The sequence below is a fragment of the Coptis chinensis genome, chromosome 7 (genome assembly GCF_015680905.1).
Source record: "Coptis chinensis isolate HL-2020 chromosome 7, ASM1568090v1, whole genome shotgun sequence".
Classification (NCBI taxonomy): Eukaryota; Viridiplantae; Streptophyta; class Magnoliopsida; order Ranunculales; family Ranunculaceae; genus Coptis; species Coptis chinensis.
Genome location: NC_141462.1, coordinates 88,398,365 through 88,470,453, shown reverse-complemented (window position 1 = coordinate 88,470,453; position 72,089 = coordinate 88,398,365). Strand labels below are relative to the sequence as shown.

Here is a 72,089-nt window from a genome sequence, read left to right as displayed (position 1 = left end):
AGTCCTTCGAAGATTTGCTTGGGAGCGAGACCTATGGAGGATGGTTTCGCTGAAAGGATCGTAAATCAAGATGGCGTAATCCACCGGTAAGTCCCGATGAAGTCGTGATTCACCTAAACTTATTGAAAATTTCTAAAATAATTCTAAGTTCTTTTATCGATCAAATGGAGAACAAGTTTTCTCTGTCATAATTAATGATACGACAATGGATTTCAGCAAGTTTTTGGTTGCCTTTGCTGTGAGAATGCCTATGCCTGTTCTTAAGAACTCATGGGGCTATCTGTCTAATAATGTATAACTTTATAACTATGAGTATTTTCACGAGACTTATGAGGCAGGGATTTTTCGTGTAGAGAACCAAGGACAATATAACATAGCCCTTGGTAGCTCTGAACGTAGGCATTACCATGTTCTTTATCATGATGAATATCTTAGGGGAGTATGTAGCAGTTTTCTTCTGCGAGTAATGCCGCTGGTGACATTTTCCTTGCTTTAGCTGAGGGACGTTTCTTATATGACATTCCCCAGGTTTTAGTGGCTAGTCTAGCAAGAGTTCATAGTATGAGTCATAAGTACCTTCTTATGCCTGTTTTGGTTTGCCGCATCATGCGTTTCTTTTTTCCTGATTTTTGTGCCCGTTTCACGGATTGGGTTGGGGTTGAAATTATGAGACCCACCAATTGTATTGTTCGTTTGTTTTATGTTATGACTTGGCCGGGATGGAGGGTACACCTTCATTAGGTTGCTCCTTACACCCTATCCAACCAAGTGCTTTTTATTCATGCCATTTATCATCTACAATCGTTAACCCGTTGTTTTATTGTAGATGATAAATGGCGTGAGACTTGGCAAATTATCATGTCATGGCAGGATGCCAAGGAATCTCAATTCTTCATAGAAGAGGAGGACAACGTGTAAATGCTGGATATGAGGTAAGTTTTACTTTTTGTTAGTGTATGCTTATGTCCCAAGTAATTTAATTCTTATTAACCCCATAACGGGTGGAACTCATATAGAGTTGGGTCTATTTTTATTTATCTATATTAGTATGTTCTAAATTTGTTTTGCAGATGTTTTTCAATTTTCACGCGTTTCCATGGTATTTTCTACCCTTTTTATTTTAATACTTTGAGGATAAAGCATGTTCTTGTTTGAGAGTGGCATAGAAATATGCATAAATTAAGGCACCTATTAGGATATATATATGTTTAATATGCACTTGTTTTCTAGTAAAAAAATTTAAAAAAAAAATCATAAATATAAATAAACAGTTTATGTTATACACTTAGGAATATTGGTATTGTTTCTTTCTCTATGATGATAGTAGTCTAGATATTTCACGTTAGCTCTTATATTAGAATAGTTTTTAGAAATTTAGGTTAATATGTATGTAATAGTCATTGCATCTTTCTATAAATATATTGCATGAGTATCTATGATTGTTTGGCAGTAAGTTTCTGAAATCTAGGCTAGAGTACTTATTCTACAAATCCAGTGAGAATATAGCCTAAAGCCTTATATGAGTGAAATATTTGAGAAATGACACAAGGGAGAAGTAAATTCTGAATAGAGAAATCACGCGTCCACTTGCTTGATCACTATACCATATCCTAAGCGAGAATTTAGGCCATTTTTGGATCGATATAGCCATAAATTCAAACCTATATGAAATTATTTCCGCTTAGTCAGCCCTCGAAGTCTTTCTTTAACCTTTCATAAACCGCAAATGCTTTTACCCTTTTATAAAAAAAAATAAAAATAAAAATCAGGCTACCCATTTTGAATGAGTCCGAGAATAGAGATGAAATTAAGAATAAAAAGAGAAAGACACGCGGAAACCAAAAATTTGTTATTTACTTCAAATAAGAAAAAAAAAGAAAGTTTCCATCCAAAGAAAAAGAAAAAAATAATAAATATATAAAATAAAAAGTTAAAACTCCAAAAATACATAATCAAAGGAGTCAAAAGCCAAAAGAAAAAGAAAAAGGTTAAGGATGGAAACAAAGTGTAGAAGCAAAGTAAGAACAAGGTTTTATCTAGTTACATAATATGAAGACTCTATTATCTCAGACTTGTTCTTTTTGAATATCCATTTCCTTCATTCTTAAACCATCACCTAATCCCCGCAAAACCTAATAAAAACCTCTAGCTCAATTAGGAATAGGTTAGTGTGATAGTAAGTGGCAGATGTGTTTGATCGACTTCGACTTCCTTGTGTGTCATTGAAATTGTAAGGTAAAGTGTGCCCAGCAGTAATGCCTTTGAGCTTAAACTTGAGTGGAAAAATCAGAGTGGTTTTTGTCTTGACATATATGTGAGGACCTACTTAAAGACGTTATTCCAAAGTTTTATTAAACACCGAATAAGGCTTCCATTTTCGTTTTTTCCAATTAATTTTTTCACTTGGGCTGTTGACCTCCAGCAATATATGGGAGATACTTTATATTAGTATTTGACTCTTTTCTTATATGTCCTTTGTATTTTCGTTATAGATCTTAGAAGGAGAATCTTGAACATTCATCAACATGGATCATCACCAAAAGTGAGTCGTGAACATTACTAGAGTATAATGCTTCTTCTAGCTGTTCTTTACTTTCTTTAGTTGAGAAAATTTTACTCTTTCTATATCTTGCCCTTTTATATATGTTGTTTTGTCTCTTGTATGCCAATTTAGTTTTATTCCGTGAAATAAAAAGAAAGACAAATCTTTCTCAGTTTTTTAACATTTTTTAGTGGTTGGCTCTTTTAGCAAAAGTGTTTTCTAGGATAATAGGTGATGGGATCTTTGAAGTTGGTAGATTGTACTTTCTTGGTAGGGAACCCATCCGTGGACCCTGTTTTTTTCTTTTTTTTTTTTTCCTTTGTTTTTTTACCGAAAAATGAATTTTCTTCAATAGAGGAAGTAGCAGGGAATCCTCTCATGTGTAATAATTAAAGATGTATTTGCAGCTCGAAATAAATAAGCAATGAACCAAAGTGCATTTTTTTACCTTACTTTATATTGAAATTTGTGCTAGTGTAATTTATGCTATTTTTCGAAAGGCATATGCATCATTTTTTAGCATTGTGGGTATCTCTTGATGCATTTTTTATGGCTTCCTGCCTCTCGGTGATTGGTTAATTTGGCTATTTACTTGAGATGTCCTCTATTTCCTTTGTTGCTTTCTCCGTACCTTGTAATTATATATTTTTTATAGCTCAACAGCGATTCTTTTCAAGATGATGAGGATGAATGGAAATGGTGATTTTGAAGTGTAGGATGGTTATGGGAGTTTTGCTAGGTCTCTGTTGATTGTAGGTGAAATGACCCAACAGGAATTAAAATATCAATATTTAAAAAATAAAAATAAAATAACGTAGCCACGGTACATAGCCGTCGCAAAAGAACTTTTTCCCACGGTCGTCCACTTTACCCACGGTCAAATAACAACAAGCCAAAAACCAAAATTCGCGACGCAAACACCAAAGCCCACACACTAAGACCGTAGGAAATATCTTTTCCCACGGACTATAACCATCAGTTAAACTAATCTTTACCTACGGACTCAAATAGTGGGAAATACTAACCTTTTTCGATGGCTTTTCCTACGGTTTAAAACCGTGGCAATACCGACGGCAATGACCGACGCAAAGACCGTCGCTATTCGATGGTTTTTACCGACGGTCATGTGAAACCGGCAGGGAAAAAGCCCACGGTCCTCAGGCGGAAAAAGCCGGGTTTTCCCACGGTTTTGGACCATGGCTTAAAACCTGTTTTCTTGTAGTGATAGTTCATTATATATATGTTTATCCGTAGATGATTGATTATTATGCACGTATTAGCTTAGATTTCGACTTGATTATTTTGTATTCATTGCTAATGAGATGTATAGATATCTGAGAAAAAAGTAGAAAACATTAATTTTATTTTTTAGTCGTTGTAGTATAGATGAAGTTTGTGAGTACCTTCTCTAAAAAACTCTCACGAGGCTATAACTCGTCCACTAGGGAATTCCTAGTGGTTTAAGACCTTATTGCATATGGTCAATGCAATCGCACTCAGCGAAAAGAGATTAGTTAGAACTCTATTTTTGGCCACTTATATTAATTTCTCATATTTGCTTGAGGACAAGCAAAATGCTGTTTGGCGATGGTTTGATAAGAGCCCAAAACTGTAGTTTTAACCCCTTAATAATATTACATTTAGACCAATTATGTGTATAATAAATATGAGTTAGTACTGTTTACGTGCGTTTATATATTCCAGGCATTGGAGTCAAATATGTGAAGAAATATGTCACTTTTGTAAGATAAAGGAGAAAAAGTTGGTTGCTAAGAAGTTCTATGATTAAAGGCCAAGATTCAATGAGAAAAAGCCTGGTCAAAGCTGAAAAGTCAAAGTCAACGCGGGCAGAAATAGAGCAGAAAAGTCAACAGAACTTCCACAGGCCGTATCTTTTGACTCAGGCCTCGGAATTGGGCCTATTATATGTTAAAATGACCGAATCGGAAAGAGCTTTTTAATGGTCGAGGCCTTGACCCAATCAAAGGAGTATAAGTGGATGAAAAGGCTGTTGCAGTAATTTCCAGCAGAGAAACCCTTTTTAGACTTAAGTAATTAGGTTTTGGGCTTGATTTAAGGTCCCAAAACATGGCTCCAAAACCCATGCACGAAATTGTAAACCTAGCCCTCTCTTATATAAAGAGGACTAAGTCATAACTCTCCATATACTTACTTAGAGATACTTAGTTAGAACCTAGACTTGGTTATTATTTTAGTTTAAACTTAAGTTAGTTATTTGTTCTTCATTATTCAATTAGATTTATAAAATCCAAGTTTGTTCTTCATTATGTCTTCTTTTTATTTATATATTGATGATAGTCTAATGACTTCTAGCTAAACCTCCATTAGAGGGGTTTGATGAAGCTTGATGAAGACTTGATGTGTTAGTTAGGATTATTAGCCTTTTAAGAGTTTCATTCTAGTAGGTTAGTTGATTAAGCCATGAGAGTGGGTTGAACTTTCTCACACGCTAATTATTAGTCAGAGAGATTGCCATGAGCAATTAGGGATCAAACACTTAATCTTATTTGGTTAGGATTGTAATAATCTACACTAGCATATTAGGAATACATCAAGTGGAATCAAATCCCCCTAATCTCTTCTCCATATTCATATTTTAGTATTCAATTATCATAGTATAAGTTAAAACATCTAAATTAGTTCAATTGCCATATTAGTATAATTTCAATTCATTACTCTCATTCGTTTTGTTAGAATCGATTAAACTAGCGGAAAATTACATTTAAACAACTAGGAGTGGAACGAATTCTCTACTCCACATATTTCACAATAATCGAGAGTAGATAACTTTGATAATCATAGCAGTAATTAAGCATTTAGTTTTACTTATTCATAGCATAAATAGTTAACAGTAGGTAAAACTAGAGTTTTACATATTATCATCTCACTTCTCATCACGAGTTAGACAAGCAAACTTCTCTATCACACTACGTCCTTTCTTTCTGGCAATAGCGACCTTTGGAACATAAGAAGGTCAAAGGTCAGTTCGTTATAGGAAATACTTATCAACATACAAAACAAAGGCATGGTTCAACCAAACAACCTAGTACGTACTAGTAAAATTACAAACCCTAGTCTCCACACTAAACCTAGAGGTGTAATAATTCCCAATTATCAGAAATGGTCTATTCTCCCAGGGTTCGTTACTAACCCCATCCAAAACGCTAGACTTTCCAGTCAAAGTCTGTAAGCTAAAATTGTTAGCTCTAGATCGTTTCACAATAAAGTGTTCAGCAATATCCAAACACCAATGTTGTATTCTCCACTCTCATTCAAAAGATCAAATACCCTAAGCAAACGCCATGTCCTCCCAACGAACTGGCAGGGCATTTTCTCACAAAAATTTAAAAACTCACATGTCAACCTAAAAACGGTAATCTCAACCCCGCTCTCAGTTGCCCCTCGCAGATAACCACACCATATATAGTTGTAAGGGGGATTTACCATCATTGAATAGATGATACATGTATGGAAAATAATCTAAGACTATAGATGTCTAGAACGAGACGAGGACCATCATATTAGTTATGTGAATAAGTGATCTCGTGCTTAGCACGAGTGTTTAGTGGACATGTGCTAGGCACGTGGCTGATCGCCTCTAAGTAAGACAGTTCTCCAAGTCGTTAGGAATTGATATAGACAGTTCCTGAACAGAAAGAAACTGAAGATGGCGATCTTTGATGATAAGGAAGAAATCGTGATGACATATCTTAGGAGTTACCTTTTAGATATAATCTTCCCATACACGATGGGACATTATGATCAACAAGGAAACTTACCTCTCATAAGATATGGTCTAGATTCAGACTTCCATAAGGAAAGGAATCCTAATCGGAAGGCAGAGTCCAAAGATGGAAGGGAACTCACAAATGGTGAGGACAGTCCTAACCCTAGGACTCTCGTAGCTCTTCCTATATAAACCATAGGGATTCGCTCTTAGAAACTACGTAAAATAGGGTTTGATTCTCCTAAATAAACAGGGAGATACGTAGGCAGCCGCCAGGCGGTTCAACCCTGAACTCACAATCATCTCATCCCTTCTTTACTCAGTCAAAGCTTCTGGATCACAAGGCACAGAGGAAGATCAGGGGATACTCGAAAACTCCCCTACATCTTGTGGCGCCGTCTGTTGTGACGAAAATAGGTAAACATTCGTTCAAACGACTGATTTAGTTTAAAAACTCTTACCATTGTGATGGTAAGAGCAAAGAAAACAAAGGGTGGCGCTACCACGTGCAGCATCGTCGTGAGAGAAAAAGAGCACGAGATACCGAAGGGGGAGAACGTCAGTCACCATGACGCAAATAACCCCCTCCAAAGACCTATAACCACCGACGACGGACCGGCTCTGGTGCAAGCCCCAAGAATAGCGCTCAAGAGGAGCGTCAAGAGGGTGAGAATGCTATCCTTACTAACCCAGAGTCTATTCAGGCAAGCCAGGCAGTACAGGCTCTGGAACAGCAAAGAAGCAATCTTGAATGAGAAGTACAGCTACTGAGGCATTTGTATCAATCTGACACAGGGAAGGAGCCACTCATCGATCTCGATGATGACAACCTTCCAGAAGGTGGTCGTGCAAAGAACCCAAGGTGTGGGGCCCATTTCCAACGCAGCGAGACATCCGAGTCGAATCACGGCAACTTAGATGAAGACTTCGGATCTGACATCGAACAAGTGTTAATTGACCAGGATCGTGACGTCGACCCTAGACACAGGAAAAGAGCTCAGACCAAGAAGCATTCCACCAAAGAAGTTGCATGGGAAACTGAGAAGAATGGCCTGATATGTCAAATGCATCGGATGACAGGCAAGGGGAGAAAAATGCAAGATTCCCTTGTTCAATCCGCCATAATGGGGGTAGGTAGATCTCTTTTCTCATCTCGAATAATCAAAAAGTTTTACCCCCACGGCTACCGACAACCGAAGTTTAGTGTCTTCAATGGCAAGTCAAATCTGGTGGATCACGTATTCAAATATCGAGCAACTATGGGACAATATGGAAGGTATGACCACGTCATGTGTCAAGAGTTCAAATCTTCCTTGTCTAGATCTACGCTCCAATGGTACCACAGGTTACCTGAGCGGCAGATCAGGTCCTCAGAAGAAATGTTTAGGACCTTCATAGACAGGTACTCATGCAACAAGCACCAACCAAAGTGGATCGACGCATTGTTCAACATCAAGAAAAAGGACGGAGAAACATTGAGGTCTTACATGCAACGATTCATGAAAATTTCAATCCATATAGAGTCTTGTGACGAAAAGACTGCCATAATAGCTTTCAAACAAGGGTTGGATGAAAACAACGCCTTATTCGGATCCCTCTCTAGGAAACCACCCCGTGATTTAGAGAAACTCCTAGACAGGGTTGAGACTCATACGGGGTGGGAGGAGGATGTCCTGAATAGACGTCAGGAAGCAAAAAAAGGCTAGTCAGACAGCTCATGTGGCCCCTCAAGAAGGGAACTCTTCCCCTCAAAAGCCGAAAAGAGACCTTAATCGTGGCCGCCAAAAGGCTAAATCCCCATCAAAGGGACGGATGCAGAGAGGACAGTACCAGAATGTAACCAGTAACACAGATGGAAAACCACAGAATAAGCCACGGGTGGAAGGAGCTTAAGAAACTCTTCCCTCGATGGACATAAACTTTGCCCCTTTGAACAAAATGCCAGATGAGGTTGTGGACTCGATCAAGAATCAGAGTTACCTCAAATGGCCAGCTTCGCTTAAGTTAGGCTCCTTAGGTACTAGAGACCAAAGGACCTACTGCAAGTTCCATAAGAGTAAGGGTCACAACACCAGAGCCTACAGGAACCTAAAAAATGAACTACATGATCTGATTGAAAGGGGGTATTTGAAGCAGTTTGTAGCACACGAACATGCGAATGCAGTACAGCCTGAGGAGATCAGTACGTCAGTTCAAGATCCCCCAGGAACTGGACCGCTCAATGGCCACCTCTAACTAAATATTATTTTCGGAAAGGCAAGCAAATAAAATGGGCAGGTCACTGAAAAGGGCACACGATATCAAATGCGCATCGCCAAGCAAATAAGGATCATGAACAGCGAACTGACTATGGGTGCACAGGTTAACGCGGTACCCTACAAATATCTATTTATCCTCTTCACTGAGGCAGATTGTTGTAGCATCCAAAGCCCACATGAAGATGCACTTGTTCTAACACTCCCTTTTGGAGATTAAGATTTGCATCGCATATTGGTTGATCTAGGCAGCTCAGCAGATATGCTATACTATGACACATTCAAGAAGCTGCAGATTCCTGATTCTGAGATGGTCGCCACCAACTCTAACCTATATAGATTTAGTGGGGACAAAGCTTTGACAGTTGGGGAGATCTAACTACCCGTAGCTACTGGTCGGTAACTTTCATCATAAACTTTATTGTGGTAAAAGATAATACACCCTATCACATGATCTTGGGCAGGACCTGGCTGCACAGACTCCGAGTTGTTCCAAGCACCTATCACTAATGTCTGAAGTTCCTGCACAATGGGAAAATTTAGACAATCAGAGGGGATCGGTGGACTGCTAAAGCATGCTACGTTATGGCAACGAAGTAGTCTCCACTCCCTTTTGAACTAATAGAGTTGGGGCAACCCGCCAAATAGCAATTACAGTTGGATCCCCCTCTCCCAGATCTGGTCCCAAAAGAGAGGGAGGGTCCCCCCCCCCTTACTGGAGCCGTTAGAGGAAGTGGAAATTGTGGGAGGCAGCTCGCCAAAAACCACTTTCATCAGCACCTTGTTGAGTTCTGAAGAGCATCAAGATCTAATACATTTCCTCCGAGAACACACAGATGTGTTTGCTTGGTTATTCGAATAAATGCTAGGAATTGACCCCCACGTGGCATGCCACTGCTCAATGTCCACAGTGATGCAGTAGTAGTCAAGCAGAAACCGAGAAGGATAGGTGCTGACAGGTCCAAAACGGTAAAAGCCGAAGTTGAAAAACTAAAGGCAGCTAATTTTGTGAGGGAGATCAATTTCCCCACCTGGATCTCTAATATGGTCCCAGTACGTAAGAAGAATGGGTCATGAAGAATATGTATCGACTTCACGGATCTAGACCGCGCATGTCCAAAAGACAGTTACCCTTTACTGTGGATTGACAAATTGGTAGATGCGACGGCTGAACATGAATTGTTATCTTTCACAGATGGGTCATCTAGCTACAACTAGATCCCATTGCATGAGGAAGACCACAAGCATGCAAGTTTCACAACCGAGGATGGCATGTTCTGTTATCAGGTCATGCCATTCGGACTGAAAAATGCGGGGGGCACGTACCAGCACTTGGTGAACAAAATATTTGAAAGATTGATGGGAGACATTGTCAAGGTGTATGTAGATGATCTCCTGATCAAGAGTCTGAAATGGGGAGATCATTTCTCCCACTTGAAACGTACATTTGAAGTTCTCCGAGAGTATCGCATGAAACTCAACCCTGCGAAATGTGTTTTTGCTGTATCATCAGGGAAGTTTTTAGGGTATATGGTTACTAAGCGAGAAAACGAGGCAAACCTAGATAAGATCCGGGTGCTCATAGAAATGCCTTCACCTAAGAATATGAAAGAGGTTCATCTCCAAGAGTTCAGATAAGTGCAAACCTTTGTTTTAGTTCTTTAGAAAAAATACCTCCTTTGCATGGACGGAAGAATGTCAAAAAGCATTCAATCAGCTCAAAACATACCTGGGGGCACCACCAATCCTTTCCAAACCAATTGAGGGAGAAGTTTTGGGTCTTTATCTCTGTTCATCTGACTACGGTATCAGTTATGTACTGATACATGTGGATGAAAAGAAGGTTGAAAAACCTGTCTATTTCTTGAGTCGAACACTCCTACCAGCAGAAACAAGATATCTTAAACTCGAAAGAGTCGCTTTAGCCCTTGTTTTTGCAGCAGAGAAGTTATGACCGTACTTCCAGTCCTACACTATCAAGGTAATCACAGAATACCAACTACGATCAGTTCTGGAAAGGCCGAACAGGTCATGGAGGTTAGCTAAGTGGTCCGTGCAACTATCAAAATATGATATTATCTATGTTCCACGAATCTTAGAGAAGGGTCAGGCACTAGCAGAATTCTTGGAAGATTTCCCAATGACCTACACTGGGTACGACTCAACAACCCCCAGTTCAAATGAGGGCATCTTGCTTGAACCTCCAAATGCCCGTCCAAACCCATGGGAGTCGAGCTCCGGATGGCGACTTTTGTGGATGGGTCTTCAAATGACAGAGGTGCAGGAGTGGGAGTTGTGTTAGTTACTCCTAACAACATACGACTAGAGAAATCCATCTGGTTGGGTTGGAACACCTCTAACAATGAGACAGAATATGAGGCGACACTTGATGGCCTCACAATGGCTCTCAACCTGGGTCTGACAGACCTCATAATTTTTAGTGACTCACAACTGGTTATGTTTCAAGTTGATGGAGGATATGAGGCCAGGGACAAACGAATGGCCAAATACCTGGAACTGGTGAGGGGTATTTAGGGCAAGTTTGAGAACATTCAATTTTATCAGCTGCCTCGATCCGAAAATCGGCACGCAAATGATTTGGCATATGTTGCCTCGATGTTAGGAAACAGTGAATCTCATTCCATCCCTATAGAGTTCCAAGATAAATCTAACATCCAAGCACTCACAGTTACAACAGTTATTCCAGCCACCGCTCCAAGTTGGATGGATCCATACAAGTCATACCTCAAAGATGGGACACTCCTTGAGGATAAGAATATAGCAAGGCGTCTGCTTGCAAAGATACAAAGATTCACCCTCATTGAAGATGATCTATACAAGAAGTCTTTTCTGGGACCTCATCTTAGATGTCTCTCCCCAGTCCTCGCTAAGCAGGTTATTCGAGAGGTTCATGAAGGAATTTGTGGCAACCACGCTGATGGCAGAACATTATCTCTCAAGATCCTAAGACAAGGATACTTTTGGCCTTATATAAAAAAGGATGCACAGGTTTTCGCCCGCAAATGTGAAAAGTGTCAGCAATATGCCCCGCTTATCCATGCTCCAGCAACGGAATTGCACCCATTGGCCAGCCCATGACCATTTGCACAGTGGGGAACTGACATTATAAGACCTCTACCACTGGCTCCCGACAATGTTAGATTCTTACTGGTCGCAACAGATTACTTCACCAAATGGATAGAAGAAGTTCCCCTGGTCTTCATTCGAGAACAAGATGTCAGAAAGTTCATTTGGAACAACATTGTCCTGCAGGTTTGGCATACCCAAAGTTATCATCTCAGATAATGGGCAATAGTTTGCTGGGGGATTGGTCGCTGAACTCTCTGAGGAGTTTCACATTACCCATCTGTTTTCAACTCCAAGGTATCCGCAAGGCAATCGCCAGGCTGAAGCCTTTAATAAGGTTATTTTGGATAACATGGAGCATAAACTAGATGACGCCAAAGGTTTATGGGTCGAGGAACTACCTAAGGTCCTATGGGCATACCGAACTACACCCAGACGGTCAACTAGTGAGTCCCCATTTTTACTAATCTACGGATCTGAAGCTATCATACCTCCTGAACGGGTAGCTCCCACTAAGAAATCTGACATTGTGCACATCCTAGACAATGAGGAATTGTTATGCACAGAAATAGATCTCTTAGATGAAAAAAGAGAAGGTGTTGCACTGCGCTTATCTGCCAATCAGCAGATTCTGAAAAGATCATATGACAAGAGAGTCCGGATTTGATCTTTCAAATCTGGGGATCTGGTTTTGTGCGAGATCTCAGAGCCCAATGACAAGCTTGGGCCCAACTGGGAACTACCATACATCATCGACAAGGTTGGTTGAACTGGTTTTTACTACCTACGCACTGTTGAAGGAGACGTTTTTGTCAAACCATGGAATGCACAACACCTTCGCAAGTACTATCAATAAATTGTCATTATATGCTTCTTTATGCATTGTTTACTCCTCTCCATGTCATCAATAAAGTTTTCCATATTACCATCGAATTTCTTCCTTGCATCAGTTCTTTATTTATCATCCACACTGGACTAAGCATTTAGGGAATTATCTTCTCACTATCTGTTCAAGAATATTGTATGCCAATTTTCTTTAGAACCAGTGATACTGAGTATGGGAAAGTTGAACTGTATGCCAGTTCCTTTCTCATCCGCACGCAGCTGGAACTGTACGCCAGTTCTTTCAAACTGCGATTATCCTCGATGGGTTAAGCCTTTAGGGAAGCGAACCACACTAACTGTTCAGTAAACTATATACCAGTTTGACTTGGAACAAGAGATAGTGTTCTTGAGAGCCTGAACTGTATGCCAGTTCCTAGAGCTCTCAATACATCAAACATAGGGGTTGCTGGGAAGATTTGCGCTGGATCCAGATCCTAGCACGCAATCATTAGCCTAGAACAATATCGACATGATGGCGTTGAGGAAGACTCCCCCCACTGTTGTTCGGACGATAACCTATTCATTTTTTAAATAAATAGGACCTGTCGTTATTAAACACAGTGTCGTGCTCATGGCACCAAGTTACTTTCGCAAAGACATATGTCTCTATTGCGATCGAACTCTTAATTATAGTTAACTTGAATGGCTTCCATGATATCCTTATCAGATTCTGGTTATGCCTCATTTTAATCTGTTTAGCCTACTAGGGTCACCTATTGTTATTCCAAATGAACTTTGGGGGCATCAGGGGTAGAGTATGTATAGTAACATATGTCATATAATATAAAATGCTATAAGTGTATGCATAAACTAGAAGAGTTATAGAGTTCAGTAAGTAAATAATATGCATGCATAAACTAGAAGAGCTACAGAGATCAGTAAGTACAATAGTATGTGAGCTACATAGCTCAATATTATAGACCCATAGAATAATTGTTTAAAAATAATTATTTATGTTAATCATCAACTGAAAGGGTTATAAAGTAGGGGTAGAATCAAACTTTGGTTCACCATCAGTGCTTGCTGATGCACAATCATCAAGAACTCTTGTTTCACTCTCAAGAACAGACTGTGTGGTTAGATTAGCTGGAACGGTTGAAGGCTGAACAGAACACTGACCTGAAGTTGGAACTGGCAAAAAAAAAGCTGAACGGGAGGCATGTCATCATCGGTGTCTTTTTCAGAAGATGAGGAGGCATCAGGCATAAGTTCATCCTGGATAGCTGAGATATTGGTGTCTAGATCAGGAAACAAGATGAAAGGCATTGAAGGACTCTTTAGAAACATCAAGCACTCTCAGAGCAAAGTGAATGGCATTTTCAGCTGACCTCTTCTTCACCTCCTTCACCACTTGAGAATAGAACTAAGAGGTCTCCACCAAGAGGTCACCAACCTTCTTATCAGAGCGAAGATGCTTCTCAATCTTTTAGATCCCTCTCATAGCCTGACATGACATCATTTGCATGGGCAATGGCTTGGCCAAGGGTCCTCATCTCTGTGTTCCTACGGTGAAGTTCCCCTTGGACCTGGTAATGTTTTGCTTGCAGGGTGGTGAAGATGGCGCGTAGTTCCAAGAACTTCACTTTCCAAGTGGTACCATCAACAACTCCTTTCTGGGCTTTTTCTAGATAGCCCTAGAGGTTGGAGATCATATCTCTCATGTTCTTGGAACCAGTATCAGGTTTTTTCTCTTTGGCCAAGAGCTGGTCAACCTGGATTTGTAGCTCCTCAGCTCTTTTCTCAGTAGCCTCCTTCGCCCATATCAGCTCACCAGTAGCCATGTCATTAGTAGCTATACCGGCTGGGCCACAAATATGGACTCTTTCATGGCTAAAAAGTTATTCACTATCTGGAAAAGAATATACAGAGTGTGTAAGTGACACAATGAGATAAACAGAACATTGAACAGAAAGGGAAAGTCTTACCTTAGCAAGGTGAACAACAGATTGATGAAAGGACAGATCCAGGCTCCCCGCCATGTTGGCTTCAGCCTTGTCAACAGGAAGTCGCGCAACTTCCAAAACTCCAAGTGTGATATCAACATCATTAACAGAATGCTTGTTGGTAACAAGTAGTTCATCAGTTCGTCCCTAACGCCTCATCTTCATGATTAGGGGAATAGGGTGATCTTGGCAAAAAGAGAATGTCATCACTCACCCCCCTCCTATCACTAAATTGAGGAGGAGTGAGAGCGACAGTTACAACAGTTGTTTCAGCAATGCCCTTCCCCTTGCGATTATTAGGGAGGGAAGGGTTAACAGTCATAGGGACATTGTCACTAGTTTGTCCAGAACTTGTGGGGGATCTGAAACTGCTAGGGGTACAACTACTTTCTCAAAACCAAAACGGGGAATAGTCACAGGAACCTTAAAAAGTGTTTCTTCATTAATAGATAGATGACGAAACTTCATTTTCTTGCCAGATGGAGCAACATCAGAAGCAGAAGCAGGAGCAGCTCTCTTCAGTTTATGACGGTTAGACACACACACTTCCCTTTTAAAATTACTAGCCGCTAGCAGTTCATGAGGCAGTTCAGGGCCTCTCCCACCAGTGATCACATAATCATCACTGACAGCAAGCTCCTGAACTGGGCTCGATGTCGCAGCATCACTAGAGGTAGCTACATAACTCTTCTCCTTGCGATTTTCTCTTATTCTAGTAATCAAGGAGGATTCGTCCTGAACTGGAGGAGGAAGAAGTCCAGCATCCTGATCCATAGGAGGGGGAAGTACGATGCACCAATAATTCACAATATTTATCCCAAAATGGGAAAAGCCAAAGGACAGAGCCAGAAGTTTTTTAGCAGACATATTGAAATATTCAAAAAGATGGGTGGGATCAAGAACTATCACCCAAAGCATCCTCTGTTTCTTGGGGATCTTCTTGATGAAGTCCACCATTGCAGTATCAGTAGCAGATAATTGATTCCAGGGGGAAGCGTCATCTAAGGAATACTAACAAAGAAATTCAGGCGAAAGACTCTTATATTAAATTACAACGTTCCTGAGTAAGTAGACTTACTGGTTGGAGCATGGGTGTGTTTTCTGGGAACAAGAATTCCCATTGGCTCACAATCAGCATCAGAAGGACGAACATCCCATGCACCACCCAACACACGAAGGTGGTGATCAGACCAGCCTTCATCACTCTACTTCCCCTAAAAAAAGACGATCGAAGAGTTCTTGTCTCTGGTTATGAGGTAGTAGTAGGATTGGTCTCGAATATGTTGGACCTCATAAAAGTACCCAAAAACCCAGCGATTCAAAACAAATCCATGTCTCTTGGCCAACATGGCAAAGTACATAATAGTTCTATAGAACAAAGGTGCTGCTTGACCAAGAGCAAGATTGAAGTGAATCAGACACTCTCTTAATAGTGGGTGTAGGGGAAGAGTGAGTTTGGCCCTGAGTTAACCAATGGTGATAAGCGCCACTTCTTTATAGGTCAATTCATCTGACAATCTCCCCTACTCCAGGCTGATATCATCAGGAATGTGAAATTTCTCTCGGATCAGTTCCAGGGAAGAAAGATCTCCAAAGTTTATAAGTGACCAGCTGGGATTCATGATCAGAAAAGAGAGAAAGTTTCAAGTTTTGGTTAAACCCTAACGGGAGATCAAAAGGTTTAGTATGCATAAAAAAGTAGTAGAAGAGATAATGAGAGTTCTCTTACCAGATCTTTTATATATAGATAAGATGGACGGTTACGATTAGCCCAAGCATTGCGTCTTTCCGGGATGGAACTGCCATCATTACCTTTTTTAGAAAATGGCATGTCTGTTCGGGCCGTCTTTTTAGAGCCTTAATTAGTTGGATACATAAGCAGTTCCAATAACAATTTAGGTAAAAGATTCTTGCGCCAAAAGTAGTGTCGCTTCAAGCGCCCACGTGCTAGATGGCACGAGAGGGGGCATCTGTAAGGGAGATTTCTAGTCATTAAACAGATGACAGTGTATGGGAAATAATCTAAGACTGTAGATGTCCAGAATGAGACAAGGACCATCAGACCAGTTCTGTGAATAAGTGATCTCATGCTTAGCACGAGTGTTTAGTGGACATGCGTGGCTGACCGCCTCTAAGTATGATAGTTCTCCAAGTCGTTAGGAACTGATATAGACAGTTCTTAAACAGAAGGAAACTGAAGATGGCGATCTCTGATGATAAGGAAGAAATCGTGATGACATATCTTAGGAGTTACCTTTTAGATATAATATTTCCATACACGATGAGACATTATGATCAACAAGGAAACTTACATCTCATAAGATATGGTCTAGATTCAGACTTCCATAAGGAGAGAAATCCTAATAGGAAGGCAGAGTCCAAAAATGGAAGGGAACTCACAAGCGGTGAGGACAATCCTAACCCTAGGACTCTCATAGCTCTTCCTATATAAACCATAGGGATTCGCTCTTAGGAACTACGCAAAATAGGGTTTGATTTTCCTAAATAAACAAGGAGATACGTAGGCAGCCGCTAGGCAGTTCAACTCTGAACTCACAATCATCTCATCCCTTCTCTACTCAATCAAAGCTTTTGGATCACAAGGCATAGAGGAAGATCAGGGGATACTCAAAAACTCTCCTACAATAGTCACGGGGGACAAACGCGTTACTAAAAACGTCAGCATCCTCACCCAGTTCGTGAATCTCCAGATCACTTACACGAATATCATAAGCACGCGTCAAATCACAAAAGCTTTTCAGAGCTCGCCTGTCTACTACTCTAGGAGGCAACCCACTAGAGGATGATGCACTAGAACTGCTCGCCACTGCGACCACAGATTCAAAATCAACCTCCTCTATCTCCTCACTCAGTGAAACCTCTCAAATCTCATAAGATCGAGTATCATCTGAATCAAACATACTTCCTCTTCTTTAACAAGTTACCAACAATAACCAAACAACTACAAATGACCTCACAACCTAACAGAAAAAAGCAAAATGGCATAAAGAAATTGCAAAACAAAAATGACAGAAAAGAAAGTAACATTACACTCTTGTTCTCAGTAAGAAGTAATGTGATGAAACCCTCAGTTCTCCAGGTGTATATCGAAAGCCACCGGTTCGTTTCCTAAAGAAGTGTAATAATTTTATTTAGCCCTAGCGTGCCACATATCCCCATAAAATGAGGTGGTTTAGTAGCAACTTTTAAAATCAGCCGTCCCACGTGCCAATTTAAATCTCTCACCAGATCGCTACAAAAACAAACAAACGACCTGCTGAGAGGGGGCTGTGTGAGGGAGTAATATACACAACCAATGTATATTAAGCACGTGTCTAGCACAACAAGATGACCACACTCATCCATACGTCCAACTCACTTATGATCAGCTCATACAAGCCAAGCGACCTCATCAGCACTAGAACGTTCTGCTCCTAGAACGACCATATCCAGAATGATAGGTGTCCAGAACGCTCACATCAGCCAGCACCACAACAACTAGTAACGTATAGCCTGGCTGTCACCTTAAAGACCGGAGCTTCAGATACTCACACCATTAATCCACTGCATGACGCCTTCATGGCTCATTAAATGTCATCAAGTCTAGAACTTAACCTGACGCGTGAGACAAGGAAGTGCGGGCATCTTTGCCTATATAAAGAAGAGGACGAACTACATTTGACCTGATTCAAGTTGCCCCCCAGAGAGAGGAGAACTTGATATGTAGGCAGTTCGTCCTCACGAACTCGGTCAAAACCAATTAACTGATCCATCTCCCCCAAATTACCTACTCCAGTAAGATTAGACAAAATATAACCTTTACAACCAAGTAGGGCTTTGCATTATACCAAATATGATTTGGAATATTGTCACAGGCAAAGGAGGTAAAAGCTATACATCAACCTTGGCTCCTGATCAATGTTTTACTAGCTTCTCTAAAAGATCTAGTTCCATCTAGTATGGAATATGAAGATCTCAAAGTCTCAGATCTTATGTTTGGTGATGGCAGTGGATGGGATTTCAACAAAATTGAGTAGTTGTTCCCATATCAAGTTAGTAAGCTCATTAGACAAGTGGAAATCAGACTTCTTACCCTAACCAAAGACACTATAAAATGGGTGGGTACTAGGAATGGTAACTTGACTGTAAAATCTGCTTATCACCTACTGACTAGGGATGACTGGGTGGGTCAGCCCTCATCCTTTAACAGTATAACCATCAAACATATCTAGTAAGCTAAGGTACCTGCTAGTTACCAAAATCTTCTATGGAAGTTATATATGCATATCCTTCCTACAGAAGATCTGTTAGCAAGTAGGTATGTCAAGGGGTATTTCTCTTGTCCTTTTTGTTGGACTGATCAAGAAACCCCTCTCCATATCTTTTCCATGTGCGGATGGATAAAATCCATATGATTTGTGATAAGAGCCCAAAATTGTAGTTTTAACCCCTTAATAATATTACATTTAGACCAATTATGTGTATAATAAATAAGAGTTAGTACTGTTTATGTGTTTTTGTGTATTTCAGGTATTGGAGTTAAATATGTGAAGAAATATATCACTTTTGCAAGAGAAAGGAGCAAAGGTTGGTTGCTAAGAAGTTCTATGATTAAAGCACAAGTTTTAAGAAGAAAAAGCTTTTTTAAAACCTAGTCAAAGCTGAAAAGTTAAAGTCAACACAGGCAGAAATAGAGCATAAAAGTCAACAGAACTTTCGCAGGCCGTATCTTTGGACTCAGACCTCGGAATTGGGCCTACTATATGTTAAAACGACTGACTCGGAAAGAGATTTCTAATGGTTCATGCCTTAATCCAATAGAGGATTAAAAGTGAAACAATTCCAGTCCTGACTCACTTTTACTCCTCTAACTGGAATCGTTTCACTTTTACTCCTCTGACTGGACGAGAAAAGTGTGTCTTTTCTGAGGCCTGGAATCATTTCACTGATCTTCTCATTGAATGCCCGCATCATAATCTTACGAAAGACACACTTGTTCGTGCCTTCTTCAAGGGGCTTTTACATCGTCATAAGGAGGTTCTAGATATCATGACTAGGGGTAGTTTTCTTAGTAAAGGAACCTTGGAGGCTTATAAATTCTTAGAAGATCAATCTAAGATAAACAACAATTGGGGAGGTCACGACTCTTCCCGCTCCTCTCCTTCTTCTTTTGAAGTTAAACATGATCCCGAGCTTAAAACTCTTATCGATTCCCTCACCAAAAAGGTAGATGTCCTATCTGTTCAACAATAGCCTACTCTAGTCATGAACATTACTTTACTCGTTGTAATGTCTATTTCAGTCTTGAGCATTCTGACTTCTATTGTCCTCTTGTCTATGCACAACCACCACCACAACCATCACAATTCAACCAGTTAACTTAACATCAAGGATAAAGAAACTTAGGTGACTAGAATAGAGGTTTAGTGCCCATGACCCAGAACTATCAACATCCATACATGAACGCTCAACAAGCCTTAATTTCAGTTCAACCATCTACAAACGAAGTAGTAGTGACCTTGTTGGAAAAACAAAATCAAATTATGCAACAAAACTCCAACTTAATGAAAGATCAGCATGATCAAAACTCTAAAATGATGCAACAAACGATGCAAATGATGTAGTCTTTGTGCCAAAAGGTTATTGACATGTCTCCTAACCATAATAATAACCAAACAGGCGTGTTTCCAAGTCAAGCAATGCCTAATCCTAAGTCAACAAACACCGCCTTCGAAATTAACAGTATTCAGTGTAATGGTAATATAACCCCAGGGGACCTACAGACAGTCACTAATCTTCGTTCAGGGAGAGTAGTTGATAACAACGTAACTATGCCTAAAGATCGCCCGCAAACGGAAGCTGAATTTGAAACCATACCGAATACTTTCATAGAAACTGAAGACCCTACAACTGTAGAAGTTTCAATCCAACCACAACCAAAAGGTACAACCTTACTAAATACCACCATAGAAATTGATGATCCTACACCTGTAGAGGTTCCAATATGGACACCTAGATGGCAAACGGCTAAAGATAAGGCCAAGACTAATAATACTTTTGACCCTCATGCTAAATATAGAGATAAACCACCATATCCCCATAGACTAATTGTGTCTAAAAAGGACGAGAATTTTGATGAGATTAGGGAAATATTTAAAAATCTGAATATAAACCTACCTTTTCTAGATACTATAAAAAGTCTACCTGGACATGCTAAGTTTCTAAAAGAGTTGTGCACTAAGAAGAGGAAAACCAATATACCCAACGAAGCCTTCTTAATTAAACAATATCCCTATTTATCTAAACATAACAGAATTATTAAGTACAAAGACCCTGGTCGTCCTACTGTACAATGCACCTTAGGGGATTACTTCATAACAACTGCTCTATTAGACCTGGGGGTGAGTGTTAACTTACTGCCTTTTTATTTATATAAACAACTAGGTCTAACAAAATTTCAACCAACCAAAATGACTTTACAGTTAACCGATCGTTCTATTAACCCCAAGGGCGTAGTTGAAAATATTCTCGTTAAAGTTCAAGACTTTTACTATACTATCTAACCGACTTCGTTATTCTCGACACAGAAGTTGCTCATGATTCCATTCCCATCATCTTAGGGAGTCCTTTCTTGGCAACCGCCAATGCACAAATCAATTGTCAGGATGGCTCAATAACTCTTTCTTTTGGAAATCTTTCTATGGAAGTTAATATATTTAGACAAAAAAAAAGGACAACTAGGTTTGCTTATAGAAGAAGTGAAGTCAATTGAGAGTTTTGTATATCACATTAATGCTTCCAACGATCTCGTCCCCACACTAGTAGATACCCCTCTTATGGAAGAAGAAAAAAATCACAATTTTGACTCCTTGAACAGTACTGAAATAGAGAAAGAATTTTCCACCCTGCCTTCCGACCCTATGAGAGATATGATGGAGTAAATCTCACAATAGATGTGATAGATGAATTCCTCAAAGATGGAGATGAATACCATAATTATGTGGATGCGAACAACTTAGATGAAGAATTTGATGAGTTTCTAAGAGCCTGTGATGATCCACCCACTCAAGAACTACCTAACGAGCCACCTGCTATCTTCCTTTTCAGATGTGTGATAATACCAACCCAAGCCACCAATAAGTTTTGTGCTAAACCCACACTTTCATTTTTTCCATTCCATCCTTCTAAAACTTATCCACATCCCACGTATTTTCCAAATCCATCCATGTTAATACATAATTATTTAGATTATTGATATATGGTAAACTGCATGTTAATACATATATATCGCATTAAGTTTAAGGAATCTGACTTTAAAAGACCCATATAATTTTTGTAACATATCACCTTTCTGAAGTATATGCCACAAAAAATTTCAAACTGAAAAATAGTTTTCAAATTTTGTTTGGGGGTGGCGTATTTTGGTATTTCATTTCAAATCTTTTTGCCACCCTTTGCCTGTCATGTTTACTCCAGTAGAATTTGTGTTAGTTAGTACGTAATAATTTAATTGTGCTTCATGTTATCATATTATCTTTATAATATTTCTGTTACAGGTACTGCCAATTTTTACTACGTTTCTATGGTACATTATTTTCTTATCTCTTTACACTTTGAGGACAAAGCGTTCGATTGTTTGGAGGTGGGATAGAAATATTTGCAAAAATTAGGCATTTTTAGGATGTAAATTACACATTTTTCTTTATAAAATATTAAAAAAAATATAAATAAAAAGTATTTATACTATGCACTTAGGAATATTGGTATTGTTTCTTTTTTTGTGATGATAGTAGTCTAGAAGTTTCACGTTAGCTCTTAAATTAGAATAGTTTTTAGAAACTTAGGTTAATATGTAGATAATATTCATTGCATCTTTTTATAAGTATATTGCATGAGCATCTATGTTTGTATTGGCAGTAAGTTTCTGAAATCTATGCTTGTATTCTTATTCTACAAAATCTGTGAGAATATAGCCTAAAAGCCTTATGAGTGAAATATTTGAGTAATGACACAAGAGAGAAGTAAATTCCGAATAGAGAAATCACACGTCCACTTGCTTGATCACTATATCATATCCTAAGCGAGAATTTAGGTCCTTTTTGGATTGATATAGCTAGAATTTCAAACTTACATGAAATTTTTTCCGCTAGTCGCCCCTCTAAGCTTTTCTTTAGCATTTTCATAAACTGCAAATCTTTTACCCTTTTATAAGAAACAAAACAAAATAAAAATTAGCCTACCTACTTTGAATGAGTCTGAGAATAGAGTTGAAATAAAAAGAAAAGAAAACGACCTGTGGAAAACCAAGAATTTGTTAGTTGCTTCAAATAAGAAAAGAAAAGAAAGTTTCCATCAAAAGAAAATAAATAAATAAAATAAAAAGTTAGAACTCAAAAAAAACATAATCAAATGAGTCAAAAACCAAAAGCCAAAAAAAAAAAAAAAGCTAAGGATGGAAACAAAGTGTAGAAGCAAAGTAAGAACAAAGTTTTCTCTAGTTACATATTTTGAAGATCTTATTATCTAAAACTTGTCCTTTTGAATATCCATTTTCTTCATTCTTAAACCATCACCTAATTCCCGTAACACCTAATAAAGACCTCTAGCTCAATTAGGAATAGGTTAGTGTGATAGTAAGTGGCAGATATGTTTGATCGACTTCAGCTTCCTTGTACATCATTGAGTTTGTAAGATAAAGTGTGCCCATTGTGTATTGGAGTGAGCGAAACTTGAGTGGAAAAATCAGAGTATTTTTGTCTTGACATATATGTGAAGACCTACTTAAGGACGTTATTCTAAAGTTTCAGAAATGGACCTGTTATTGTATTTCATAGCATAGTTCATTATATATATGTTTATCCGTAGATGATTGATTATTATGCACGTATTAGTTTAGGTTTCAAATTGATTATTCTGTATTCATTGCTAGTGAGATGTGTAGATATCTGAGAATAAATAAGGAAACAATAATTTTATTTCTTAGTCGTTGTAGTATAGATTACGTTTGTGAGTACTTTCTCTGGAAAACTCTCACAAGGCTATAACTCGTCCACTAGGGAATTCCTAGTGGTTTAAGGCCTTATTGCATATGGTCAATGCAATCTCACTCAGTGAAACGAGATTAGTTAGAACTCTATTTTTTGTCACTTATTTTAATTTCTCATATTTGTTTGAGGACAAGCAAAATGCTATTTGGGGGTGGTTTGATAAGAGCAAAAACTATAGTTTTAAACCCTTAATAATATTACATTTAGACCAATATAATTATGTGTATAATAAATAAGAGTTAGTGCTATTTACGTATTTTTGTGTATTTTAGGTATTGAAGTTAAATATGTGAAGAAATATGTCACTTTGCAAGAGAAAGGAGCAAAGGTTGGTTGCTAAGAAGTTCTATGATTAAAGCCCAAGTTTCAAGAAGAAAAAAGCCTTTTTAAAGCCCAATCAAAGCTGAAAAGTCAAAGTCAACGCGGGCATAAATAGAGCATAAAAGTCAACAGAACTTTCGCAGGCCATATCTTTGGACTCAGACCTCGAAATTGAGCCTACTATATGTCAAAACGACTGGCTCGAAAAGCGATTTCTAATGGTGCAAGTCTTGATCTAATCAAAGGAGTAAAAGTGGATGAAAAGGCTATTGCAATAATTTCTAATAGAAAAACCCTTTTTAGACTTAAGTAATTAGGCTTTGGGCTTGATTTAATGGCCCAAAACATAGCTCCAAAGCCCATGCACGAAATTGTAAACCTAACCCTCTCCTATATAAAGAGGGTTAAGGCTAAACAAAACTTGGCTACTCCCTTCTTTAGTTTAGTTGTAAATTAGGGTTCTCTCTCTCTCTCCCCCTTTTAGTATAATTTAAGTAATTAGGGTTTATAATTGTAACCTCCAAAAAACTTCTATTAAAATACCTTCAAGTTATTATTATTATTTAATTTAATTGCTTCTCTTTCTATTATGTCTTCTTTTCATTCTTTTGTTTATGATAGTCCCATGAATCAAAGCTAAACTCCCATTAGAGGGAGTTTGAATGAAGCTTTGAGAGGACTTAATTTGTTAGTATAGATTTGTTGTTTAGGATTTTAAGTTTAGGTTTTTCTTGACTTAGATATAAGAAGAGTTTAACCTAAACTAGAGAATAGTGAGTTTGCCATGAGAATGGGACCAAGCTTTCTCTCATGCTAATTAGTTTATGACTAGAGATAGTATAAAGTAATTAGGGATCATTAAAGGTCTAGTCTTTATATTTTTACTTTGTGTGAGAATATCTAGACTAGGATTTTCTATACAAATCTATGCTAACATATTAAGAAATTAAAAGTGGATTTCAATCTCTCTCTAGTTTTGTCCATATTTGATTCATCTATAAATAATTACTTTAGTTAATATTACTATAAGATCAATTGATAGTATTATCTCATAGTAAAAATTCACATCCATAATTATTGCTTTCACCATTATTTCCTTGTGTTTGATTAATTAGATTATATTTAGTCTTGACAGATTAAAAGTGGAATGATTACGTACTCTATATATTGCATAAATATATATGTGAGAGTAGAAAATAAAATAATTGATAACGTAATAATAAAGTTAGAGAAATCTAGTTGTGTTTTTACGGGTTATCAGTTTGCATCCAATTTGGGCATACACATAGAAGTTATGAGTCCGAATAGTGTGAGAGGTTGGTTGGACACATTCCTAGCATGGCATAATAGTAAGGATCCTGACATAGCAGAAAAGGAAGTGTTAGCCACTCATAATGCTTCATGAGATATGGGAGATGAGAAATAAAGCTAAGTTTGAAGGGCGGAACATCAATAGAGGCAGTCTCATGAGAAGATGTAATGTATTATGGGACAAATGCCTTGAGGCTCACAAAGATGAAAAGGGAATTACTTGCACCCATGTCCAATTTAATAGTGATCATTATAATTCTTTATTTCATGTCATACAAGAAAATACTTAAGTAATAAAATTTAATCCTGCCTTTAATAGGGATACTAAGTGGGCAGGAGCTGGTGCCCTAGTATGGAGTAAAGATATGATGGAGAACTCATAAGAGCAGGCTACCGGAGATATGCAGCATGGGATGCAGAAGCTGCAGAAATGGTAGTAGCTGAAGTAGCTATTAGTTTGGCTAAGCGAATCGGGGAGTAGTCTATTTTGGTTTAGGGGGATAGTAAAGTGCACTATACCAAAACATGACATCCCTAACAGTCAGAAACCGTTACTAAAAATATTTGTAACGGTTTTTATGCGTCACAGTTTGGGCGTTGCTAATTCGTTATTAATATTCGTAACGGTTTATAACCGTTATATAATTATTTATTGTAACGGTTTCTAACTGTTACTAAAATATTTACTAACGGTTTTCTTTGCTCAATTGTATTACTCTTTAGCAACGGTTTTATAAAATTAGTAACGCTTTTTGGTGTTACTCTTTTTTAACATCAGTAACGGTTTTATAACATTAGTAACGCTTTTTTGTGTTACTCTTTTTTAACATCAATAACGGTTTTATAAAAATAGTAACGTTTTTTTTGTGTTACTCTTTTCTAACATTAGTAACGGTTTTATAAAGTTAGTAACGCTTTTTTATGTTACTCTTTTCTAACATTAGTAATGCTTTTATAAAGTTAGTAACGCTTTTTGTGTTACTCTTTTCTAACATTAGTAACGCTTTTTTATAAAGTTAGTAACGCTTTTTTGTGTTACTTATTGCAAAGCTTAGTAGCGGTGAAGAACCGTTACAAAACTATTTCATAAAAAAAAAAAATCCCCCAAACCCCTTTTTGGGAGACTACTTAACCTGCATAAAGATGCCCCCACTTATTGGGTATTTTTACAATCGTCCATAATATAAACAAAAAATCTTACAAGTACATCCAATCACATAATCTTTTATTAAAATAACATCACCAAAAGCGTCTTTCATAAATAGGATTTGCCACTTAATGAAATACACCTTTGTTTTTCCAAATCAATGGGACTTGTCCTTAAACTCAAGCTCTCATATCATTTGTACAAAACTAGCACCTTCAGTAGTTGTAAGCATCAGGGGATGACTTTGGGATTGTATCATCAGAAAAGTCCCTTTCATCCTATGCACCAATAGAAATAAATAAAAAAGAGTCGCAAAGAGAAAACAAATATGTATATATAGATATATGCTTATATCCTATTCTTAAGTAGTAGCTCCTTATACTCAAACTACGGAATTCAAAAAGCAGTATGGTAGCATAATTCTTAAGTAGCGGTATGTTTTGTCCCTTCCAAGAGATCGGAAAGTTCGGTATTTATTTTCACGGTCCAACAACCAAACTCACAAAAATGTGGCAATGAGTGGTCTCATACTCCTAACAATATGAGCAATTCAAACTCCAATAAACTGTTCCACTTGAGCAGATCTTCAAAGATCCTACTTTTGACTTTGTTTTGTGCCTTCCAGGAAAAATATTTGATGCAAGGAGGTGTTCTCTCGCCTCATATACAACCCTACGGACTCTATTAAATCCATGGGAAGAGTAAGAGAACAGTTCTATTGATTATTACTAAAGAAGCTCATGGAGTCAAAAAAAGCTATATCTTTGAAGATTATCGACCACTACTAGTGTGTATCTACGGGTATGATCATACTATTTGCAACAATTCTTTAAGGTTAAATAGCTAAAGGGGGCGGTGGTGGCCCGAGTAGTGGATCTTGTTGCCTTTAGAGCCATACCCCCGCCAAAACAAACACATAAAATAATTATTATGTGCCACATATGTTTGATTCACGAGACGGCGATATTTTCGGGATAAATTTTCAATAATACTAAAAGCGAGAACAAAAAAAGGAAGAAGAAAATATAGGAAACTAGTAAAGAGATTTGTTTTTTATCGGAAAAATAAAGAAAATAAGTCAAGAGATGAAGGCTCTACATAATTTCTAGTATTTAGTACTCACCACAACTTCGGTCCTTGCTACCGGTCCTTCCTTCTTCCTTTTGATGGGAACTGGAAAGACCTCACGCTTGATGTCTCAAGGGTCCCGCTTTCTAGTGGAATCTGAAGCTTCGGCGAAGGATCCAGGAAACTTGCTACTTAAGTTTGCTTACGGTTGTGAAGGACCACACTTTTCTCGCGGCCATCGGATAATAGACTCCTTGCTGCAACTAGACTTGACAACGTTGATAGATCTGCCCTGTTGAAACCTTAGGAGGATCATCATGATTTTTCCCAGCCTTTGCCCATGCCGCCCGATGTACCAAAGGTCCTGAATGTGAAGCCCTCTTAATGTATTGGCCCTGTGGATCTCTGTTTGTTTCTTCGATCTTGTTGGTATGCAGGTGGATCAATTGGAAAGCCGAAGCAACTTCTTCCCGATGAGGGTTGAACAACTCGCCGGCTCTTAGAATTGGATTGACTTTGCCTCTTCGTAATCAAAAAGAAAACGAAGAAACCGTATATGATAAAGAGTAAGGAATCTATGACATACTACAAATGATCCAATAAAAGGGATGAAACATTTATGACGGATACACAATACATCTTAAAGATATGAGAAAGGCTGAAATTGTGGATCTAAAAAGAACAACATGCACATTCGGATAAAACATGTTAGAATGAAATTGTACTTCATTGTTTCATTACTACTATTATCCCAGCCGATGTGCACTTCACACAACAACTATTCCCACAAACATACTTACCTCTCCATCAAATATACAGATCTTGGATATAAGAATTTTTTTTTTTCCTTCTCGTACTCTCGTCCTCAATTTCCTCATTATATTGGAAATTGTCCAAATGTAGTTGCCAAAAATATTTAGGGAAAAGCTAAGAGAACTGAACATTAGAATACAATAGCAATACAAAATGGTACCAAAAACAGGAAGGAGACTTGAAAGGAATGTGAGGGATGCGCGGAAAACAATATGATTAATGAAAAATCATAGATGCTAATTCAAATATCCTTTTGCCGAAGAGGAAGCCACAAAATAAAACCGTGACATTGGAGAGATTTAAACTGTTGGAAAAATAGAAAGTGAAGATAGAGGCAAACTAACAATAAAATCAAGAAATAAACTTTTCATTTAACTCATTGTTGGCTTATGCAACAATGCCTATGTTGCAACCTTTGTTTATAGAAATTAATCCTTGCAAACTAAGAAAGGAAGGGAACACCCTTCCAGAAACTGAATTTTGTGAATTTAAAATAGATATCCAAAATACCCTTAAATGTTTTGACATGCATTTCGAATCGATCTCACATACTTGTTTATGCATCTATGACTGCTAAGATATCTTGACAGATAACAAAGCGTCGGACAAACATACTTTTGCAAACATACTACATGCATCCTTTTATGCACACGCTAGATGCAATATGACAATTGAGATATTTATATTCAATCTAAAGGACATTAACCACTCAATGTGGGAAATCAAGACTCTTACATCCATCAAATAATAGCTCAAGCAATAAGAAAGTACAAAAGATGAAGTGTAATACCCATGAAGCTAAAGCTTATGACTATTGACTAAAATAGTTGTTAAATTCACTAATTAATCTGAAAATGTCGTCACATAAATGTAAAACCGAATATAAGAATTATCCCTCATAAAACAAATAGAGACTTAAACTTACTTGCATTGAAATGGCTAACTCTGCATTGGCATCGTCTTTGGAATCGCCCTAGATTCTCTAGGTCCTTTCCTTTCTGAATCAAACCTTTGCCCTCGCCTCCTGCTTTGCCTTTTGCCTAGAAGTCAATGAAAGACATTTGTTGAAAGGAGAGATCTTAATCGATAATTGTGACTCTTAGAAGAAATATAATCATAATTAATAACTAAATCATAAGCATCAATATCATTTTTCTAAAAGTAAAACTTCACGGGGAACAAAAGACGATTGTGAAATCGAATAAAGTCCCGAGCCAATAATAGATACTTTGACAAGTATAACAACCAACACTGAAACCTCTACAATACCCATATCACGGACAAGCTATGGCTATCCATATTGATAGTCAATATTCAACATTGTCGGTATGATATACCTCACAAGTAAATAGTTGTGAGTTCACATGAATGTCCAAGTCCCAATCCAGTTTTTAGTCTATCAAGGCTCGTATTAAATTCAATGTAAAGTACTAATTAATCTCCAAAACAAACAAATATACTTTATAATCACCAAAATCCATTGTCCATTAATCCCCAAAGCGTAAATACTCCTCTAGTCCTCCACAAAAGAATAATGCAAAGACTAAACATTAAAAGCCGTCAGTATAAAAGCGAAGCACGGATACAAACTAAGTGACGGTTCCCAAAGCATAAAAATAAAGGTCAGTATCCTCTTTCTCTCCAAACTTCTTCTCCATTAACATAGATACAATTTCACTAAAGACAACAGAAAAGGAATGCACAAACCTTTAACACCAAATTCTCAAAAAGAAGATAAAATCATACAGATGCATTGAATTCATATATCATATAAGCTGCTGCAAGCATACCCTAATGATGCATTTTCTGCGTAAGTATTGCAAATTGCGGTATATACAGATAAAATACTCTTCAAAACTGAAGATGTAATGCAAACGGACAACCAAAAATAAATAAAAATCACTAACAATTGCAGTTCTAAGAAGGCATCTGAGACTCAAGCTTTAAACACAACTATGAGCATTCTACACGAGAACATAGATTTAAACAATACATACATATATGATAAATAAAGGTACCTAATATATTAGAGAAAAACAAAAGTAGGTAAGCCTACTTTAATTTTATTACAGTTTAGGGTATATAACATGTTAATCAATACAGTTTCAAAAATAAAATAAATTCATAACGGAAAATTAGATATACCTTCTAGCTTCTTCATCTCTTACTTTAGCGTCAAATTCCTTGCTTGGAGGATATCTTGGAAGGCTTGAAGGATCACATGCAAGTGGTTTTGTCCTAAAGAACTGGAAGCATGAAAATCAAGGGAGAAAAATAATCAAAACAACAAAGTAAAACATCTCCTTGAACCCAAAGGTGATAATATTATTAACGAAAGAGTAAATATTTCTTTAACACACAAGTAATCGACACGCAAAAAAAGTTAATAATGTTTAGAGAAAATCATATAGAACTCGACCACTCAACCGCACGGATCAATAACAGATATGCAAATTAACTAGTACAAGGCAATAACTCCACCAACTAACTCAAATCTCCTTTTTCCTTACAAACATATTGATTGTTTGCCTTTCTTTGGATATGTGACTCGGACAAAAGTAGTCCTCAAAGGATTTGAGAGTGCAGTTCAGCGTCAAAGGTTTTCAAAGATTCATAACCTTAAAGATGGTAGAAAGAAGTGAGCACATAACACTTCAAAACCAACCATCTTTTCAGTCAAAAAGATCTTCATCAACACCTATTAACCAATCAACTTATCTAATATAAGAGGGTGATGAATTAAATTGCTTGTGGGATTTGACCAGTGTCTATGACCAAACTCAAAGCCCTCCCACACAATTCCTAACTAAGATATTTGTTACTTCATCATTTTTTAGATACATTCTTTGAAGACTAGACCAATATCTGCAATTCTCTATTTACAAGGAGACGCAGACATTAAAGGTAGTCTACTCGTACCTTAACTGAATCTTGTTATGTAAAGACTAAGTTCTATACATCACTTGATTTTTGTCCAACTAATAGAAAGGTTTCGGACCAAGTGTAAAACCAAACCATCTTGTCTATAGTACTTTCGGCTACCTTAAACACACCAAGTCCCAACTTAGTTGAGTGTGATCGAGTGAGAAGTAGCTTAGGTAACATGTATGACTTACAAGCCGATCCATGCCATGTAATCAACTTAAAAATGTCTAGCCAGAGCCACTCTAATCCTAACTCCAGAGCGACAATGTTATTAACTAACCAAGAGTCACTTTCATATCAACTCAGGCAACCTGACTTGTGAAGTCATTGACCTACCGTTCTCATAAAACTTCTCTTTGTTCTTATACACTAATATACCTCACATTGTAGGCCTAACACGAGAATGATATCTATCTATCGACCATCCGTCCTGAGATATGTAGTTGAAACCCAATTATTTGAACCAACTTAATCCATCAAACTTCGACAAGGTATAAGACATTGTCGGAAGAATCTTGGATCTGTTTTATAACTCAGTCTACAGTCAACACTTTCGACATGAGAGAGAAACAAACAACAAAGTTTGTGTTTTATTGAAGAAGGGAATCTTTTTTACCCGCAAACTCATTTTGTGCTAAGGAATATTTCCCTCGGCTAAAGAAAAATAGGATGGGTAATGGCATATGGTGAGCAAATATAATTGCTTATATGAGAACTATTTTATCAGCTCTTGAAGGTGATGAGAAATTCCCTTGTTTGCTTTTATATCAAGTTACATTGACATGGGCACCTGTATCGATTATCGTCACGATGCGAAGTATCCGACAAAACAACTATCACAAATTGAGGTACATAACCTTCAATGCATTACCGCCGCCCGATCCAACACGGATAACGGGGGTTATCTGATTTCTTTTATAAATATGGAGTGTACCTACATAACTTTCACATCATGAAGATTCTCCACTAGTAGGGTTTACCACGGGATAATGTCCTTGTGCAATCGGATATACCCACAAGGCGGTTTTAGTGTTTTGTTCTTTGCCTTTCTTGTTTTGAATGGGTGACAAGTTACATATCTCACATTAGTTTGTATCATGTGCACATCAAGAGTTCACACTTAAAATAACACATAAAACCAGTTTTAATAAGATCACAAAACTTGAGTGTGACTATGATGTACTGAACAACTGAACAAGAGATAAATAACAAATGATATCGGCATTCACTAAGGATGACCGCCCATTGATAAAAAATAAGGGGCCAAGAAGTCTACACACCTCACTCTTGAGGAGAATCTGCGGTTCCACGATCTGCGGGATCAATAGAAAGCGACATCTCCATGAGCCCCAAAGCGCAGCGAGGGAATTCTTTAAATGTATCGGCAACACATCGCCTATAAGGTTGTTGGGGGTTTGAAAATGGTTGCATGTGGCAATTTTGATTTTCTCAATAGTCCTCGACGGTGAACCACAAAGCTTAAAAATCTTATGCAATTGCTCCACCTATAAGAAAGAAAAATTCAAACACAGTGCTTTGTGCAAAACAAATTGAAACTAATGAGCGATTAAAGGATCAGGAAAAACGACGCTTTTTCGGAAGGAAGAGCACAAAAAATATGTAGACAATATTAAATATGCAGTGAAAAAAGATTTTTTTTTTTTTTCTTTCGAATCGATTACAAGAAAGAATTTATAAACTGAAGTTGTGAAATCTATGTCGTATTAAAGATCAACGCACAATAATTCAAAATCAAAGCGGCTTTTTCAAAGAGCGGTGCCAAACATTTTGTTTTTCCAATCAGCACCAGAAAGAAATGTTGTAAATCAAATGTTATTAAGTTTACATCGTACTAAAAGATCAAAGCAAAACACATTGAGGTCGAAACAATTATTCAAAGAATAGCTGCAAAAACTTTCAACAGGTGGGTTTTGGTGATATCGTGTTAACACATACCTTGCACTCAATCTACTTGAACTAGACTCACATGTAAGATAATCTAATATTATCTACTCTTTGTATCTGGCCCTTTAAACTCCTAGGTAAACGGCATTTTGGTTGTATCATTTGTGTCTAGCCTGAAACACTGTCTTATCACGTAAAAATTAAAAGGAGAACAATGTAAATGAATGTCATATCAAAATTTCTTTCGCATCTTTAGAGCATCCACATTCATGCAAACATTTGGTGTCAATAGTACCAAGTAACTTTTACATCAGATACCACTTGGGTTGTTCCTATCAACTTCCTGTCACTTATCCACAGTGTGGGTCGGAAGTTTAAATCGAGGGTATTCATCTCTCGAAAACCGACTTGAATTGGGAAATTTTCCCATTAGTGTTTTTTCAAAAGCTCGATTAGTTAGAAATTTTCATGAATATTAAAATATTTATTGTTAAAAAACATGAAAAACTAAATTAGAAGATACAAAAATTTCTAGTTTAGAAGTATTAACACGTTTTTTAAGAAACAAATGAATCTGGGGCTTCTAGCATCTATATACCCTTTATATATTGTTCTATAGTATTGGATGCCGTACACTATATACTTGACATTATCTGAAAATTGAAGGTATTCAACTGAATATCCTAAGACCCTCCCTGGTCCGTCCACGCTTATCCATACACAATACCATCCTCATTAACATAAAATGGTTTGACTACCCAATATTTAACTACGAAAACATAGTCGAATTCATCTTTTGTATAGCAAAATCTCTCGTCTAGTTTGATTGCTATAGTCAAAGCGATAATAATAATAGAAACCCATGATACTTTAGAAATGGATCCCATCCTAGTTTTTACCGGACAATTTTTTGTCATTCACGTCTGTCAATCTCTCCATAAGATTTAACAATTGGCTCTTTGCAATAGAAAAGATTTTAGTAGAAAAGTACTTACCGAAACATTTCCTTTGTTGGTCTCAAGTGGGCTAGATAGTTTGAGTCATAATACAAAATTCATCAAACTATCTAGAACCTATGCAATATCTGCCCAATGTTCCATTGTACCAAAGACTCAACATTTTGGCAAAATATCCGAATATTGGGTTGTTGGTTTTCGGGATACCGAATTCCCTCCAAAAGCGAAAGTTTGTACTACGGTTTCATTTGAGCTCATCTATTTGAGAAAACTATAGAGTAGCAGATGTTCAACTCTATGTAACCATTTGATGTGGATGATGATAGTGGAAAGGAGGATGTTAATGTAGTGGTGTAGCAATGACTAACTATTTTGTAGCAATACTAGCGGTGTATGCACCATGGTCACTCTTTGTATATCATAAAAATTAAAAGATTGAAGAGAAGGAACACCTACGGTTTATGCTTCTCACGGCACAAATAAAATTTAATGAAAGACATATGATATTCTAATACTAAGACTGTGGCAAGGCAATATTCTAGTTCGGATTATATAGATCACAAAATTAACTAAATAAGTCATACTATCTTGAACATGTTGGCAATGCCAAAATCGAATCTCAAAGGGTAGAAAGAGCAATCTGAAGAAGTACATACATTGTCGTCCCAAATTTCGGAAAGATCTCCAAAACTTATATTGCGTACTCCTTTTCAACAAGCATTTTGAAAGACACCTACAAATAATTTCCAAAGTATTATTTGAGGAAAGAAAACTAAATAACTTAAAGCCCATGCAGAGTTACAAGAGTGAGAAAAAAGTAAGATCTATACAAATTCTATTTAAATAGCTTCAAGGGAATTTTAAAAAGATGAAAGAAAAACTGTTAATGCCTTTGTTGCAAAGCATCCTACGAGCGGTTGGAGGAAGAAGCTGCGAAGCATAATAAGGCTGTGAATGCAAAGCATTATTAGACCATAATGACTCTTTTTTGAAATAGTTACGATTCTTTATTAGATAGAATGTAAGTAAAATACCCAAGAGTAACAAAGTCCTCGGCCAAGGCATCAAAGTCGCGGTTTATAAGATGGATACAGGCCTCAATAAATCCATCTCGGAGTTCCGATCTAAATTCACCCATCATACCAAAATCTGGCGGCCAAAAGAAGCAACAATTAGTTCAATAATACATACATACATACATACATACATGCAGCTCCCATTGAACTAGAACTCTTCATACCTCTATAAGAACAAGAGAACAAAATTACAGAAGTGGTTAGTAGACATGCAAACCCCTTGATCAATTTAGACTTGTCACACTTACTTAAAAGATATTGAGATCCTAGATACAGTCTTGTTCAAGGTGTTTAATAATCTGTTTAGGTTGAATAACTCGTTTGAACATCTGTAGTGACAATGGGTGGGGGTGGGGTACCTAAGAATCCATCTTATTATTAATAAGTTAGTGATTGAAGAGGAATTTTGTTCCCTGATGTCACTTCTTACAATCAAATGAAAAAGAGAAAGAAGCTTGACTAAATTGCCTCATATCAAATACTATATTAAGTGCATGTGCTAGTTATCTAAATTAAAAATAATGAAAATAGAAACTAACTTTAGACATGCCAGCACATGCATATCATGGACTTCTTTTTATGTTTGGAAAATTAATGCCGACTAGTTTTTGATACATGTGCGAGGTTAGTTAATATTAATTACCTTGTTGAAAGAAAGCATACCCAAGTAGGCCCGACTTCCCGTCATAACGTCTGTGAGAAGGTTTCGGGGTGAGGATCTGCATGGTAGAAACCATTTTCCAAAAAGTCGAGTAAAGTGAGCAATACACTCCAACCTGTCATTTATAAGAAAAGAACAACATCGTTTAGAGGTTTTGCAAAGCATTGAAGTAAATGTGTGTTTTAATAAGATGAAGGGAATGTATTAAAGCAATGGTTTCACGATTTTTACCTCAACCAAGTAAAGATCATTCACTTCGGACAACTTCGCCCAGAAGAGAATGGAATAACATGAGCAAGTAATCTAAATCGTAAACTATGTGCCTCGGTAATACCATTCTATTACCCATACTGAAGAAGAGAAAGATGAGGGCACGAGCGAGTACCTCCACCCACTCCATTACAAGGACTTCGGCGACTACTTTGTGTCAAGTACATTTCAGGTACACACACATCCTGTAGATTCCCATAGAGCTCTCTGTTTAATCATAAGTGCATAGTTAAGACTATCTACCAGCATAAAACTTTAGTCTAAATGAACTTTTTGGGAAGGATCAGAAATACAAAGCTCAACATTGGTGAACTTGGTCATTCTAACATAAGAATTTTAGCTAAGGTCACAAAAACGTATACTCAGATCCTCCTGATAACAGTTAATAGTGAAAATGAAAAGAAGAAAAATAATATACAGAAAAGATGAAGGTGCTACACTTACATGGTTGGAAACCGAGCATTTATCCGCAACCAAGTGAGCTGTATGGATCGGACCCTTTCTCACAGTGAAATATTCACAGCCAAGTCAGCCTACAAAACCATTAAAGGTGGGAAGAGCAAGGTCGTATGGTCTAAGCTTGTGTGGGGATCGTATGTGATTCCTAGACATTATTTTTGCGCCTGGAAACTACTATAAGGTACTGTAGCATGTCTACCCAAGATATAGGTTACTAGTTAACAAAGATATTGTTACTAACTAACAATAATTAAAATCATAACATAACTAAAATAAGTAATTACTAACTACATACAGAAGAGCAAAATCAAACCACAAAAATCGAATTTTTTAATGAATAACACAAGTAATAAAAATCGCACCTTTGGTTATAATGTAGCCAACCAACCAACACCAAGTTAATTTCAGGTTGTGATATCACCAAGTAGTAGTGTGAAAAATTGAAAAAGAGATATGAGATGATGAAACATAGAAAATCATAGAAGAAGAAGGCGAAAAGAAGTCGTTACCTAATAGCGGCAGTAGGGATTTGATCTTTGACTCCAAAACTTGTTGAAATGATGAACTTGAACGAGAGAGGCGATGAAAAGAGCGAAACTTGTTGAACGAGAGAGGCGATGAACAATATAAAGCTTGTTCATAGTAATCTTAAATAGGAGAGAAAGAGCACGATAATTTTGGTCTTCCCTCTCACCGAAAATTCTTTCCTTCTCACCGAAATTTTTTATTTAGAAATCTTAAATTCTAATTTAGTTATTATTTTAATATTATATTTAATATTCACGATTTATTTACACTTTTTGTCCAAAAAAACGTAACAAATTAATTCTCATATTTGGCAAAATTAACGTAACACTTTATATATAATTGTAACGCTTATAAAACGTTAGGAACCTAGTTACACTTTAAAAACGTTACTAAGCAAAAAACTGGAGCGTTACTAATATCCTGTTTTGGTGTAGTGGTGGTCATACAAGTTTTGCAAAGCCTTGAGGAAGACACCCCTCATAACTGGAAGTTGGAATCTGTCAGAAACTCTATTAGGCATCTTTGTATTTCACTCTCATTTTGTAAGTTTAATTGGATTAGTAGGCTTATGAATGGTGAAGCTCATGACCTGGCTCAGTGGGCCCTTCACAGTCATGGTATGGGTCTACTCCCAAATGGTCTACAAGCATGTAATGTCTCTATGTTTATGATTTAATATATAAGATATGTCATTAGCAATGGAAAAAAAATGTGGCTAAAACTGAGATATTTTGGCCATCACTGGATCCACGTCGCTCCACTCCTAGTCTCTTTCCTTCAAATTTTTCTCATCCTCAGCAGGGAGTCAAGTTGCTTGGAGGTGCGGTCAGCACTAATTCATCATTTGGCATGGGGCCTTGCTCGCAAGCGTGTTGAAAAGGTTGTGACTTTGATGGACCGTTTAGCTATATTGGAAGATACACAGTGTGAGTTAGCTCTCTTACGTGCTTGTGTTGGGCTCTCTAAGTTGGTCTTTGTGATGCGTACTTGTCCTCCATCCTTTTTTAGAGAGGCAGCTAAGACTTTTGATCAGCATCTCCGCAGTGTTCTCAGGGTATTGTGGTTTCTGATGGTCCTAACTTCGGTGATTTGCAGTGGCGTTTATCGACACTCCCATTATGTCTGGGTGGGTTAAGTATTTATTGTGCCACTGATGTCTCTACTTTTGGGTTTGTGGCCTCCCGTTGTCAGACTTCTGAGCTTCATAACCACATTCTTAGGAGTTGTGGGCCAGTGCTTTTGGATGAGATTCTTGATGTTGCTAGCAGTGCATTAAGTCTTTGTCTACCCAATTTTGACCTCAGTTCTATGGCTGTGAATGTTACCGTCCCCCTCAAAACCACAAAAGTTTTTAAGAAAAGCATTCTATGGTAAGATTGTTGCTGGTCTTGAGAGGGAGTTTGTGTTATCTGCTCGTCAGAAAGCAGTCATTGGATGCTTGCAGTTAGAACACGCAAATGATTTTCTCCTTGCTATTCCGATGGAGGGACTTGGACAGTGTATGTCGCCGGTGGAGTATCGTTCTATTCTCCGGTACCGTCTCATGATTCCTTTGTACTCTGATGGTGGTCTATTCCCTGTTTGCAAAAAAAATAGAATATATGCTTTCGGGGACCATGCAACACATTATAGACATTTTCCAGGTTTCAAATACCGACATGATCATGTCAGAGATATTTTATGTGGTGCATTTTAGAGGGCTGGGGTACAAGTGAAGAAGAAGGCTCCCGTGAATTTTCTCACTGATCCGAATGAGAGAAGATCTATACTTCGGCCTGCGAATATATTAATATACAGTTGGTCTGAAGGGAGACATGCATGTGTTGATGTAACTGGCACCTCTCCGTTGGTAGGGCTTGGGAATGGAGTCTTTGAGGTGGGAGAAGCAGCTGAGAGAGCAGCAACAGGGAAGATGGAGAAGCATGAAGAAGACGATGGAGAAGCATGAAGAAGCTTGCACGGCTAACCAGCATTGTTTCATTCCGTTTAGTTTCGACACTTTCGATTTTGGAACAACAAATTGTTGAGCTTCCAAGACTTCGTAAAGTTATGGACAAGAATAGCGTTATGACAATTTGGTTTAATGAATTTGTTTTTAGAAGAATAGGATTTGCTATTCAGAAAGAACTTCAGCGCAGCTTGTTACACGTTTGTCCTAATTATTTGGAAAATTCTTCATCAGTATCAATAAAATTCCACTTTAAAAAAAAAAAGTTGTGGCATCATTTAACATATACGAAAATACTCAAAAGAAATGAAACTGATCGTGTGGGTCTCTAAATAAATTTAATTAACTCCATTGTAGCACCTTCGCCCTTTTGAGTTTTGACCATTAAATATGCTTGCTTTATCGTTTTTTATCGGTGGTCGATAGGAACATGACCCGCAAGTGGTATTTAAGTGGTATTTATTTATGCGCAAAAGTTATGAATCACATTCTTGTCGTGCTAAATGAAAATTTGAATGTTTTTATCATTGTTATTATTATTTTTATTATTAAAGTTACGCTGTGCGTACTCACTAGAGAAGAACGGTGGCTTACTAGGAAAAAATATAGTTAGGAAAATGATGGAAACATGGACTTGATCACTTCATTAACAACAGCATTTTAATTTTGGTACACTTTTGTCACTTTGAGACCAAATTAAAGTAGCCACCATCTGACCTTGATTAGTCAACTTGATCAAGAATGTCAAATTAGTTTATAGAATCTTAGATCATTAGACATTGCACTTTACCTACCAAGGCCGACCAAATAAACTAATGAGCTCTGGTCTTTAGAATTACCAAGACGGAAAGCATCTTCCACTCAAATGATCTCCACGTACAATTCATTTTATTCATTCTTTCTTGTATTTGAAGAAGATTATTGTTCCCCTTTCCCACACGGCCAAACTACTCCGCCAATAGAGGAGAAAAGAAGAAAATTGCACAATGAACATTTCCAAGGTGGCTGCCAGTCTGCCACTGTATAGTGAGTAAATAGACTGTTCGTTATGCATTAATTATGCTCCTTTTACACATTCATACACAATCTGCGTACAATAACATCACCTAAAAAATATGCTCTTCACAAACCGACCATACAGGTATACCGCACTTCGAATAATTCCGGGCCTAGTTGGAAATTCAACCGGGTATTGTCTCACCTATGGCCCGGATTCAAACTGGTGATCATTGAGAGCAAACCCAAAGCCGGACCAGTATAAAGTACTACTCAATAGTACTCAATTTCACTTCTCTCAACCACTTGATTGTCAATGCATATATCTATCATGCCATGAGACACATTTATCCAAGGCCCATTTGCAAGTGAAAATCACTCACAGAACCAATGTTTTTTTAAATTACTCTCAAGGACAATTTTCGGGTGTAAATAATCCTGAAAACCAATTTTCGAATGAAAATAACTTGTAAGGGCAAATGATCTTGATTTGAAATAAATATTTTCCAATTTTACCTTTTCAATCGTTTTTTATTGTTCATACCCAAATATGTTAACGTGTCTCATATAATATGTTGAGGTATAAACAATGATTATTCATAACTCATGTTGAGGTATAAACAATAATTGTTTATACTTCAATATGTGTTTTCCCTGATCATACATTATGTTGTGGTATAAACATTGATTGTTCATACCCCAAATAGGTATGAACTTTGATTATTCATAGCTCATGTTAGTATGAACAATGATTGTTTATACCTCAAATAAGTATGAATAATGATTGTTCTTACTGATTATACATTATGTTGATGTATGAACAGTATGAACAATGAGTGTTCATAGCTCATGTTGAGGTATAAACAATGATTGTTCATACTCCAATATATGTTCTTACTGATCATACATTATATTGAAATATAAACAATAATTGTTCATACCCCAAATAGGTATGAAAGGTATGAACAATAATTATTCATATGAACAACGAGTGTTCATAGCTCATGTTGAGGTATGAACAGTGATTGTTCATACTCCAATAAATGTTCATATTGTTCATACATCACATAATGTATGATCATTGATAGGAACAATTATCTACAACAATAACAAACTATGAATACAAAAAAGCTGAGGCACGGATCGGTACGCTCTCTTTAAGGTTGTTTCGCATATGTTTTTCCTTGTGCAGACAAACCACGCCAACCTCCGATCCAGGATACAACAGCCACAATAGATCAATCTTCAATGCTAACTGCACTTAAACAAAGAAGAAAAGAAGACGAACATGAAACTGATTTGATTGCCTATAAATAGTAGTATAGAAAATAGACTTTTCTCTAACTTTTCAGATTATATTTTGGCTGCTCATAGAGGGATTTTTATAGAGTACAACACTTGGAGAACAAGAGTCCTACTCAAACTCTAGTGGATCCTATTTTATTGGGTTAACTGATACAATTACACGTTTAGAAAGGAGCCCACAAGGTATGGTAGTTTCAAATTCCAAAACAAAATCTATTATGTTAAGAGAGGGTTTTCCAAAACTGTTTTTTATTTTAATAACATAACAATCACTAAGAACAATGATTGTTCATATGAACAATGAGTGTTCATAGCTCATGTTGAGATATAAACAATGATTGTTCATACTCTAAATAAGTATGAACAATCATTGTTCATACTCCAATAAGTGTTCCTACTGATCATACATTATATTGGGTATGAACATTGATTGTTCATACTCCAAATATATATGAACAATGAGTGTTCATGGCTCATATTGAGGTATTTGAACAATGATTGTTTATACCCCAAATAGGTATAAACAATGATTTCTCATATTCCAATAAGTGTTCTTACTGATCATACATTATATATGTTGATGTATGAATAATATGAATAATGATTATTCATACTCCAATAGGTGTTCTTACTGATCATACATTATATTGAGGTATGAACATTGATTGTTCATACTCCAAATAGATATGAACAATGAGTTTTCATAGCTCATATTGAGATATGAATAATGATTGTTCATACTCCAATAAGTGTTTTTACTGATCATACATTATATATGTTGAGGTATGAACAGTATGAACAATGATTATTCATACTCCAATAGGTGTTCTTACTGATCATACATTATATTGAGGTATGAACATTGATTATTCATACCCCAAATAGGTATGAACAATGATTGTTCATGTTCATATTCATATGAACAATGAGTTTTCATAACTCATGCTAAAGTATGAACAATTAATCATAATTGATGCAGTACAGGATCTTGCAGATACATATATAGATGCACATGGTGATGTCTCGATGGTTTAATAGTTTGGTTGTTTTTAGTTGAAGCGCCAAGACGCCTTGGTGTGTAACTTTTCCGACAGGCTTATGCCCTTTTAGGCTTCAATTCCAAGGCCTTTTTAGTTGAAAGGCGCCTCAGGCCTTAGCTTTTTATGTCGCCGGCGCATCGCTTCTAGGCTATTTGTAGTTAGAATTTCTGTTTTCTGTAGGTTTTAGTCGGTGAAATTTAGGATCACCGCAATCTTGATCTTTAGGTTTTATACGCCTATGTAAGGGATGTTAAGGTTTGTAATAATACATTCTTGGATTTTATCAATTTTATTCATTGTTTATTGGTTAAAGAACAATTCTTGATTGTTTGTGAGCTAACGAACACTCCATTCATACATCAGTTGGTATCAAAATTAGCAACGAACTGGACATGCCTTGTCTAGTAGGAAAAGGGCGTGGTAAAGGACAACGAGAAGCAACTCTGGAAGATGTGTATGAATATTATCGTATAGCCGAACTCTCAAGGCTGGTAGGAATGCTAACCCACCAGGTCGTAGCCCTAACACGGCCAACCGAATAACCACAAAATCGTGAACCACAGCTTGGTGGAGGACAATTTTGAGGCAGAGGACACTAATGCCTTTGTCAACTTAGCAGAAGAAGAAATTTTTCCGCTTGTTCCACCACCACGGGAGAACAGACGTTGGAAATCTGGGTTAAAAATCGATTTGCCCGAATTTCATGTGGGTTTACTTCCGGATGAACTAATTGATTGGATTGGTACAGTGGAGGAGATCATGGATTTCAAAGCGAAGTTCCAGCAGACAAGTGGGTTGCACTGATAGCGACCAAGTTTCATGGTCATGCTATGGCTTGGTGGCAACAGTTGAAATTTCCCGCTACAGAAAAGGTAAACCTAAACTTGTTGCGTGGGAGAAGCTTAAGAAACATCTCTATGCAGATTTTTTACCCTTTAATTATATTAGAGAGCTATATTAGCGTCTCTAAAACTTACGTCAGGGTTTGAAAACGAGTTGATGAATATACCAAAGAGTTTTATCAGCTTTTAGCTCGGGAAGACCTTACTGAATCTAGTGATCAACTGGTAACACGTTATATTGGGGGTGTCATAAATAACCTTCAGGATGCACTTAACTTGTTTAATGTCGTTACTGTCTCGAAGCGCATCAACGCACTTTGACCTTAGAGAAGCAACTAAACCGACGGGGTAGTACTACTTCCTACCGCCCTCCCACTGCACCTATTGCTGAACCACCAGTTGTACAAGTGGTTGTTGGTCACAACTCTACTTCAGTTAAGTGTTTTCATTATGGCAAGGTCGGGCATTATGCTAACCGGTGTTCTAAACTGCCAGCTCCTGGTAAGATTTTGTTTGCTGAAAATGAAGATATTGATGACTACCATGTAGGTGATATGTTAGGCGAACCTATTTTTGATGTTGTCCCTGATGACGTGCCTGAGGAGATTGTTCAAGGTGACAGAGGGGACCTTCTGGTTGTTAGGCACTTGTGTTTTGCTCCAAAGGACATTGAGGGTGATGGGTGGCTCCGTAATTATATTTTCCAGTCCACCTGTACCATCTAGGGGAAAGTTTGTAAATTGGTTATTGACTCTGGCAGTTGTGAGAATGTGATTTCTTTTAAGGAAGTGCGTAAGCTTAATTTGCCGATGGAGAAACACCCAGCTTCTTACTCCTTGTCCTGGCTGAAGAAGGGAACTGAGGTTACTGTATCTAAACGCTACTTGGTGGATTTTTCCATTGGTTTTAAGTACTCCGATAAAATGTGGTGTGACATCATCTTTATAGATGCCTATCATTTATTATTGGGTTGACCCTGGCAGTTTGATCGTCGGGTATCCCATGATGGTTGGTGCAACACCTGTAGCTTCCTGTTTAGCAGTATTAAGATCGTACTAGTGCCCAATAGAAAGCCAGCCCCGATTACTCCTCTAGCACCAAAGCAGTCTTGTTTAGCTATGCATAGTTTTAGATTGAATTACTAGTTGCGAACCGTCTATTTATTTTGATGTGTGAGCCACATTCTTTAAATGCCACCGCCCCAGAGTGTGTACAGGGTTTGTTAAAGGAATTCTCTTATCTTTTCCCAGATGACTTGCCCGATGGGTTGTCACCTATACGGGATATCCAACACCAAATTGATTTGGTCCCTGGCTCCAAAATTCCAAATTGTCTGCACTATCAAATGAGTCCGAAGGAGCATGCTGAATTACATAGACAGGTCACCGATTTGCTTGCTAAGGGATTTATTCGAGAAAGTCTTAGTCTTTGTGTTGTGCTGCTTTATTAGTTCCAAAAAAAGATGGTACTTGGTGTATATGTGTCAACAACCGGGCTATTAACAAGATCACTACGAAGTATCGTTTTCCCATTCCTCGGTTAGACGACCTCCTTGATCAGTACGTGGTGTTGTCGTGTTTACAAAGCTTGACTTGAAGTCTGGCTATTATCAGATCCGTATTCGTATTGGTGATGAGTGGAAGTCGATTTTTAAGACAAAGGAAGGCCTTTATGAGTGGCTAGTTATTCCATTCGGCCTCTCTAATGCTCCTAGCACCTTTATGCGTGTCATGAACCATATTCTGAAGCCGTTTTTGGGCAAGTGCGAGCAGGTGGTGTATTTTGACGACATTTTGATTTACAGCAAAGACATCCAATCTCACCTCCAAGATCTCCGCAATGTATTGTCTGTGTTACGTGAGGCTCAACTTTTTTCTGCGGTTCCTAAGTGTGTGTTCTGTACTGACTCAGTTTTATTTATGGGTTATGTGGTTTCGAAAGAAGGAATTTCTATTGATAATTCTTAAGTGGAGGGCGTTCGATCTTGGTATAGCCCGACAACCCTCACTGAAGCACGCAGTTTTCATGGTTTTGCTTCTTTTTACTGCCGCTTTGTTCCTCACTTTAGTACTATTATTGCACCTATTATTGATTGTTTGTGTAGTGGTAAATTCTTTTGATCTTAGGCCGCGGAGGAGAGTTTTCAAGTGTTCAAGACCAAGTTAATTTCGGCACCAATCCTTAAACTATCAGACTTTTTGTCTCCTTTTGAAGTATGTACTGATGCTTCTAAAGTTGGTATTGGCGCTATTCTGAACCAGGGTACTCATCATGTTGCTTATTTTATATGAGTTGGAGTTTTATGCCGTTGTTCAAACCCTTAAGCATTGGCGTTACTACCTAATTCACTCTGAGTTTGTTTTGTATTCTGACCATGAGGCCCTAAAACATATTGGCAATCAGGATAACATCAGTGCACGGCAGTTGCGGTGTTCTAGTTATCTCCAGGACTTTACTATTGTTTTACGTCACAAGTCTGGCGTACAGAATCGTGTGGCTGATGCCCTGAGTCGGTGCTCTTTTATTTTAGTGTCCTTACGCACCACGGTGTTGGGTTTTGATTCGTTCCCTAACCTCGACCAGAGTGATCTCTATTTTGCTCCTATATTAGTTGCTATACATGAAGGTTAGTTATCAGAGTTTTCTTTACAGGATGAGTTTTTATTTAGGGGTCGTCGCCTCTGTATTCCCGATTGTAGCTTTCGTCTCCTTCTTCTTCATGATTTGGATTGTGAGGGGCATTTTGGCCGTGACAAGACCCTGACGTTGGTATCTAATTCATACTTTTGGCCAGGTTTAAGCAAGGATGTTCAAAAGTTTGTTATGCATTGCCAGATTTGCTAGGTCTCTAAGGGGCATGCTACAAAGATAGGGTTGTATATGCCATTACCTGTGCCGAACCGACCCTGGTGTGTTATCAGTATGGATTTTGTTCTTGGTCTCCCTTGTACTTAACGGGGTTTCGATTCCATCTTTGTGGTGGTTGATAGATTCTCAAAGATCACTCACTTTGTTGCTTGCAAGAAGACTACAGATGTTGTTAATGTTGCTTAGTTATTTTTCCGTGATGTCTATCACTTGCATGGTTTGCTTGACTCCATTGTTTATGACAAAAACACTGGGTTTTTAGTCACTTTTGGTGTTCTTTGTGGAAAATGTTGCATACAGATTTGGACTTTAGTAGTGCTTATTAATAAACTCCCAAAACTGTATTATAAAACCCCATAGAGACGTAACATTTTGGTTAATTATGTGTTTAATAATCATGAAATAATCATATTTTCGTACTTTTGTAGGTTTGCGCAACCAAAGTAAAAATGATGATAAAGCCAGTATTTAAGTATGGAATAGTGAGTATACATAAAGTTTTCCGATTAAGCTCATGTAAAGCCCAACAAAGCCGGACTAAAGCCCAAAGACTCAAATAGGACAAAATCAAGTCAGAAACGGGATTACGTGCACAGAAGCATCAAACTTCCAAAACTTATATCTCTTGAACCAGGACTTCAAATTCGGTAAATGAGCTGCTCAGACTATCAGTGCGACGAACTTTATGTAAAGGCGGGAAGTTATAAAAATGTTAAAAAATCGGCCCACTACTGGACGCAGCACGTGGACCCACTTTGCTGGCCCACAAGATTGGATAGTCATCATGTCCCAAGTCAAGCTCACAAGTCAAACAAATAATTGGCACCACATGATACCTTGCATCTCATTAATTAGTAAGAATTGACTTTGGATTATTGTAATAGTGATTATTTTGTCTTGATTTAGTTTTGGATATGATGGAATTTAATGTGGGAGGTGGCTTCACGTGGGATGGAAGAGAGAATGCTCTCATATGTAGTGAATTAGAAAATGAGAGCATTCATTCCATGTTCAATTAATTTTCATTTTTAGCTAAGCTTGGTTTCTTTTGTGTAATAGTGTTAATGGCTACTTTAGTTTTTCTCTAAATAAAATCTTGTTCTTTGAAGTTTAAATTCAGTTCTTTACACTTTTCTTTTCTTCTTCTTTTAAACTTATCATACAATCAAACATATTGCATACAACTCCAAAGATCACAAGCAAAAACCCTCCTTTGTGGAGGGTTAATGATGCTCATGTGAGGAACAACTTTTGTTATTGATTTCTAGTTATTTATTTATGACAAATAAACTAGACTTTATATCCTACCCCAAAATGGTAGTTGGTGTAGAGTCTAGTTAGAAATTGAGGTAATTTCTTAGAGATAAGTCATTGCTTTTGTTTCTCATGCTAGCAATATGATCTTAGAGATGAGTTATATTGTTAGGGATCAAAACTCTAATCTTTATTAAGATTTGTCTATGAATTTTAAGAAAGATTAAAGATGCAATAAACTAGATTCAAGCAATAGAGGTTTGTCTTCACATGAGTGGATTTAACTCTCCACATCTTTCTATCTATCCATTTCTCTTTTTAGTGGTGCATGTTTACATAACCTTAATTTAAGAATCTAAAAGTAAGTTAAGTAGTTGTAGTATAACTCAATCATCAAAAATCCTTCTCACTAGTTTCCCTTGAACAAACTCTAGTTGTAATGTCATCCTTGTCTTAAGTTGGAACGAAACCCTTCCTCTAACAATACACATGAAGAACACGAGTAAGGAACTTGAGTTAGTACCAAAACGGATAAAGAAACTTCAATTATTTACCCCGCAAAATTGTTATCATCACTTATCACCCTCAGACTGATGGATAGACCGAAGTGGTTAATCGTTTTTTGGGAATTTACTGCGTAGTTTGGTTGGCACTAAGGTGAAGCAGTGGGATTCTTTTCTTGCGCAAGCCGAATTTGCTTTTAACCGTTCGGTTAATCGCAGTTCTGGGTACATCCGTTCCAAGTTCTTTATGGTTTTAACCCTCAGGTTGCTGCCGATCTTGCTCCCATCTCTGGCTGAAGGCTTGTTCATCCTACTGCCTCTGTCATTGTTCAACATCTCCATGATATTCATGCTACTGTTCGCATAAATCTCTTAGACTTTAATGCCAAGTATAAGGCTGCTGCTGATAGGCATCGCCGTTCCGTGGAGTTCGAGGTTGGCGATTTCGTTTGGGCGGTTCTCACTAATGAGAGATTTCCTGTGGGTGCTTACAACAAGATGGGCCCTCGAAAGATCGGTCCTGTTGAAGTGATTGAGAAGATTAATCCGAATGCTTATCGTCTACGATTATCCAGTCATATTCGCACTTCTGATGTTTTCAACGTGAAGCATCTCCTTCCTTACTTTGGCGACTTTTTCGATGATGATGACTGAAATTTGAGGACGAATTCCTTTCATCCAAGGGGGAATGATGCAGTACAAGATCTTGCAGATACATATATAGATGCACATGGTGATGTCTCGGTGGTTTAATAGTTTGGTTGTTTTTAGTTGAAGGCGTGCACGCCCTTGGTGTAGCCTTCTGACAGGGGCGCACGCTCTCTGGGCTTTTCGAATTCAGGCCTTTTTAGTTGAAGGCGTGCACACCCTCAACTTAGCCTTATGTCAGGCGCGCTCGCACTCTGGACTATTTGTAGTCAAGCTGTCTGTTTTCTGTAGGTTTTAGTCTGTGAACTTTAGGATCACCGCAGTCTTGATCTTTAGGTTTTAGTCGCCTATTTAAGGGATGTTGAGGTTTGTAATAAGACATTCTTGGATTTTATCAATTTTATTCATCATTTCTTGGTTAAAGAATGATTCTTGATTGTTTGCGAGCTAACGAACACTCCATTCATATATCAATACTCTAATTAATAGGTGTTCTTACTGATCATATATTATCTTAAGGTATGAACAGTGAATTGTTCATACCCGAAATATGTATGAACAATGAATGTTCATACGAACAGTGATTGTTCAAACCCCAAATAAGTATGAACAATGATTGTTCATATGAACTGTGATTGTTCATAGCTCATAATGAGATTCATACACTACATAGGTATGAACAATGACTGTTCATACTATATACATTGGGTCATTTCGTTTAGGCCGGGCGCTTATTATTTTGCATTAGGAGTATATTTAACATTTCATCTACTCGAATTGTTTTTAATTTCGCGTCAAAGGTATACTTGACTTTTCATTTACCCGGTACTTGTGAGTAAAAAAAAAAACTATCCTTACAAATTACTTTCTCCCCCATCTGTCCGAGAGTTTCTCCCTGTTTATAATTTGTACTTAACACAATTCATAAGAGCATCTTTAGGAGAGCTACCAAAAAAATACCAAAATTTTGAACCAAAAAAACACCAAGCAACTTTAGGAGCAACATCAAAATTTCACCAAGCAACTACACGGTTTTGCCAAAACCGCGCCACTAAAGCCCAACTGACATGCCCAAGCCCACGCGGTTTTCAAAAAACCGCGCGGTGTTCAGAACACCGCATGCTACTTCTATATAAATAGCTCCAAAGCCGCGCGGTTCAATCACTTTCACCTCTTCTCACAATTATAAAACCCTCTCCTTAGTTTAAAAAAAAACAAAAACCTACCTAAACTCTTAAAATTTGATATGGATCCTTTTGAACCTTTCGACGGTGATGATTGGCAGTACACAAACGACATTGGCGATGAACCTGAGGAAGTAGAATACGGTGGGGGAGAAGAACCCGAGGATATCGCGCCGACTAATAGACATCCCTATGTACTGAAGTATCAGATGAACGACTTCGATTGGCAATTTGCACTTGGAGAAGCACTTGATATGCAAGTTGTGTCTTCTACACGTGATACAAAACACGTGTCGAGTGCAGTGGCTAATACTCAGGTAATTAATTAGTTTTGATTAAATATTTTGAATATTAATTAGTTAAGTTAGACCAATTAATTATTTATCTTATACGCATTATTTTTTTTCATAATATCAGCATGTTATTGACTCACGAAGTTAGATCGACTTTTACATGGTGTTAGAGAGTGGTGGAAGGTTATTAAGAGTTTGGATGAGTTTGTACATATTAGAAATAGTATTTTGTATACACCTTTGGATCTTCGGTTGATGTGGATTATGAGAAGGCTGATCAAGGTGATGGTCATAGCTTTAGTAGAAAGATGGTGGAGTAGAACTCATACATTTCATTTTCCTTGTGCGGAGTTAGGGTTCACACCACTAGACTTCACTATGATTTCTGGGTTGAGTATCGGTATAGGTCAACCGATACCTTTTCATACAAATTATGAGAATATGGATAGTATGCTTATGAGTTTTCCTCGTTTGGGTGCGGATGCTTATGATTCTTCTGGTATTAAACTATCTCATATTAAGACTGTATATATGGACCCCCTCTTAGATCCTGATACACGAGCGGAGTTAGCTTTGACTGTTCTACCTGGTAGTGAGGGTGCTGATGTATATGTTAGGGCTTTTTTGATGTTTTTTATTGGGCATGTTCTGTTTCCCAATGGTCATTCTACAATACGACTGGGATATTATGCTTATGTATCTGATTTGCATGCTATGAGAGATTATGACCTGGGTAGCTCAGTATATACCACATTAATAGTGGTGTTAGATAAAGCTTCATAGACATTCGAAAGTAGAAGTCCTCAGATTGCAGGATTCACAGGACTTTTAGAGATTTGGTTTTATAAGTACTTTCGAACTCTTTGTCCTAACATAGACATGATTGCTGATACTCCCCTTAGATTTGGTAGTTGGTCAGGGCCTCACTTGACTCGTAACAGGGGGCAGATTAGAAATAATGTCTGTATGGCTCGTGCTCAGATTGATATTAGATCATTGTCATCTATTAAGTGGAGACCTTGGCGTTTGACTCTGCGCTTTGACAATCCGGTTATGCGGCATGCTTGTGTGTTGTCCGCGTCCGTAATTGTGTTTACCGCGACGCGTGATTGTATGGTTTGGTACTATGGCGGCGGATGTTGGAAGGCGGATATTTGGGCGTTATGGAGTTCCATGTGCTCCCATGCGGATGTTAGTGATGCAAAAGTCGTGGGGTAGAATTCAAGTTCATGAAGTTCATGCGGTGGTGGTCCTTGGCGGATCGTCTTTCTTTTTGTTGTTGAAGCGGATCATCGATCGGTATTATAGATGGTGGAACCGTGTCTCCATGGGTCCGTTGTTGCCCCCTGTTGGTCGGGCTAGCAACTTTGAGTTTGTGGGACTGGAAGGGATGAGACGTGAGCTACGTATTCCTCATCCACCACAGCCTATTTACAATCCACAACCTCTTAATGCATATCATCCGGCTCACGTAATGCGCTAGTAATCCTCGGATGTTTGCGGGTGTGTGGACTGGGATGGGGAGGCTACTTACATTTCCATTCCCGAGGTGCCTCGTGCTCGTTGCCATGAGTTAAAGCCGCAGATTGATCAATATACCACAGTGAGTTTAGTTATTTTATTTTTCTTATTAATTATATATATAATATGTACTCACAATGTATTTTCTTGGATTTTCAGGCTGAGATTCGGGAAAGATATGAGAACCGATTTGTATGTTTGATGAGATGAGGGGATGCGTGTATTATTATAGCCAAGAAAGGGAGGAGGCATATACTTCGGACATATCAAGAATCCCAACGTGCATTATGGTGAGACTTCGAAAAGCATAATGAGGATATTAGGGAGGTGTACACGCAACAACATCAAGGATATGAGGAACTTGGCCGGTAGTTAACCTTCATGCAGATTGAGAGAAGATCTTGATTCTCGGGTTAGAAACTTAGAGGGCGACTTAGGAATATCAAATAGAGAGGAGAGGGATCGAGTGGTAAAAGTAGAAAGAGAGCTAAATAAATTTGATATAATATGATAGGTTTTTGATCATTTTTTATATTATATGATTATATCATAATCATAGATTTTGGACTGCATAATCATAATCATAATCATATGTTTTTAATTTCTTTAATTTTTTTTTATTTTGAATCACAATTCTTAATTTCTTCAATTGCACAATTATTAATTTCTTAACTTCTATGCAAAACTCATAACTTTTCAAGTTCTATGCACCACAGTTCTAATTTTTCATAAAAAGCGAACGCGGTTTTGCAAACACCGCGACCATAGAAGCCCAAGCCCACGCGGTTTTGCCAAAACTGCGTCATAGAAGCCCATTTAGAAGCCCAAGCCCACGCGGTGTTGGGAAAACCGCGTGAGTGATTTGATACAGCATCAAACCTGGAACCAAATATTAGCCGATTTGGTGATTTGGTGTTTGGTTTAGTGTTTTTTTGTGTTTAGTACTAGGTTGATATCAGTCCTAAAGATGCTCTAAAGTTGTTCATTACTAGTTTTATCAACCAATTAAGATATTTTATCAACCAATTAAGATATTTTGATTGTAGTAGGCCAGTAGCACTATAGAGAAGAACCATCCCAAATTTTTTTTTTTTTTTTTTTTTTTCGATAATACATCCCAAATTTTTGTCAAATAGTATGAAATTGGATTTTAGTTTTTGTCACGTGGACCCTCACATGGATCATGCCCTGAGTTTCAGCTAAAAACATGACGTAATTACCATGATCACAGTCTATGTCACAGCTCTAATTTCAGAAACGAGTTCCATATCTATGTAGACCCCACTTTCGAAACGAAACTACGCCCACCAAACCTCATATGAAACGGATCTGAACATTATTATTAACCAATCACCATTAAGTCAAAAGTCAAAAAATCCTAAAATTCCACACGTGTCAACTGTTCTTCTAAGTTAACAGATTCTAACCTTAAATACGCGTTCACTTCTTCACCATATAGTCCAACATCTCTTTTCCTATATATTTTTTTAAAAAAAACGGGAGAGAAAGAGGAAAGCCAATAAAAAGCCATAATAAACAACAAAGATCACATAACGTGAGGCTCTTCTTTGTTTTTGAGAAAGAGAAGAGTTTCTCACCCTTTAGACAACCCCACTTGTTATCCCTTCACTTGCTTTTAAAAGAGACACCCCCTCAAGTTTTAAAAGAGGGATTTCTATAATGGCAAGTTGGGTCTTATCAGAATGTGGTATAAGACCTTTACCTCAAAAATTTCACCAGCCCAGAACTAGATTCAATGCTAACAACAATGGGTACAAGATAAAACTATCAATTTCTAGGATTAATGATGTGGGTAGAAAAAATTTGAGTTTGATTGGTTGTAGAAGTAGAGATTGGTGTTTAAAAGTTAGTGCCCCGTTAAAGGTAGCAACTTTAGATGCTGAAGGAGGAGGAATGAGGAATGGTGTTGAAGAGAAAGTTGAGTTTGACCCTAGTTTACCACCTCCTTTTGGATTAGCAGATATTCGTGCTTCGATTCCGAAACATTGTTGGGTTAAAGATCCATGGAAGTCTATGAGTTATGTTTTTAGAGATGTTGTTGTTGTTTTTGGATTGGCGGCTGCTGCTGCTTATTTTAATAGTTGGATTGTTTGGCCTCTTTATTGGGCTGCTCAAGGAACTATGTTCTGGGCACTTTTTGTTCTTGGGCATGACTGGTACTTTTTTTTTTACTTCTCCTTATCTGATAGATTTAGATTTTTTCTTTGTTCTGTGTTTTCGTTTCTTTGTTTTTGTATAATTGAGTTGAACTTTGAACTTTGCAGTGGTCATGGAAGCTTTTCAAATGATCATAAGTTGAATAGTGTTGTTGGGCACATACTACATTCCTCAATTCTTGTACCTTATCATGGATGGTATGTTTAGTTAACTCTATTAGTTCAATGTGCGATAGTGCTTTGGAACTAAATTGGCTAAAAGTGAAAAATTGAGCCTTACTGGGGCTGTTTACTTGTTTTTGTATGTGAGTTTCTTTTAGCTTTAGTAAGTTCTGATGCTAACTTATAGTTACTCTTGTATTGAACCTATAGGAGAATTAGTCACAGGACTCATCACCAGAACCATGGACACGTCGAGAAGGACGAATCGTGGCATCCGGTTAGTAGTTCTCTGGTCTTATTCCGAAGGGTACATGTGCTTTGTTTGAATTAATTTATATCAACCCACAGAGTGTTTGATTTTTTTTGTCTAACTTGCAGGTATCTGAGAGTTTATTCAACAAAATGGATGCCATAACGCGCAAGTTGAGATTTACAGTTCCTTTCCCTATGTTGGCATACCCTTTCTATCTGGTTAGTTTGCTACTATTTGGTTGAAATTCTAGCAAATCAACATATGAAGTCGAAATACATTGTTGATTGTCTTGTTTGATGTTTTAATTGTGTTACAGTGGGGCAGAAGTCCGGGAAAGAAAGGCTCCCACTTCCATCCAGGCAGTGACTTGTTTGTTCCTAGTGAGAGGAAAGATGTGATTACCTCCACTACATGTTGGACAGCAATGGCTGCTTTGCTTGTGGGGTTGTCCTTTGTAGCTGGCCCAATCCAGATGCTTAAGCTCTACGGTGGTCCCTACTGGGTAACTACCCTAATTCTTCATTTGAGACTTTTTTTTTTAAAAAAAGGTATCATTCTTCTTTAATAGATCAGAATAGGTTGTATCTGAATTTGCTTCTAATTGCAGATCTTTGTCATGTGGTTGGATTTCGTTACGTACTTGCATCACCATGGACACGAGGACAAGCTTCCTTGGTATCGCGGAAAGGTATCCAGTTTTGTTTAGCCACGTGACATTGTTTTTAAAGTTCCCCGTGTTTGAAGAGAAATCAGTAGAATTAAGACATTGGTATTTCTTCTTTAACTACTGCCAAGCTGAAAGGATGATTCTTAGTCACTCGGCACATTTTTCATTTGTTAACACATAATGCCTGCGGAGACTCAGGATTCGTTTCAGAATATAATTTAGTTTGTTATTCATTCGGAACAGGAATGGAGTTATTTAAGGGGAGGGCTAACTACGCTTGATCGTGACTATGGAATAATTAACAACATTCACCATGACATCGGGACTCACGTGATACATCATCTCTTCCCTCAAATCCCACACTATCACCTTGTAGAAGCAGTGAGTATATCTATTTAACTTCTAGACAGAATACTCGTCAGAATAGTTTGTTTAACTTGTCAAGTAGTGTTACTAATGGTTTGTTGTTCTGAACCTTTAGACTGAGGCAGCTAAACCAGTGCTTGGGAAGTACTACCGGGTGCCAAAGAAATCTGAGGGGCCGCTACCATTTCACTTAATTGGAAGTCTAATTAGAAGTATGAAACAGGATCACTATGTTAGTGATACAGGGGAAATCTTGTACTATCAAGCTGATCCTCAACTAGGTGGATCTTTACAGAAGTCAGAATGAGATTGTTAACTTGGGATGAAAGCTGGATGGAAGCTGTTCTGCTTCATGTTCCCGCCAAGTTTTTAAACATTGTAATATGATGGGGAAGTCCCATTGTTCCCTATAATTCTTTGTCCGGTTGAAATGTCATAACAAGTTAGAAGAGATGTTTCACACCCTTGATTGGATTTATGTATCATTTTTTATTGAGAATACAGCAAACAGAGATTTCGTGATTATATAATATATAGTCATTTTCTTTTACAAGAAATTCAAAAGTTGAAGCAGATTGACTCTCTCCATCTCTAGTTACCAATAAAAAGCCTCTCTCCATCTCTTTTCTGTCCGTGTGTGTAATTCTGAATTGTGGAACTCATAACCTCACAAGTGCCAGCTGAAGATATTTTGGTTAACAAATAAGAAGTCTACATCATCTCAGGTGGAGAGATTCCTACACCCCCACTGAGCAATGGACGTATCTGTCAAATGGGGTGTCAATATGTCAACCAAGAGTCACTAGATGACAAAGTGTGGCTCCCTGGCTGACAAAGAGGCGTAAATTCTTTTTTTTTTGGCTAATCCCATCTCATAGGCGTAAATTCTTAAGCTCGTTATGTAGTAGAAAAAATATCAATGCAAAAGATACGATTGTTTACCTTTTTGGGATGCATAATCAACTTTCCAACAAGAAAACCGAAGAAAAGGAGGCAGATATATGGCACTACTAAAGGGAAAAAAAAATGAGTCTCATAGCTCCAGTTATACTTATGCTTGTTCCTGTTATATCCATGTAGTGATGCAGTAAATAAGAACTTGGATCCAACAAGAAAAAACCACTCTAGAATTTTTTTTTTCGCTAATCCCCACTATAGAAACTAAACTGGGAAAATAAGGATCACTAATTATGTATTTTTGACAGTATAGCTTTTTATAGTCTGTGTGTTTGGATGTATGGCACTAATGGCACATTGCCAGAAAGTACTGATATTGGTGACTTACTGCGTTTCTTGAAGCTAAGGGCAAAAACAAAGTACTGATATACAGCGACTCCTGAGGGAAAAAACATGTGGCGCTGACAATGCATAATTCACAAGCTGCTTAATAATCAAGATATTCAAACTCTAGAGAATCATGATACATTTATCATTAATTGCTTCAAGAAACCCAGATTCGTTCAAAAGGAGAATCAATCGTATCTTTTGCATTGATATTTTTTCTACTACATAACGAGCTTAAGAATTTACAAATCAATTGTTGAGCTTATTTATGATCACCATTGGCCATTGTACAAATGAACATTTACAAATATCAAGCGACATCTGACTGACAGAGGCCAAAATCATCTTGTACAAACAACAATGGGTCTGGTAGAAGGATAGTATTTAAGGTCAGATGAAACAATCCTAGCTAAAACGTCAGTAGCTTATAGAATTCACTGCAGTCATGAAGGATGAAATTTTAGATGGATCCTTTAGAATGCCATCAAGACCGCATATGCCGCTACTAACATCAACTCCAGTAGGCCAAAGAGCACTCAGAGCATCACAGACATTCTCAGGCTTGATTCCTCCAGCTAAGAGCCATCCACGTTTACTTCTAATATGAGGTAGCTTGAACTTTGTCCAATTAAAACCTTTACCACTGCAAAAATATGAGTGGAAAAATTAGGCAAATTATGGTTGGAGAGAGGAAAAAAAACATCGACCGAATTACTAACGAAAAATATTGAATCCTTGAGTAGGTTTAACTTTTCATCAAACACCTAGAAAGCTTGTCCACACAATTTTTCAGGTTGAAATCCTATATTTTTAAGCCTTCCTTATTCCTCCTTTAATTATCATATGCTTAAAGATATTTTTTTCTCAAACTCAGAGGAAATGCATATACAATTTTGACATGGGACGGTCGTGTTATTTATTAGACAGGCACACATGAGTGCTTGAATTGAGCAATTAAAACATTATTAATGAAAATAAAAAGGAATGTATTCCAGACCTGCCACCGGTTGCGCTATCCACTAGGATCCAGTCAACAAGAGAACATTCGTCATCCGAAATTTTGTTAAGAAGTTCTCCATCTTCATTAGCATGAAGAACATATAGAACTCTCCTTTCTTGCACTAAAACTGGAAAGGCTGTCCTAGAATGTTCTCCATGAAGCTGCAGAACTTTGCTCGTCAGAATCTCAAGGAAACCCACTAAAATGCATCATTACTGAGAAAGTGAGAATAGACTAACCTGCACAAGTTCAAGATCTGCCGCATCAGAAGCCCTTGATATTGTGCTTACATCATCATCAACAAAGACTCCCACAGGGTCTGCTCCATATTCCCGAGCAACTTTGGAAATTTCTTTTGCTTCAGATAGAGAGACTGATCGTTTTGAATTTGGCCAGAGAATCATCCCAATAAGGTTAGCACCAGCTTCTCCAGCCATGGCAGCATCTTTTGCTGATGTAATTCCACACATCTTAACTAAAGGGGTCCTTTTGGAATTCTCTGGAGCAGATACAATTTGAGCAGACTCAGATAACAAGCATGCTCTTACTGTACTTGAACATGTCCTGCTCCTTAACAAGTTCACTTGTTTCACCTGAGAAACTGTAAGAGGATAATCTAACATCAGATACATAATTCACAACATCAAAACAGGAAAATATAGCATCTTTTAAGACACAAAGAATTCTTTATTATAAGAAGTAGAATTCATTGCCAAAAGGTGTAACACATGTCAAATTTGAAAACGGACAGCAGGAAGAGAGCAAACATAGAATTATAAAACCTCAACAGCTATAGCGCCCATTAAGAATCACAGTTTGTCATCAATTGACAATACTGACTTGGAATCACATTCCATCCTAAGAATATCATATCGGGTCCGTTCTTCATCTTCCTTTTGTTACAATACAAGATTCTTGATTTTAAAGATATGCATTGGAGCTAATTTTCCTGTGCTTTGGCTAATGAATGAAAATAAGAAAATGAGTTTAGTTCTGTGCGATTGAGTAGTTGAATTAGTTTATCGAATATTCAAACAAGTTTATACTTGTCATCCGAAGGGACCTAATCTGCTTTTCAACAAGGGCTCACTAGCATCATTTCAGTCTTAAGAAACAGTTCTAAACATATTCACGTGCAAAAGCTTATGCATATAAATAACTCATATAAGTTAACGGCATTCAGACAAAAAAGTAACATACGAAATTGATCATATCATACCAGGGTACTGTTTCCCATAGGCGCATGCAACATTGGCTTGAAGATGACTACCTGAAGCAAAACCTGTAAGTTAAACTATCAAAAAAAAACACAGGAAGAAAACGGGCAATGAAAAATTTCATCAAACACGTAAAATGCAAGTCATCGAGTGGGTACCTGACGTCATCATCTTTGGGCTTTCTACAAATTATCTTTTCCACAAAAACGAGTTTTAATAAAACAGAAAAAGGGCTTTGAGCCCACCATATTTGGAAGCCAATTCGGACATTATTAATGTTCCAAAAATAGCCTTCATACCTTAAAAGTTTAAGGCCGATAAAGGCCCACTTAGTCCGGTGGCCAATCTAGCCCAGTCCATGTAGTTAAAGGCCTGGGTTTTAAGATGGGTGGTCCAACATTGTGGAAATTTTTATCAGCTGGAAGATGCAAGTTCACGCGGGTATTTGTGGACTGTGCTTAATCCGTGAGCGGAGCGAACATTTTGGGAGAAGGAGGTATGCGGACAAAAACCAACTTGGTTGGTTTCTGTCTGTCTGTCCTCATCTCTTCCCTTCTGTTTTTTCTCTTCGTGTCTCTCACTCTCCCTTTTCCTCTCCTTCTTCAGACACTCTAAATCTCCACTCCTCTTTCTCCATCTCCACTCCTCCATCTTCCTCTCCCACTCTGCTCACCCCCACTGCTTAGCAGTATACTAGTTTATTATGTCCAAGTCAAAGCGCATCTTTAGGAGCGATACCAAAAAAACACCAAATTTTTTAACCAAACCAAACTTACACCAACTAATTTCAGGAGCGATATTAAAATGTTGACATCAAATGCCACGGTTTTAGATAAACCGTGCCATATAATTCACGTTGTTTTTGCAAAACTGCGCCATAGACACCAACCACAGAAGCCCAACCCCACGCGGTTTTCCAGAAGCCGCGCAGTGTGTCGCACACCCTGTGCTATCATCTTTTAACCCCATGTAAACACCACACGGTTTTCGCAAAACCGCGTCATTGAAGCCCACACTCACTGCACGGCTTTTCCAAAACCGTGAGAGAGATTTGATACAACACCAAAGCAACACACCAAATTTTGGCCGATTTGGCATTTGTTTTGGTGTTTTAATGCTAAGATAGTGTCTCTCCTAAAGATGCTCTAAGGGGCTATTTGTTTTTTTAGGTTAAGTTATGTCAATACCCTCCACTCTCAAACACTCGTGGCAGACCACGTGTTCAGACTACTCGTCCAAACGACCTAGGAAACGTAAACGCTACAAGCTAGTCAACAATATCATTAATGAGAGATCATTACTTCGTAACGAAAGAAGTAAAAGCAATTATCAAGACAGCGCAAAAGGGGGATCTACGCTTATAAAAAGAGGTGTCTTCTCCATTCTGAAGGGAGGCCAAAGCTCCATCTTCTCAATCATCTATCTCCATTTTCCATCCAATCAACCAATCAAAAACTCGAACTACGTCCGACTTGATTTGAGTTCACTAAAGAACTCGATACATAGGCAGCTCGACATAACCGAGTTCAGTCGAACAAATACTAACTCTACATTGGCGCCGTCTGCCAGTTCGTCTTCTTGAGAAAAAGCATTCAAACCATTTTCTCAAGCCCACGAAACTTTATAAAACTACCATGGAAGGACAGTTCAAAGCTTTAGCTGATCAAATGAAAACTCTCCAAGATTCTTTTACGGCAAGCACGTCATTGAAGTTTCCATGATGCTGGTGTGGATTATCAATGGCGGCAAGCGAAAAGTCAGTGTTTTAAGAGATAAGTCTACATTCAACTATCCTTCATTTACACTAATCTTTAATCTTTAGATAAGTACGGATAATCTGTGCACACTTCTATGTTGCAAGATATACTTCTTACTTACAGATCACTTGCAGTCGATCCAGTACCGACCTGAGGGCTGCAACTACCACCATGTCACACGTTCCTTTACCAGGTCAACTAAGGTGTTGGTTCAACCAATCTCAAACAGAAATTTCATAGCATGTTAATCTATGGACCTATATCAATGTTAAGGATGGACCTATAAGAGGAGAAGCAAGACACCAAAGACAACTCATCATAGAGCTATATCAAAACCTCAGCCAGATCTCAAGCAAAGACCTCCGCCAGGTCGTCAATCAACCTTCCATCAGCCAGGTCGTCATCAGTCATGTCGTCCTTCTCCATGTCGTCCTCACCCAGGTCGTCTATCAGATCAGTGCATCATTAGCTCAGGTCGGACAAAAATAGAAAAAGGTGAATTTGTAAGAGAAAACAGTGGATTTTGACCTCGAAAATGGCCACCACGGAGTAGAGCTCCTTGGTGACAGCGTGTGCGCCGCCGAAATCTTTCCGAATTGGGGTCACACGCGTGATTCTGACGACTATAGCCAAAGTTATGGCCAAAATACCAAAACACATCCAAACTTACTCCAATTAGCTAAAGATCACAATTACTTGCCATCTTTGCACTTATTCGCCAACTCATGATACTTTAGTATTATCAATGTGCAATCTAACAACTCAACATCATCTTACTCATATTCTCCTGCATCACTCAGCTAGGTCGTCCTCAGCTAGGTCGTCCATCAGATCAGCGCATCATCAAGTCAAGCCGTCCTCAGAGCAGGCCATCCTTAGATCAACTCATCCTCAAGTCAGGTCACCCTCAAATCAAGTCATCCTCAGATCAGCTCATCCTCAAGTCATGTCGTCCTCAGATCAGATCATCCTCATATCAACTCATCCTCAAGTTAAGTCGCCCTCAAATCAGGTCATCCTCAAATCAGCTTATCCTCTGATCAAGTCGTCCTCAGCTTAGGTCATCCTTAGATCAGCTCATCCTCAAGTCAGGTCATCCTCAGATCAGCTCATCCTCAAATCAGCTCATCTTCTGATTAGGTCATCTTCAGCTCAGGTCGTCCTAAGATCAAGTCATCATCAAGTCAGGTCAGAACAGGTCTACAACCTAGAAGAAGCAACCAATATTCCAACTATTAGTTCAACTCGAACACAATCACTATTAGTTCAGCTTGTACACAGGTTGTCATCAGTTCACTGGAGCTTAAACGAACATAAATATTTCAGGTCATCCCAGACTGACCACACCGTAAAGCTCGCGTCGATAATATCAATCAATCTAAAAAGCTCGCTTGCCATGGAGTTATACCACACACAAAAGGTGTTGTTAGCATATCCATCATCAATTGAAATAACAAATCAAGGGGAAACAATACTTTGTCGAATCAAGGAATCAACAATTCCAAACCGAGAAGCATCTAAGTGTTCCCAAATCAGATATAACAATTCAAAGCACGCAGTTCCCTCATTAACAGTTCGCATATACTACAAACCAGTGAGTTGCTCGAATTGCAAAATGGAAGTTCACTCCCTTGCAGTTTATTGCAAACTAATCAAGCTGGGGGGCCTAGCCATAGCCATCTCCAAACTAGGATAAGTTATTGCCATCTAAACATGTCAATCAAGCTCCAACATTAGGGCTAAACAACATTAACACCCACAAAGGGCTGCTTCTACTACGAACTGGGGGTTAGTTATAACCATCTTCGACCTGGTCGCTCAAAGCTCCAAAACTAGGCCTAGCGACATACACTCAATTTAAGACTAATAACCATAGTGACTCCCCCAAAAGGCTAGCTATCAACCATAGTGATGCCCTCAAAAGGCTAACTATCAACAAAAATGCCCCCAAAAGACGTACAAATCAACTTAACACCAACGCCAGGGTTAAGCTTGATTCAACTGTAATTATTACTCAAAGGCTAATTATCAGTCAAATCCAATCCACGGTACCCCCAAAAGGACCACAAATCAACTTAAGGCCTCTGATAGGGTTAAGCTTGATTCAACTGTAAAGTTCACACAAGAGCTAAAGCAAAGTTTACACAAGAGCTAAAGCCATAAAAATTTTAACAATGGGGACAAATTTTGGGGCGACCAGTTGCGACATAACTTAAGTTGCTGCAATGATCCAGTGTCCTCTTTCTTACTTAGTTTAGCAAATTTGAATAGGGTTAGATATATTATCCTAAGCTATCGGTCTTTTCTTTTCCTTTATTGGTAAAATCCTCCGTTGTGAACAGTGCGAGTTCATAAAGGAAAGTGAACAGTTTATCCTTCTCTCCGGTTGCAGCACATCATGTCTTCTTCTTCACTACCCTTTTGGGTTCGGTGTTGGAAGAAGCCAATCTTTCTTCTCTCCAGTGGATACGGCCAACACATTGAGTGGTGTACCTCCTCCAAAGGAAGTGCCTCCCACAGCAACACGAACAGTTTCATCTGCTGACAAAACGAAGGAAAAGCTTAAGAGAACAGTTGTAACGCCCGTATTTAAAATACGTATTTATTAATTTATTTATTTATTTATTTATTTATTTAAAATTCGCTGGATTGGATTTGGGATATATGGGCCTGATTTCTGGTGTGGGGCTTAGGTTTCAAACCCAAGTATATATACATATTTTTCTAGAGAATATGGTTTTTAGATAAAAATAAAATAAAATAGAGGCGGCTCGATTGCTAGAGAGTTGGAGCACAACGATTCGGATTATGAAGGATTGTGCGAGCTAGCTTGGGATTGGTTCTCGCGTAGTTTTCTTCTATATTTCTTTTTCGCAATACAGGTGAGTAGTTATATTCTTTACTCTATTCCACAAAAGCTTTACTGTCCGAGTTTTTGTTCTCGCTTAATTTTTCTGTTTTTCGTTATTTTTCACATCCTGTGGAATTGTTGGACTGGTTAGATGTTAGTATCGTTATTTACTTAATCATTGAAACTCTGAGATTAACTGTTAGAGACTCAAAGAAGTCGTTAATGGAGGCGCCAGCCCCATTAGAAATCGGTCCTGTATTTTTATACTAAACTGTTATGTTGTTGTGTTGGTACATATTGTTGAACTGTTAAACTGTGATAGGGTTGATGTTTGGTCGATTGGTGTTTGGGTGGGTGCTGTTGCAGGTGGAAGAAGGTCATTAATGGCAGCGCGACCTAGGGTGGAGGAAGGGTTCGATCAAATTTATATGGTAGTTGTTTTGGTTATATGAGAATTGATTGTAGGGGGTATGGTTGAGTGTTGTAGGGTTTGTTTGAAAGCTTTGAATCCGGCGTTAATGGCGGTGCGAATCCAGATCTACATTTGATGAAGGGTATTGATTTAATGAGTTGGGGATTTCACTTTTGTTAAAGTAGTTGGGGTTTTTCCCCTGATCATTTTCGAGTATGTTTGGAGGGGTGGCGATCGGAACTGGTGGTGGCTGGTGGTAGAAAAGGCTGCTGGAGGGAGAAGATGACACTGTTTCTGTGTTTGGGCTTGGGGCTTGGGCCTAAACCTTTGTTTGGTTGGGCCAAAACTCTATTTTTATGTTGGGCCGGTTCTATTTCTTGTTGGGGCCAGTTCTAATTGTGTTTTGGTTGGGCCAGTTCTGATTTTCGTTTTTGGGCCTAAACACTAGTTAGTGGTTGGGCCGGATTAATCTTAAGTTTTTGACCAGTTTAGTTTAAGTTTGGGCCAATTTCTTTTATTTCTTTGGACCGAACCAATTAAAGTTTTAGGCTAGTTTAAGTTTCATTTTTGTTAGCTTGGGTCGAACCCAATTAGCTTTTTTTGGGCCAGTTTCAAGTTTGTTTTGGGGCCAGTCCATATAACTTAAAATAGATCCAATGGGGTCTTTAAATATTTAGACTTTTGGGCTTTGATTATGGACTTTTGACTGTATAATTGTGCTATGTTTATGTTATAAATTGTATGGACAAATCAAATGCTAAAATGGTGCGGAATCCTGCATAAATTGGTTCGTCATTATCTAAGAAAGATTTGACGTTGATATTGTGTAATTTTTGACACGTGACAAGAGTGAAATTTTAGGAGATATAATATTCCTAAAACGCTATAAAAATGTTATGCGATACGTTTTGAGCAATTGTGATATTATATGATATGTTGGGATATATATATTAAATACAATATTTTTGGAGAAATAAATGTATAAACGCTTCATTATTTTTATCTGTGAAATGCTACTATGAGGTAGTATAGTATTTGTGGATATTTCCCACGGGATTGTGGCTTAGTGCAATAATATATTGGCACGTGAAGGAATGAAAGTTGTTATGAGATGTATTGAGACATTTCTAAATATTGTGGCTTAGTGTAATAATGTATTTGGCATGCACGTGATAAAGTGAAATTATTATGAGACATGAATGTCTGACACTTGAATAAATTACGTAATGAAAATCCTAGAACCTAGCTACCACAACTTATGTGATTTGCCTTTGTGATGGGCGTATGTGATATGATTGGCCCTTCTAGCATTTCAGTGAATCTGAATGGCCCTTTAGGCGTAAGTAATTTGATTGGCTCTTCTAGCGTTTCAATGAATCTGAATGGCCCTTTGGGCGTAAGTAATTTGATTGGCCTGTCTGGCGTTTCAGTGAATCTAAATAGCCCTTCTGGCGTAGCCGAATAGTGGCTTGATTATTCCGTTCGCAAAATTAGAACGAGATGCGCGATATTTTATGCCGAATAGTGGCAGTACTCACATAATAGCGTCCGTGTGAGGGTTACCTGGTGTGTGGCATCCCGCTCAGGGTAATTGCGCACGGAGTGGTGCATTATGTGAGGGGAGGCATGTGGATGTACATGTTCGGCGTTGGGAAGCGATTGTGGTAGCCGGAGGGAAACTAGGTAAGGCATAAATACGACGTGATTTTAGGGACACGCAAAGAAAGCCTTAAATAATATAATTATGGTAATATGTTGGTTAATGATATATCTTTAAATATATGATTGTATATGGTTTTGCAGAAGGGTGGGTCAAACTAATTACTTGTGCAGAGACGACCTACTCTGTAATTGAGCATAAAATGCGGTAAGTATAGAATATGCTTGGCTAGTTATTAGTTTAGTTATAACTTAAGGCGCCTCAGTGGAGGAACTATCTGCCTTAATTATTGTAATTAAGAATGTCGTATTAGTTGTTGGAAGTTAAGGCGTCTCGGAGGAGGAACTAACTGCTTTATGGATTGTGTATATATATATATATAAGTATATGATGTATTTTAGAGCTACTCACACCAACATTTTTATAATGCTGACCCGATTTGCATGTTTGCTTATCGGGTGTGTTCATTAAATGAACATAGTTGATAAGTCTTGACAGGATAAGTATTGAAGAAGGTTGGTTGCTGTTTGTGGTTTGCGTTAGCGTCACATTTCAGGATATGTTTTGTTTTCCCTTAAAGTGAAATAGATTTTCAGTTGAGACAATGTTTTTGTATTTTCATTTGTAATTTAATTAAAGAGTTATTGAAAGGAGATTTGTAACTTAATCTTATTTGTGAATTTTTGTAATGAAGAGGACTTTTGTTTAATTTGAAATTTTTATTGATTTTTAATTATCCGCGTTTTTAAACTGATTATGGATTTTTGGGAGTGGAAAGTGCATAACACCTCGAAAATCGAAGAGTCGGGAACAAATATTGTTTTTCCGAATTCTGTCGAAATTCGGGGTGTGACAACGGTGGACCTCTCTGAGCTCCCCACCCCCTCTCTGAAAGGTGAAACACCTTCTATCAAAATCCCACTCTCCTCAGTTCAAAAAGGTCTAGACTTTTACAAGTATGCTCTGGTGGGGCGAATTGATCTTAAAGACTTGAAAATGGAAGTAGTTCGGCAGATTGTAGCTGATCAGTGGAGAATCAAGGTGAAAGTCTCACCACTCGGTAACGGCTACCTTCTCTTTCGGTTTGAAACTGAAGAAGAATTTCTTAAAGTTCAATATGGGGGACCGTGGTTCATCAATCAACAGCTTGTTCGTTTTACAAAATGGTTGCCGAATTTCAGCGTTGAAAAACACAAGCATTCTTCAGCTCTTGTATGGGTTCGTTTCCCTGGCCTAAGTATGGAGTACTGGGAAGTGGATATACTAATGGCGATGGGTAGAACCCTGGGTTCCCCTATTCAGGTGGACAAAAATTTTATTGAGCGTGACATGGAATATTATGCTAGCGTCCAGGTGGATATAGACTTGGCAAAAAAAATTCCTGATCAAATCCTTGTTGAAGTGGAGAACCAAAACATTGAATTCTGGCAAAAAGTTAAGGTGGGCAAGCTCCCAAAGTTTTGTAACAACTGTAAGATAGTTGGGCACCTGATTACCGACTGTAGACACCTACACAGGGAACAGGAAAAGAATGCTCGAGATAGCTTACACAAAGCTAGTAAAACAGTGGCTGACAAAGCAACTGAATATGAAACTATGTTAAAAAGGCAGAAGAAGAGATGGAAACAACAGAATAAAGAGGTCGTGATTACGGGAGTAAATGCAACCTCAACAAGTGGTGATATTGGTGCTAGTGTGCACCTAGCTAATCCTACCCAAGAGCCACCGGCGGTGGTAATTTCTAGCCCTATTGAAGGTGGAGTATCTGTGCCAACAGAAACCCCTGCAGTAGTGGTTAACCATGAGCAAACTATAGTGGAAAATCATGTACCAACTGTAGCATTGGAGAATGATACCCATCTTATGGAGCAAGTGACCATTGGATCTGAAATGGTGTTGTTCCAGGACCAACAGATCACTATGCCACCCACAAGCAGTTTGGTAGGATCCCCTGGTGAACAACTGAGTACCTGTAACTCTTTTGAGATCCTAACAAATGATGACTCGGACCAAATCCAGATAACGTCAGAAGACCTTGTGGTGAGGCAAAGATAGGCAGACCTTGTTGAGGATAATGCCACCACCATGCCGGCAGCTGTGCCAAAGAAAAAAATGCGAAGAAGAAAAGTTGAAGTGCATCCACCGGATTCAACTTCACATCCTTCTACCAGGTCACAAAGCCTAGTTGAGCAACCTCTTATCCAATGAAGATCATTTATTGGAATATAAGAGGTGCTAGGAAAGATAAGGGTATTGATCGACTGAAAGAGCTCCTTTAGTCTCATAATCCCGATTTAGTATGCCTTGTTGAACCTCTTATTAGACCTCAGCTGAACTTCCTATCCATAAAAGGCATTAACAATAAATATCATGGTGTTTGCTTACACAATGACAATCCTGCCAGAATTGGGAACATTTGGGTTTTCTACAAAGCTGAGCTAAAGGTTACCCTCATTAGTTCCTCGGATCAACAAATTACTGTTTCAGCAGATGATGTTGTTGTAACTTTTGTCCATGCCAATTGTTCTTTGGTGCACAGGCGTAGGCTTTGGGACCAGCTCATATTGATGAATAATGGCAGTCCATGGCTCTTAGCAGGAGACTTCAACGTTGTTCTTAGATATGAGGAAAGGAAAGGCACCAATCTCCCTAACTGAGCGGCAATGCAGGAGTTTAAATCTTTTGTTAATGCATGCAATCTTATTGAAGCTAATTTTGAAGGGTTAAAGTTTTCTTGGTGTAATAACAGAAGGGGACTGCTCAGAGTCTTATTGAAACTAGACAGAGTCTTCTTTAATGATGCTTGGAACCTGAATTTTTTTGGTTGGAAGTACTTAGTGGGGCCTAGACAAGCCTCGGATCACTCCCCTCTCATTGGGAGCTCTCCTAGCATCCCCAAGCCTACTAATGCACCTTTTAGATTCCTCAAAGTCTGGCTCACGCACCCTTCTTTCATGGAACTAGTTACCCACAGCTGGAACCAAGGTGTTGAAGGAGGCCCCCTACAACGAGCAATGAGGAAGCTTCAAAGATTGAAACAAGATATCAAAAAATGGAACTACGAAGTTTTTGGAAATGTTGATATTAACATTAGAAAGGCACATGAAGCTTTAATAAGTGCTCAGATACTGGCAGAAGACACTGATAATGAATCTCTCATTTCTTAAGTGATTCATAAGGAAGTGGAACTAGACATTGCAAGGGATAACAGAGCAAAGGTTTTGAAGCAGAAAAGCTGAATCAAAACAGATGAGGAAGGGGACAGAAATTCTGAATACTTCCATAACATATACAGGCTTCGACAGGGAGCATCTTTGATCACTGAACTTCAAACAGAGGAGGGGACTCTTATGACTGATCAGGATCAAATTAAACAACACATTGTCTAGTTCTACAAAGACAAATTCAAATAAGCAGCTCCCATCCTCCCTGATGATCAACTTATGGGTCTAATCCCTAGACTCATAACTCAGGAGGATAATTATAACCTCTCAAAAACTCCAGATTACATGGAAATTGAACAAACTGTCTTTAGCATGAATGTTAATAGCTCTCCTGGTCCTGACGGCTTTCAAGGGCACTTTTATATCAATTGCTTGAGTATTATTAAGATTGACATTTGCATGGCAATTCAATCTTTCTTCATCAGCAAGATCCTCCCTAGCGGCCTTAACTCCAATTTTATCACTCTCATCCCAAAAGAGAAAAGTGTTCGCAAACTCAGCCAGTACCGACCCATCTGCATGGGTAACTTTCTCTTCAAGATCATCACCAAACTTATGCAATGGAGGTTGAATGTGATTGCTGATAAAATTATAACAAAGGAACAAGTGGGTTTTGTTCCGGGCAGATGTTCCCAATCTAGTATTGCCTTGGCTTCTGAGCTAATGAATGAGCTTGAACTCAAAAGATATGGAGGTAATATTGCTATGAAGATCGATATTTCTCAAGCCTATGATACCATGTCATGGGAATTTCTCTTTAAAGTCCTAACTGCTTTGGGCTTCTCACAAGGATGGATGCAGTGCCTTCACTCTATTTTTCATTCGGCACAAATCTCCATTATGGTAAATGGAGGACCGGTTGGTTTCTTTCATATGGAGAGAGGTTTGAAACAGGGTGACCCTCTCTCCCTTCTCCTTTTTGCAATTGCTGAAGACGTTCTAAGCAGAGGATTAACTGATCTCACAGTAAAGAAAATGCTAAAGCCTATGGTATCTCTGAGAGGATGTCCAGCTCCTAGCCACTTGTTATTTGCTGACGATATCATAATTTTTGCAAATGGCCATTTTAGAGGTATTCAGCATCTTAATTCCCTTCTTGAGAGATATCAAGAGTCTTCTGGCCAAGTCATGAATAAAGAGAAATGCAAGATTTTATTTGGTGATTTCTCTAATCTCAGGAAGGTTAGAACTATGCAGGAACTTCACATCTCTGAGGGCTGTTTACCAGAAAAATACCTTGGAGTCCTCTTAACCCAGGGAAGAGTCACTAATTCCATTATCTATCATGTTCTTGATAAGATAAAGAAGAAACTCTCTAGTTGGAAAGGTCATATGTTGTCTTTCCAGGGAAGATGCATTTTGATCAAGTCTGTCATCAATAGTATTCCCATATACAATATGTCTATATACAAATGGCCATCTCGGTTGATCAAAGAAGCAGAGACATGTATCCGAAATTTTCTGTGGACTGGGGATGCCTAAAAAAAAAAGAGCAACGACTATCAGCTGGGATAAAGTCTGCAAACTCTGCTCTGAAGGTGGACTTGGTATTAGGAGATCGAAAGATATCAACAAAGCAATTTTGATGAAGCTAGCCTGGAAGTTCTTAAGTGAAGCAGACGATTTTGCAACATTTATGCAGCATAAGTATAGAAACAATCGGGGGTGACCTCATTGAGTACTACAAAATGTCCTCTGTCTGGGGTGGCATTAAGGCGGCACTTTCAGTGATTATTCCTAGAAGTCAATGGGTGGTGGCTAACAGTGAAAAGATTGATTTTTGGAGGGACAATTGGCTCCAATCCACATCTATCAAATCGGTGTTAACCCTTAGCTCCCATAACTTAAGGGGATGCACTGCCAAGGTGAGTTCTTTGCTGAATACTAATGAATGGGTCATACCGACGCCTCTCTCGTCTATACTCTGTTCTGCTGGTCTAAACATTACGGGGGGTTCTTCGAGACATTTCACAACCTCTCGATTACTTGGTATGGTGCCCTGATCTTAAGGGATCCTTCTCTTGCAAATCAGCCCATGAAACCATCAGAAAGCAGGGAACCAGTATCGCCTGGCACAGGCTTGTGTGGAACTCACATATACATCCAAGAGTGGCTGCTACAGCCTGGAAAATACTTAAGGGGTGTACTGCAACAGACGAAGTCATCCAGAAGAAAGGTGTTCATCTAGTTTCTATATGCAGGTTATGTGGAAAGCATTGTGAAACTTTAAAACACATCATGTGGGAATGCCAATTCTCTCAGAGTTTATGGAAGTGGACTGCAGCTAAGTTTGAAGTGTATCAGACCCTTCGATCCTCCTCGCAGGCGTTTAAATTTTCCAAGCTTTGGAGTTCCAGACTTAAACACTTATGGAATACAGCTATCATAGGTGGCATGGTGGTTCTTTGGAAACACAGAAACCAGATCAACTTTGAGGGAAAGAAGCCAAATCTCAACGAATGTAAGCACTCGATACAGTATCACATCTTCACCACCTCTCATCTGTCGCAAGCAAGCAACAACTCTTCTTACAGGGATGTGGCTACTATGCAAGCATGGAACTTAATAAACAGGCCGAGAGATGCGCCCACAACGAAGCAATATTCATGGGTGCCACCGGAACCAACTGTTATGAAGTTAAATACCGACAGTGTTGCCTTTGGCAATCCAAGTCCGTCTAGTATTGGGGTTACATTCAGAGATTCTAAAGGTGCTTTTAAGCTGTCTTTACGCAAGAATATCAGGATCGGATCCAACTTTAGGGCTGAATGTCGGGCTATCATTGAAGGCATAGAGCTGGCTATTAGTAGGGGATGGTTTCAGTTATGGGTTGAATCTGATTCTGAACCGGCAATCAAAGCTTACATTCGTGGGAGAGTACCATGGGACTTGCAGCCGAGATGGAGGAATAGTTGTACCAAAATTCAGTCTATTTTGTTCACTTCGATTTTTAGAGAGGGCAACTTTTCTGCAGACGACATAGCCAAAATTGGTGTAACCCTCCAGTTGAATGAAGCCCAAATTTATGAGGGCAAACCACCGTGGCTACTACATTGGGAAGCTCCTTTCCAGATTTTCTTTAGATATTAGATGTGAAGTAAGGTACGAAATCATGTAAAAGTTGTTTCAATGTACCTATCTCGAGCATGGTTAGACTATATGTCCAAACCACACAATTTTGTAATGTTTTCTTTTTTATATAATTTCTACTTACCGAGCAAAAAAAAAATTCAACTGTAATTACCACTCAAAGGCTAATTATCAGTCAAATTCAATCTACGGTACCCCCAAAAGGACCACAAATCAACTTAAGGCTTCTGATAGGGTTAAGCTTGATTCAACTGTAATTACCACTCAAAGGCTAATTATCAGTCAAATCCAATCTACGAACTATGATCTATGCACTTTTATGATCTACGCACTACAAGCTACGATTTGCGCACTACAACGTAGGACCGACCACATCAACTCACAACAAAGCTCTAAGCAACAAACGACATCCAGCATAGAAAAATATATAATTCAATTCGCAACAATCTCAATTTTCAACCAAGTAAGACACGCGGTATCCTTTATTATCTTTCTTTACACCACTATTCTACAAACAGTGATATAAAGAAAGGGGGTACCCTCCACTCTCAAACACTCGTGGCAGACCACGTGTCTAGACTACAAGCAGGTCGTGCATACGACCTAAGGTCAGGTCGTCC

At 38.2% G+C, this 72,089-nt stretch overlaps 4 protein-coding genes across 6 annotated transcripts; 3 read left to right on the top strand and 1 right to left on the bottom strand.

The window, feature by feature from the left end:
• The first annotated feature begins 52,811 nt into the window (after window positions 1–52,811).
• On the top strand, window positions 52,812–55,538 carry LOC147489726 (omega-3 fatty acid desaturase, chloroplastic-like). Its single transcript, XM_086575022.1, has 8 exons — window positions 52,812–53,526; window positions 53,635–53,724; window positions 53,899–53,965; window positions 54,067–54,159; window positions 54,258–54,443; window positions 54,549–54,629; window positions 54,852–54,989; window positions 55,090–55,538. Exons 1-8 carry the CDS (start codon window positions 53,030–53,032, stop codon window positions 55,279–55,281), a joined length of 1,344 nt encoding a protein of 447 aa, XP_086431148.1. The 5' UTR covers window positions 52,812–53,029; the 3' UTR covers window positions 55,282–55,538.
• Window positions 55,539–56,429: 891 nt separating this feature from the next.
• Window positions 56,430–58,710, bottom strand: LOC147489725 (N-(5'-phosphoribosyl)anthranilate isomerase 1, chloroplastic-like). Of its 3 annotated transcripts, none has more exons than XM_086575025.1 (5): window positions 58,634–58,710; window positions 58,478–58,528; window positions 57,498–57,859; window positions 57,256–57,419; window positions 56,430–56,901 (listed from the first exon to the last, which is right to left on the bottom strand). In XM_086575025.1, exons 1-5 carry the CDS (start codon window positions 58,644–58,646, stop codon window positions 56,676–56,678), a joined length of 816 nt encoding a protein of 271 aa, XP_086431151.1. In that variant the 5' UTR covers window positions 58,647–58,710; the 3' UTR covers window positions 56,430–56,675. The 3 variants fall into 3 exon arrangements, with proteins under 3 accessions (XP_086431151.1, XP_086431149.1, XP_086431152.1); XM_086575023.1 differs by having other exon boundaries at window positions 58,478–58,540; window positions 58,634–58,704; XM_086575026.1 differs by lacking the exons at window positions 58,478–58,528; window positions 58,634–58,710 and adding an exon at window positions 58,041–58,366.
• A 9,108-nt stretch (window positions 58,711–67,818) lies between these two features.
• LOC147489724 (uncharacterized) lies at window positions 67,819–68,322 on the top strand. Its single transcript, XM_086574715.1, has one exon. It carries the CDS (start codon window positions 67,819–67,821, stop codon window positions 68,320–68,322), a length of 504 nt encoding a protein of 167 aa, XP_086430841.1.
• Window positions 68,323–70,067: 1,745 nt separating this feature from the next.
• Window positions 70,068–71,469, top strand: LOC147489723 (uncharacterized). Its single transcript, XM_086574714.1, has 2 exons — window positions 70,068–70,244; window positions 70,390–71,469. Exons 1-2 carry the CDS (start codon window positions 70,068–70,070, stop codon window positions 71,467–71,469), a joined length of 1,257 nt encoding a protein of 418 aa, XP_086430840.1.
• Window positions 71,470–72,089: the final 620 nt, after the last annotated feature.

Coding starts and splice junctions, on each gene's coding strand:
- LOC147489726 (XM_086575022.1), top strand. CDS start 53,030: ATGGCAAGTTGGGTCTTATCAGAATGTGGTATAAGACCTTTACCTCAA. Junction 54,160..54,257: donor TGGCATACCCTTTCTATCTG/GTTAGTTTGCTA, acceptor ATTGTGTTACAG/TGGGGCAGAAGTCCGGGAAA. Junction 54,990..55,089: donor ACTATCACCTTGTAGAAGCA/GTGAGTATATCT, acceptor CTGAACCTTTAG/ACTGAGGCAGCTAAACCAGT.
- LOC147489723 (XM_086574714.1), top strand. CDS start 70,068: ATGTCCTCTGTCTGGGGTGGCATTAAGGCGGCACTTTCAGTGATTATT. Junction 70,245..70,389: donor TAAGGGGATGCACTGCCAAG/GTGAGTTCTTTG, acceptor CCTGATCTTAAG/GGATCCTTCTCTTGCAAATC.
- LOC147489725 (XM_086575023.1), bottom strand. Junction 57,860..58,477: donor CTATGGGAAACAGTACCCTG/GTATGATATGAT, acceptor ATCCTCTTACAG/TTTCTCAGGTGAAACAAGTG. Junction 56,902..57,255: donor GATAGCGCAACCGGTGGCAG/GTCTGGAATACA, acceptor ATATTTTTGCAG/TGGTAAAGGTTTTAATTGGA.
- LOC147489724 (XM_086574715.1), top strand. CDS start 67,819: ATGCAGGAGTTTAAATCTTTTGTTAATGCATGCAATCTTATTGAAGCT.